Source organism: Heteronotia binoei, chromosome 5, assembly GCF_032191835.1.
Source record: "Heteronotia binoei isolate CCM8104 ecotype False Entrance Well chromosome 5, APGP_CSIRO_Hbin_v1, whole genome shotgun sequence".
In the NCBI taxonomy this organism is placed as follows: domain Eukaryota; kingdom Metazoa; phylum Chordata; class Lepidosauria; order Squamata; family Gekkonidae; genus Heteronotia; species Heteronotia binoei.
In genome coordinates, this window is record NC_083227.1 from 24,853,208 (window position 1) to 24,923,742 (window position 70,535).

Genomic DNA, 70,535 nt, shown 5'->3' on the forward strand with positions numbered 1-70,535 from the left:
CTGCCGCGGGAAGTGGTGACATCTACAAGCACAGACAACTTCAAGAGGGGATTGGATAAACATCTGGAGCAGAGATCAACAGTGGCCATCAGCCACAGGGTACAGATGTGTCTGGGGCAGTGATGTATTCTTGATGCTTGGGGAACAAGAATGGGAGGGCTTCTGGAGTTCTGGTCCCACTGGTGGGCCTCCTGATGGCACCTGGATTTTGGCCACTGTGTGACACAAGAATGATGGACTGGATGGGCCATGGTCCTGATCCAACATGGCATCTCTTATGTTCTTTCATATATACCATAGAGCAGGGCTGGCCCTAGACTGTCTGGCACCCTAGGCAAGGCTAATGTCTGTCACCCCCCCCCCCCCCATTCCCGCACTGATAATGTCACCGAGTCACATGAGGGGCACCAAATCGGGCCCCACACAGAAGGCCAGAACCCTAGGCAACTGCCTAGTTTGCCTAGTGGCAGCCGTTGGCCCTGCCATAGAGTTTACCGGAAAAATAAGAGTGGGAGGACTTCTGGAGTTCTGGTTCAATGATGCCCCTCCTGATGGCACCTGGATTCTGGCCACTGTGTGACACAATAATTTTGGACTAGATGGGCCATTGTCCTGATCCAACAAGGCTTCTCTTGTGTTCTTTTATATCTACCATAGAGTTTACAGAAGATATAAGTGCCTCCACTGGCACTGCTCCCAGATCACCAGGAATTTCCAGTAACAGAATTAGCAGCCCTATTGGATGGGGAAGACCTACTCAGCCTTGAAACTGACCCTGGCTGAAGGAAGGGACATGGTGTGTGTGATGTCAGCGATGTTGCTACATCACTTTTGGGTAAAACTCTGAATTTACAAGGGGTAGTTTTAGGGATTGTCAGAAATTCTGTGGTAAAAGCACTGAGTTTCTGGTGATTCCTAGAGCCACCCTTATGCCAGTTTCAGGTTTTACCCAAAAGTAATGTAGCTAAGTTGGCAACATCACTGTTTTTTACTTTATTTTCCTTCCACTGCAGCTTCAGAGGCCTGGCAGGTCTTATTGGCTGACCTCATATCACTTGGTTTGTCAGTTCTATCCTACTTCACAGGGTTATTGTGAGGATAAAGTGGTGTAGAGGAAGACTATGTAGATTGCCCTGGGCTCCTAAGAAAAAGGGTGGGATAGCATGGGATAGATAGAAGTTAAATATTTAAGATGTTTTCCCTCAGTATGATCTCAGTCTCTACTGTTCTTTTTTCTTTCAGGAAGAGCATATTTTCTTTCTCTCAAATATCAGCAAATTGATACTTCATATCCTGGCTCTTTAAAGATCCCAAGAATCTGGAATATTTCCAAAAGACACTTTTTCATTTGGGACCATCTTTCGTAGTGAGAGTAAAATTCAAAGGCCTTAAGATTCCTCAAGGTTCTGTTGGACTCTGAGGGACAAGTAATAAACATTGTAGAATTCATACAGATTTAATCTTTAATTCGTTTTTACAGATAACACATCACTGTGGCATTTTGATGTGCTAAATTTGGGGCATACTTTAGTTGCCACCAGTTGTAAAGCACTCTGGGATTGTAACTAAGCCATAAGTAATTCAATTTTATTTTATATTTTTCCCTCAGAGGGAAAACTTCATTGAGTGAGAAAGGTCACATACAGCACAAGAGTGTTTGTAACTGACGTGACAGTGTAGGCCGCAACTAAGGAGAAGCCTGAGGAACACTGGCCCACGAGACAAAATGGCTGCCGATCAGGGAATCCTGTCAAACTTTGGTCTCCATTTCCAAGCAGATGTAGAACCCTGGAGGCCTCCCAGGATGAAAACAGAGGAACAAGATCCAGAAAGTTCTAAAGAAGCAGAGGAATTAGAGAGGAAAAGGAAAGCTCCTCTGGTCATCCAAGCTGGGAGTATCAAGGAATTCCTGAAAAGGAAACCAGGTCAACAGGCTAGGAAGGAATCGAGTGAGGCACTCCTACAACACTGGGAAACCCAGTGGCAAGAGTTTCTGAAGACAGTAGAGTCCCCTCACGCAGGCTGGGGGATCCCACAATTGTTGGTAGAGCCCACACCATGGGACGACACTAAAGGGTTCCTGGCCTCCTTTGAGCAAGTGGCCGAAGCCTGTCAGTGGCCCAAAGAAGTGTGGGCAACCCGACTCCTGCCGGCCCTCAGCGGAGAAGCTGAACAGGCCTTTAGAAGGCTGGATCCAAGAGACAGGGAGGATTATGGAAAGGTGAAGGGGACCATTTTGCAATGGGATGCCCTTACCAGGGAAAGGAAACGCCAGCAGTTCAGGCGCTTCTGCTACCAGGAAGCTGAGGGGCCAAGGGCAGTTTATAGCCAGCTCCGGGAACTTTGCCATGGATGGCTGAAGGCTGAGAAACAAACCAAGGAGCAAATCTTGGAGCTGCTTATTCTGGAGCAATTCTTGACTGTCCTGCCCCCGGAAATGCAGAGCTGGGTCAGGGAAAGTGGCCCAGAGACATGTTCCCAGGCAGTGGCCCTGGCAGAAGGTTTTCTACTGAGTCAGCAAGCGATTGAGAGGAAGGAAGAGCAGGTGAGAACATTTGATCTGGACCATCCCAAAGGGCCTGGTACTAGTGATGAGTTGTGGAAGGCAATTCAGGGTTGGAAAATTCCTGGAGATTTGTGGGTATGGCCAGAGGAGGGAAGGCACCTCTGCAGGATATGATGCCATAGAGTCCACCCTCCAAAGCAGCTGTTTTTTTATACAAGGTCTCCAGACCGCAACCACATGTTGGCAATCATATATACTCGATGGACAAAAAAAGAAGTTGGGGGAAAGGTCTTTCATCTTTCTCAACTAGAGTGTTCACTAACATTGCAAAGAAAGTTGTCAGGTCTTTTGTTTTGGACTTCACACTCAGGTTTTGGGTTTCATGACTGGGGACTCTGGTAGGCTGAATCCTCAAGGCCTCTAGTGAGCCAGCATATTTGAGGCTTCTGTAATCTCTGGGCTATCGGCTTGTCCACGTTCTTGATGCTGCCTCTATGCATGCCTGCTACTAGGAAGAGGGCGTAGCTCAGTGGTAGATCATCTGCTCGGCATACAGAAGGTCCCATGTTCAATCCCTGGAGTCTCCAGTTGAAAGGATGAGGTAGACCAAAGAGCTAACTCGGTAAAAGACAGGTTCATTTCAAGAGGGGCCATGGCTCAGTGGCAGAGGCTCTGCTTGGAATCCCCTACAGCACAAGGACCTTCACTGCAGGGCTGTAGCCAGAAAATCTTGGATGGAGGGACCCAACTGCCCAAGGGATAAAAGTTCAGGTGAAGGGGCCCAAAATGCTGCCAAAGGGGGGAGGAGGGCCACCGTAAGAAACACTCCAATGTTAATAGGAGCCATTGTGGCCACCCACCTCCAGCCAGCTCCCCTGCTGCTCCTTCTTGCCGCCATGGACTCTCGCTGCCTCCGCCTCCTGCACCCGCACCCTCCAGTGGGGGAGGGTCCTGATACTTGTACAGTGTGCTCCGCCGAGGCCGAAGATGCTGCGCTCTGCCTGGCGCTATGCCCAGCGTGAAGCCAGAACCCGGCTGCTGCTCCTGCCGGGGTCAGCAAGTGGGTGAGGGTCTGCTGCGGCCAGCAGGCAGAGGAAAGGGCGCCATGAGCAAAAGGCCCTGCTGCTGCTGCTGCAGGCGGAGGGACAGCCTGGTCTGATGGTAGGGTTGCCAATCCCCAGGTGGGGGCAGGGGATCCCCCAGTTTGGAGGCCCTCCCCCCACTTCAGGGTCATCAGAAAGCGCAGGGTGGTGGGAAATGTCTGCTGGGTACTCATGATTCCCTATGGAGATTTATTCCCATAGAAAATAATGAAGAATTGATCTGTGGGTATCTGGGGCTCTGAGGGCTGTTTTTTTGAGGTAGAGGCACCACATTTTCAGTATAGTATCCAATGGCTCTCTGCAAAATGCTCCCTAAGTTTCAAAGAGATTGGGCCAGGGGGTCCAATTCTATGAGCTCCTAAAGAAGGTGCCCTGATCCTTCATTATTTCCTATGGAAGGAAGGAATTGAAAAGATGTGCCGTCCCTTGAAATGTGATGGTCAAAACTCCCTTTGGAGTTAAATTATGCTTGTCACACCCTTGCTCCTGGCTCCACCCCAATGTCTTCTGGCTCCACCTCCAAAGTCTCCCAGCTCCACCCCAAAGTCCTCAGATATTTCTTGAATTGGACTTGGCAACCCTATCTGATGGAGAAGAGAGGGCTCACCTTGGCAGGACGGCACACCTGTGTCACCCTGGGGGGGGGGGCGTGCTTCCTTAGCACAGGCAGCAGGCGCCTTACCTTGGCTGTGGCGCTCGGGTTGCCAGGCTGGCTTCGCTCGCTTTGGGTGGAAAGTTTTCTCTGAACGGGAGCTTGAAACGGGGCAGAGGAGGAGGAGGGTGAAGGTGGCACACTCCGCTTGTCTCTCCCACTCTATCCCACGGGTCCTGAAGACCCTCCAATGGAAGGGCCCTACATCGGGAAGTGGGGGTTTAACAGAACGGCATGGCCCCCCTGGGCCCCCGTAGCTACGGGCCTGCTTCACTTTGTGACTTAAGCTAAGCTGTGGCAGCCATTTTGTGGCTGCATCCACCGCATTATGTCAGAATTCCAATGGTGCTCAAAAAGGTCAGGGAACCCTGGTATAGACAGCACTAAGATAGATGGGTCAAGGCTTTGATTTGATATGTGATGTTCCTACAATCTTTTCATTCTCCAGAGGTTATGGGCAGCTCATTCAGTCTTACTCTTCCACTGTGATTGACTTTCCGTTTTCTGTTTCAGGTGCCAGCACCATTTGAAGAAAAGCCTGGGACTTTTTGTGAGGCAAAGAAGATGATATCAGACCTTACGCCACGGCAGGTGTCCAGGGAAGGTGACAGTGGAGGCATGAGACCTCTGGGTAAGCGTCCCCTGTGTCAGGGTTAATGGGTGGGTGCTTCTAGGCTGAGAAGACAGGACTTAGGGCTTTTTTTGTAGCAGGAACTCCTCTGCATATTAGGCCACACACCCCTGATGTCCTCCAAGAGCTTATAGGGCTCTTAGTACAGGGCCTACTGCAAGCTCTTGGAGGATTGGCTACATCAGGGGTGTGTGGCCTAATATGCAAAGGAGTTCCTGTTACAAAAAAAACCCCTGCATACAACGGGAAAGGAGTGGGCTTTGCAAACCAGGTTTTGCTCAAGAATCCATTTGCTTTTAAAGTTAAGTTATTTTTTTTAAAAAGCAAACCCCCAAACAGTGTGCACAGACATTAAACAAGAGATAGATTCAGGTGGGTAACTATGTTGGTCTGAAGCAATAGAACAAAGTTTGAGCCCAGTTTGAGCCCAGTGGCACCTTTAAGACCAACAAAGTTTAATTCTGGGTGTGCACATGAAAGTTTATACCCAGAATCAGAGCTTTTTTTTTGTTTCAGGAACTCCTTTACATATTAGGCCACACACCCCTGATGTAGCCAATCCTCCAAGAGCTTACAGGGCTTTTAGTACAGATCCTACTGTAAGCTCCATGAGGATTGGCTACATCAGGGGTGTGTGGCCTAATATGCAAAGGAGCTCCTGCTAGAATTCCACCCCTGCATCCAAGTACTGACTAAAGCCATCCTTGTTTACCTTCCAAGATCAGAAGAGATCAGGCTGTCCAGGTCAGGATTTGCCCAAGGTAAGGCAATGCCATCCAATAGCATGAGACGTCCAACAAACAATTCAGTAGGACTAAAATCACAAAAATTTGAGACAACACAAAGAAGAATCAGATGTGCGATGTCATAAATGATGCAAAAAAGAACGGGTTCGTGAAAGTAGAAAGTCATACTGTAAGAGCAAGAGAATAATATACAGTAACCAAGGGAACGCCCTGACGTGGATAGCCCAGGCTGGCCTGATCTTGTCAGATCTTGGAAGCTAAGCAGGATCAGCCCTGGCCAGTATTTAGATGGGAGACCTCCAAGAAATACCAAGGGTCCCTATGCAGAGTCAGGCAATGGCAGACTGCCTCTGGATGTCTCTTGCCTTGAAAACTATAAGGCAGGGGTGGACAAACTTGTTTAATGTAAGAGCCACATAGAATGATGCTTGAGAGCCGCAAGACATGAATGCCAGTTGTTGGAAGGAAGGAAGGAAGGAAGGAAGGAAGGAAGGAAGGGAGGGAGGGAGGGAGGGAGGGAGGGAGGGAGGGAGGGAGGGAGGGATGATGGCTCAGTGGTAGAGCATCTGCTTGGTAAGCAGAAGGTTTCAGGTTCAATCGCTAGCATCTCCAACTAAAAAAAAGGGTCCAGGGAAATAGGGGTGAAAAACCTCAGCTTGAGACCCTGGAGCGCCGCTGCCAGTCTGAGTAGAAAATACTGACTTTGATGGACTGAGGGTCTGATTCAGTATAAGGCAGCTTTATATGTTGGAAGGAAGGAAGGAAGGAAGGAAGGAAGGAAGGAAGGAAGGAAGGAAGGAAGGAAGGAAGGAAGGGAGGGAGGGAGGGAGGGAGGGAGGGAGGAAGGAAGGAAGGAAGGAAGGAAGGAAGGAAGGAAGGAAGGAAGGAAGGAAGGAAGGAAGGAAGGAAGGAAGGAAGGAAGGAAGGAAGGAAGGAAGGAAGGAAGGAAGGAAGGAAGGAAGGAAGGAACATAGATGGGGAGGGAGGGAGAGGTGGAAAGAAAGCAACTAACTTTAAATGCATTCTCCAAGCTGCCAGCTGGCTTGGCTTAGCGAAGTGATTTAAAGAAACAAATGCCTTCTCCAAGCTGGCCAATGGGGCCATGGGGACTTCAAGGACCATACAATATGTGTGAAAGAGCCACATGTGGCTCCTGAGTCATAGTTTGGCCACCCCTGTTGTAAGGGGTCGTCATAAGTCAGCTGTGACTTGACAGCAAAAAACAACTACTACCATCAAGGGAATAAACTTAGTACGGTTCTCTTTGTCAGAGTGCCCTCCATTCCATTATACAGCATCCTTCTACATCAGGTGACTTATGGTAGGATTATCAAGGCAAGAGATGGATAAAGGAAATTTCCAATGGGCTGCCTCTGCGTAGCAACCCTGGACCTCTTTGGAGGCCTCCCACCCACATACTAACCAGAGCTTAGCTTCTGAGATCTGATGAATTGGGCTGGACTGGGGCATCCAGGTCAGGTCTTGCATACAATAATGGATTGAATTCTTCAGTTTTGTGTAGTGGTTAAGAGCACAGACTCTAATCGGGGAGAACCAAGTTTGATTCCCCACTTCTCCACATGTAGCTGCTGGTAGGACATTGTGAACAGTTCTCTCAAAGCTGTTCTCTCAAGAGCAGTTCTTGGGGAGCTCTCTCAGTCTCCCCTACCTCATAGGATGTCTGTTGTGGGGAGAGGAAGGAAAAGGAGGTTGTGAGCTACTCTTGAGACTCCAAGTGAAGGGTGGGGTGTAAATCCAATTATCCTCCTCCCTCTCCCTGGTTGAGGACATAAATCATGTCTAGGAATCTCTCTCTCTCTGTCTGTCTTTTTAACTCTACTAGCTGAAGGATTGCTCAGTACAAGCAAGGAGGAGAAGCGCCTGCCCAAAAGCCCTGATCCAGAGGAGCCCATCGTGATTTCAGAATGGAGGGCCAAGCAGACCCTTCCCCTGTGTCCTGAGAAGGAAGGAGAGCCTCTGATTCCGCGCGGCCCCAAGAGACAGCAAAGAAGCCACCCCGGGGAGGAAGGGAGGAAGCCTGTTCCCTTCCAGAGCCCACTCCTCAGCAAGGCCTTTGTGCAACAGCAGAGCTACACGAGGAAAGCGGATGCTGCTTGTAACATAATAGTCCAAGGCTTTGCGCAGAGGCCGAGCTTTGTGGGTTGCCCCGACTGCGGGAAAGGCTTCATCGACAACGCCACCCTCGCTCGGCACCGGAGAATCCACACCGGAGAGAAGCCCTATCAGTGCTCAGAATGCGAGAAGAGCTTCAGCCAGAATGCCACTCTCAAGGCACATCAGAAAACCCACTTGGGGGCAAAAGCGTTCCAGAGCTCGCCGCTCACCAAAAACCCGAGGGTCCACGCGGGGAGCAACCTGCCGGCCGGCTCAGCCAGCGGGGTCGCCTTTGGTGCTGGCCCCAGCCTCGTCGGACGTCGGAAGACTCACACGGGGCCAAAGCTGTTTGAATGTTCAAACTGTGGGAAAGGGTTCAGCCGGATCGCCCACCTCATTTCGCACGAGAGAATCCACACAGGAGTGAAGCCCTTCGAGTGCTCGGACTGCGGGAAAAGCTTCAGCGACAAATCGAACTTCAACAGGCATTACAGACTCCATATGAGAGATAAACAACAGTCCTCCAGTTAGAGCTTTTGTTGTGCACAAAGGACTTCCTGCTCCTGTAGCTGTTTGCTTGCCAGTTAAGATTAACACTTGCTTTTCTGAGTATTCCTACCTTCTGGTGGGTCAAGATAAAGGCAGGGCTTTTTCAGTGGTGGCACCTCAGTTTTAAAGCGACCTCCCAGCTGTCCCCCCCAGTGTCCAATCTTTCAGACACTAGGTGTAAACATTTGTATTAGTGTTGTAGACAGCCTTTGCTGAGGTTCTTTTTAGGGCAGAAGCTGTTTCTTGGTCCTTTTTTTATCACGTAGCTTATTCTCTGCTGCTTTAGCCTCTTCTAATTTCACGCCGCTTTTTATCTGCTGCTTTAATCATTTTGCTTTTTAATTTTTGTTTTAAAAATTGTTTTTTTGACTGATTTTCCAGTAAGCCAAACATAACACTGGCGAACACAGCTAATAAGTGATCCATACAACTAATTCACATGGGTAGCCATGTCAGCCTGAAGCAGCTGAACCAAGTTTGAGTCTAGTGGCACCTTGAAGACCAACCATTTTTTGTATCTGAAGAACTGTTCACACACACAAAAGCTTATTCCCAGAGCAGTCGGGTTAGAACTAATAAAAGGAAGTACTTCTTCACCCAAAGGGTGATTAACACATGGAATTCACTGCCACAGGAGGTGGCAGCTACAAGCATAGACAGCTTCAAGAGGGGACTGGATAAGCATATGGAGCAGAGGTCCATCAGTGGCTGTTAGCCACAGTTTATCGTCGGAACTCTCTGTCTGGGGCAGGGATGCTCTGTATTCTTGGTGCTTGGTGGGGGAGGGCTCTGGTGTCCTGGCCCCACTGGTGAACCTCCTGATGGCATCTGGTTTCTTTGGCCACTGTGTGATACAGAGTGTTGGACTGGATGGGCCACTGGCCTGATCCAACATGGCTTCTCTTATGTTCTTAACAAAACTTTGTTGGTCTTAAAGTTGCCACTGGACTAAAACTTAGCTCCATATAAATAATGATTTTTTTTTCCTACGAGGAAATCCTTGACCAGCTCCAATATCTTTATTTTGAGAATCGAGTGGCCAAACCTCGGTGGCCATGTGTGATTAAAAGAAGTCCCCTTCATTTCAGTTGTGCAGGAGCTAGTCTCAGTGGATGAAGCCTTACCTTGACTGGTTAAGGACAAGGTACAATTTGACTAAGAGAGTTTGGTCCACTCCTGAGCGGTGTTGTGAATTTTATTGTTATTGTCGCCTCCTTCCACAGAACTCAGGGTCATGTATGCAGTTCTTCTTTCCTCTGTTTTATCCACACTACAAGCCTTTGGGATAGGTCAGTTCTTGAGAAGGTGAGTGACTAAGGTCACTTCAGTAAACTAGTCAAGGATTTGAACCGAGATCTTGGCCAAAGTCCAATGGCCTGCAGATCATTGGTAGAGAGACAGTTTGGTGTAGTGGTTAAGTGCACAGACTCTTATTTGGGAGAACTGGGTTTGATTCCCCGCTCCTCCACTTGCAGCTGCTGGAATGGCCTTGGGTCAGCCATAGCTCTCATAGGAGTTGTCCTCGAAATGGCAGTTTCTGGAAGAGCTCTCTCAGCCCCACCTACCTCACAGGGTGTCTGTTGTGTTTGGGGGAAAGCAAAGGAGATTGAGACTCTGAGATTCAGAGTATAAGGAGGGATATAAATCCAATATCTTCTTCTACGTCCCTGACATGCAGAAGGCTCCAGCTTCAAATCTCATCCTCTACAGTAAGAGAAATCTACTGGGTTGGATGGACCAGTTGCCTGTCTCAGGGCTGGGATTCTGGCTGTACCTGGGCATCGCCTCATCAGCGGTTATTAACTTGGGATCTCATGCGAACTCTCACTTGCGTTAGGTTAACCGAAATGTATACAAAATTAAATTTCAGGGTTTTAAAAAAAAAATTAATTTTAATCCGAAAGCACTATACATGTGCTTGCAGCATGTTGTACTAGTCTGAATTATGGTAGACTGATAGTGGTGACCTTATATAATCTGGGAGAGGGGGCCGATCCTTCTTCTTGAGTTTGAAATCTGCTGAGGATCTGCCTCAGAATAACCCAGTTTCTTATCCACCGGCGTTTGAAGGTACACTGGCTCTGAATACAGCAGTTCCATTTTGGGAGCATTGCCCCTCAGAATCCTGTCCAATTTTAATACATTTTATTCCCTCAAAAGCCATCAAAAACTTAAACATTTTTGGGTCTGAGTGGTGGGAGGGGGCTGGTCGGCTGTACGACATTTGATCACGCAAACTCTGCAAACGAAATGAAAAGCAGAGCTATCTGAGAGGGAGAAACCTCGCAGGGCCTAGTGGAAAAGAGGAGCAGCGGGGCCTGGTACCAGCATGCCTAAGGTGAGGCAGCCAACAAGGCCGAGAGCTTTTGGTAGGCCCCAGTTCCATTGGCTCCATCCCCGCATACAGGTGATAGATGGGTTTGTGGGAGGGGAGGGAGACAATGGGGGTGGGGATCTAGTGGTGGGGAGACAGAGCCCCAGGATACTGCCTGCCCGGGGTCCCCCCAAAACTGGAAACCAGCCCTGAATAGCAGTGGAAAGAAAGAGGATTCCAGGCCACTGTCAAAGAAAGGTTTGCTGCCTGTAGGCCAAATGTCATGTGATGCTGTGGAATCCTGGAACTGGAACCTCCAGTGTGTTGTTTGGTCCTAAAATAGAGTTACAAGTCCAATTCAAGAAATATCTGGGGACTTTGGGGGTGGAGCCAGGAGCAAGGGTGTGACAAGCAGAAATGGACTCCAAAGGGAGTTCTGGCCATCACATTTAAAGGGACTGTGCTCCTTTTAAATGCCTTCCCTCCATGGGAAATAATGGAGGATGGGGACACCTTCTTTTGGAGCTCGCAGAATTGGATGCCTTGGTCCAATCTTTTTGAAACTTGGAGAGTGTTTTGAGGAGAGCTCCTGGATGCTGTGCTGCAAATTTGGTGCCTCTACCTCAAAAAACAGAGCCCCAGATACTTGTGGATCAATTCTCCATTATACCCTATAGGAATCGGTCTCCATAGGGAATAATAGAGTGCTCAGCGGACATTTCCATCTTCCTCCTCGCTTTCTAATAACCCTGAAGCAGGGGGAGGCCTCCAAACGGGGGGATCCTCTGCTCCCACCTGCGGATCGGCAGCCCTATCCTGAAAGTACTTGGGGAGGGAGAAGTATAGATCAGGGTCATAGTTCCACAGAAGTGGGGAGGCCTAACAACCCTTCCCACAATATTTCCCCTGTTCTGGCTCTATTGGTGGATCTCCTGATGACACCTGGGTTTTGGCCACTGTGTGACACAGAGTGTTGGACTAGATGGGCTCATGTTCTTATGAAAATGCCCCTTCCATGCTGCTTTGCATTACTTAAAATATCGATCCACTCAAGTTTCACACATTCTGGGGCCCCAGGTGGATAACCGTCAAAGTTAAAGAGCCTGCATGACTCTTAAACCAAAACTCAGAAGATAAAAGCCAGCACTGAAACTGCAGGACCAAACATTCCTTTAATATACTCCCCTGGATATGGTCTCACAGCTTCTCCTGAGAAATTTCACAGCCAGGGACTTTCCTTAAGTTTTCAGGGAGGCTGTTCAAGGTGATGCGCAGTGGGGCAAAAACAAACAAATCCCAATTTCAAGTATAGGCTAATGGGGTCTGAACTTGCTGAGACTGAGACCAATTCCCCACTAGCCTTATGCCACTCACCCTCCTCTTCTCCGTGGGGCTTCCGTTGGATCTCACACTATCTGCCCGGGGCTGCAACTAGTTTTGCCTTTTTTGCACTACAAACAGGTTTTTAGAAGATCTTGTTTGCTGTGCAAAAGAGGCAGAGTGAGTTGCAACCCCGGGGCAGATAGTGTGAAATCCAACGGAAGCCCCGCGGAGAGGAGGAGAGTGAGAGTGGCATAAGGCTAGTGGGGAATCGGTCTGAGTGGAAATAAATATCTTCAGGTTGTAGTGGATAGCTCAACGAAAATGTCAACCCAGTGTCCTGCAGCGATGAAAAAGACAAATTCTTATGTTAAGAACTGTTAGAAAAGGGACTGAAAATAAAAAAAAATGACCAATACTATAATGTGCCTGTATAGATTTATGGTGCAGTCCAATTTGGAATACTGCGTGCAGTTGTGGTAACGGTGTCTCAGAAAGGACGTAGCAGAGCTGGAAATAGTACAGAGCATTATGGGACTGGAACACCCTCCCCATGAGGAAAGGCTGAAGAGTCTGGAAGATTTCAGTTTACAAAAGAGGGACATGATAGATAAAATATCATAAAATATAAAATAAAATTATGCGTGGGGTGGAGAGAGTTGACAAGGAGAAATTTTGTCTCCTCCTCCCAAAATATGAGAACTCCCAAGGTATCCAATGAAACTGACGGGCAGTAGGTTCAGGATGGCAAAAGGAAATATTACTTTGCACAGAGTGATTGAAATGTGGAATTTGTTGCCAGAGGATGTAGGGATGGCCAAAGAAATAAACAGCTTTAAATGGGGATTAGATCGATTAATGGGGATTAGATCTATCGATGGCTACTAGGCCTTGTGACTGAGGGGAATGTCAGTAGGGGAAGGCCTCAGCCTCTCTGCCCTGTTCTTGGCCCTCCATTGGTTGGCCACTGTGGAAGACAGAATGCTGGACTAGATGGACAATTTGTCTGATCCAGTAGGGTGGTTCTTCTGTCCTTAAGAATGTGGAAGTACTGCAATGAATGGAGAAGGAGGGGAGAGTACTTGTATTGTTCCTGTCAGGTTTTTAAAAATTCTTACTGGGTCTCCAACTAGGGACGGGATTCCCAATGAGGGGAAATATCACAAGGGGGCTTAGGCCCTCTTTCATTAGCATTGTGGGAAGCTTCTTACAGCTGTAAGGTCTCAAGACCTACTTGAGGAACCAATTACAGGACTCCAATGCTGAAAAATTTGGCCCTGCAATGGCAAGGATGGGGCAGAGGTCACCGTGTCAAAATAAATTGGCGGGAAAGACTTTGAACATAATATTTTGGAGTATCAATATGTTTGTTTGTGTCCAGTTTAGCCAAGCTATTCTCCAGATGTTGATTCAACAAAGAGCTTTCCAATGCTGCGAATCATTTATTCATTATGAGTTTTTAACCTTCTTTTGGTTCCTATCTGTTTGGAGCTTGTATTTTTTGGTGTTGACTGTCTTGCTGTTGTGTGTATTCGATATTATTGACCCTTCTGAGCTAGATCGACCCCTGACTGCTATGCAACTCTGCTCAGCAATGTAACCACGCGCCAGCTGTAAAATATCTGGGGACGAGAAAATGTTTAATAAAAATCAAGTTTAAATATTTGCTAGAAAGGGTGATGCTTGGATTCTCTTCCTGGTCCTGCAGATGACGAGAAGTACTGGGAAGGAGAAATGTCAAACAAAATATTTTCAGAGTCTGACAGGCACTTAAGGTTTTGTCAAAAATAACAGAATATTTTACCTGGTTGGGGAGTAGCCTCTGAGAGCTAGTTGGGTAATGCCCTGGATGGGGGGGGGGACAAATTAATTCACTTTGAGAGATGTAGGAATAAGGGATTCCGTGAGAACATTCACAAAGATTCAGAGTGGCAGCCCTCAAACAATGAAGCTTCAAGGGGAGATTACAATGAGAAACTGCCGAACTTGAGTTCATTAACAAATTCAAAGAACTGAACTGTCCTCAGGACTGAATAGGGATGTGGGATTCTTCTCTCACTACAGTTTCAGAGGATTGCCATACTGGTCTGCAGTAGAACAGCTAGTTTCGAGTCCAGTAGCACTTTAGAAACCAAAAGGATTTTCAGGGTATGAGCTTTCAAGAGTCAAAGCTCTGACAAAGAGAGAAGTCTCTATGGTACTACTGGACTTGAATCTACTTATCTCACTATAGATTTTCTCCCCTTCTCTAATCAAACTGATTACATTTTGCATTTTACCTCTGCATTCTGAGTCCTTTCTTTGCAACACCCCTCTCACCTCCTGACAGGTATATAAGGACTCAGAGATCTCCATCACAACTTTTAGAAGAAGACGAGATTGGATTTGTATCCCGCCCTCCACTCTGAATCTCAGAGCAGCTCACAATCTCCTTTACCTTCCTCCCCCACAACAAGCACCCTGTGAGGTAAGAGGGGCTGAGAAGGCTCTCCCAGAAGCTGCCCTTTCAAGAACAGCTCTGCAAGAGCTATGGCTGACCCAAAGCCATTCCAGCAGCAGCAAGTGGAGGAGTGGGGAATCAGACCTGGTTCTCCCAGATAAGAGTCTGCGCACTTAACCACTGCACCAAACTGGCTCTCTTGAGTTACATACCATACCTCATGTGCCCATTCCTCCATACTTGGCACAAATGACTGCTTCCATGACTGTTCCTGTAAACTGTGAGAAAAGCTTCAGCATTTCTTCAGTCTTCAAAGGGCCCATAAGAGAACCCATACAAGATAGAAGGTGGTTGGGTGCTCAAACGGTGGTAACATTTTCAGCTGCATGCCACCTTTTCTGTCAGTCACAGGAAGATTTGTAATGGAGAGAAACTGCACAGTGTTTGGACTATGAGGGAAACACTTTCAGCAGTGGCTGGCATTCTAGCAAGTGCAAAAAATTCCTGACAGGAGTGAAACCACACAGCTGTTTGGACTGAGGGAAAAGTCCGCTGCTCATGCCATTGCTGCTCAAACCATTGATAAGCCATAAGAGAATTCATACAAAAGGGAAAAAAAAAACGATACAGGCTCAGAAATGCTTCAGGTTGAGCCTCCATGTAAGTACAAGAATATTGTAATGAAGCAGAGTGGTTTTCTTTGTGAAGGGCAAGATTTAAATCCAGGAGTGCCTCAGAAACCCAAGAGATTCCCAGGATATAAGTTTTGGAGAGTCAAAGTTCCCTTTGGCTATGTTGTAATGCTGTCTTTTGACCAGTTGCTCTCTCTGTGCAGCCTACCTTGCAGGGAGGTGGTTGGGAAGAAAAAAAATGGATGGGAAAATCTTGAATGCTGCTCTGAACTCCTAAGGGAATGGATGGAATAAGAAAATAAGCAGGGCTTTTATGTTGTAGCAGGAACTCCTTTGCATATTAGGCCACACCCCTCTGATATAGCCAATCCTCCTGGGGATTATAGTAAGCTCTATACTAAGAGCACTGTAAGCTCTTGGAGGATTGGCTACATCAAGGGGGTGTGACCTAATATGCTAAGAAGTTCCAGCTACAAAAAAGCTCTCTGAGATTCTTCTTCTTCTTCGAGTTCACCCTCCCAAGCTGCCATTTCCTCCAGTGGACCTGACCTCTGTAGTCTGCAGATCAGTTGTGATTTTAAGAGAGCTCCAGGCTCCACCTGGACGTTGGCAACCTTACTTCCTCCCCCACACAAATTCTGGCCATTGTCGCTTGTTGCCCGCGTTCAGGGATTCTCTTCTCCCCTTTAATTCCTGGGGTTTTGTAGGTAGCCTTTGGCTGCTCATAGATCCAAGTGGGCAGTTCTGAACCGGTAGCTAAGGGTTAAAAAACCCAAGCTTGGGTTCCTAGAGAGGGGACGAGGTCTTGGAGTGGCAAGGCTGGGGGCTGTGTGAGGCAGGAATAGATATGTTACTTCCTGGCCAGCCCTCTTGGAGGAGGACTTGGTGTGTGCGTTAATTTTCTTCTTGTGGATTTGCTGCACAGTATTTGCCCATAAACCATCCAGAGGGATTGTGAGGCAGTGCTACCCTGCGCACTGTGAAGAAGGTAACTGTGTAGTTCTGCATTTTTCCAGCTGGTGGAAAGATCCTGGAAAGGGGTCGGTAGCGTTGCCAAATGAACCAGCGGTCAAGGGGTGGGGTTGCCAAGCCGAGGCTGGGAAACTACTGGAGATTTTAGCGTGGAGCCTGGGGAGGGCAGAGACCTCAGTGGGGTCCAGTGCCTTGGAGTCCACCCTCAAAAGCATCCATTTTCTCCAAGGGAACTGATCTCTGGAGATAAGCTGTAATATTTCTGGGGGATCCCCAGGTCCCACCTGGAGGTTGGCATTTCTAGGAGGGAGAGGGGATCTAAATCCCCAGTTTGGGGGCAGGGTACTTGCATGAAACAGTCAGGGTGGGGGAAAATAGAGGGCAAATAAGCCCAGGGAAGTGAAGGGGGGGGGTTTCATTGACTGAGGGGTGGCATTATAGAGGTTTACAAGATTATGCACGGGGTAGAAAAGGCAGAGAAAGAAATACTTGTCTCCCTTGCTCACAATGCAAAAACTCGTGAGCACTCAATGAAATTGCTGAGTAGTCGGGTTAGAATGGATAAAAGGAAGTAGTTCTTCACCCAAAGGGTGATTAACAAGTTGTAGCCACTGCCACAGGAGGTGGCAGTGGCTACAAGCATAGACAGCTTCAAGAGGGGATTGGATAAACATATGGAGCAGAGGTCCATCAGTGGCTATTAGCCACAGCGTATTGTTGGAACTCTCTGTCTGGGGCAGTGATACTCTGTATTCTTGCTGCTTTGGGGAGGCAACAGTGGGTGGGCTTCTAGTGTCCTGGCCCCGCTGGTGGACCTCCTGATGGCACCTGGGTTCTTTTGGCCACTGTGTGACACAGAGTGTTGGAATGGATGGGCCGTTGGCCTGATCCAACATGGCTTCTCTTGTATTCTTATGTTCTTTTCTGCTCCTTGTCTGAGAAGCTGCGATTTCCCCCAATGCCTTCTTCTGGGCCACTGTTAATGCCTCATCCAATACGTGACTCAGTGGCAGAGCATCTGCTTGGCATGCCCAAAGGTCCCTCATTTCAGTCCCAGGCATCTCTAGTTAAAAAGATTGGGTGATGTGAAAGCTCTCCTCGGAGAGCAGTTGCCAGGTTTACAAGATCATCCATGTAGACCAAGGATCTGACTCAGTTATGAGTGTTTGCTTCCCGTAAAATGTGAGGGTCGCAGACAGGAGAGAGCAGCTCTTAAGAAAAGCAGCTGCTAGTCCAGGAGGAGGCAGGCATGGGGATACACAGGCCTTGAATTCAGCAAGAGCTCACAGAAGCGCAGCTCCTGAACCTTTCTGATGGCCTCCCTCCTCCTCACCACCTACCTTCTCCATTGAATAGTAGGTGCAGCTGCATAACAATCCCTGGATTAAGAGAGCAGCCAGCCAGCCAGCTACCAGGGGCTTTGCCATGCCTCCAGCAGCCCTCATTAACCCCTGGAGAAGCCTGTGCCACCCTTTCTCCACTTCTTATGTGATTTTGGGCAGTGAGTGGCTTGCTGCCCTTTTGACTGGGGGAGGGGGCGGCCAAAGAGAGCCCCAGGTGAGCAAGGCCTGCTTGAGAGGTGGTGAGCTTTCCTTCATTGGAGGTTTTTAAACATAGGCTAGATGGTCATCTGACAACAATAAGGATCCTGTGAATTTAGGGGGAGGTACGTATATGTGAGTTTCCTGCATTGTGCAGGAGATTGGGCTAGATGACCCTGGAGGTCCCTTCCAACTCTATGATTCTAAGACCTCTAGCCAGCCCAAGCAGGCCTTGCTTGCCCAGGGTTCTCCTTTCTTCCATTGGGTTGTTTTTGACTGGAGGGGGGGCAGCATATTCGAATGAGCTCCACAACCTATTTTTCTACAAAACAACCCATGGGGGTACTGAAGAAGGACAGGCTGCCAGTATCCTCATCCTCCAAACAGTTGGACCTGGGAGATTTGGGTGAAGATCCGTGAAGTTCACAGAGTGACTTTGGGCTTGTCTTTGTCTGACATAGCCTTCCTCACAGGGTTGCTGTGAGAACAGAGATGAGTTTGCCACCCAGAGCCCTTTAAAGGAAGGGCAGGGTTAAACACAGTGACAGACCAAGATAGGTAGCTGTGTTAGTCTGTCTTTAGAAAGAAAAACAAAGAAGGGAAAGAAACTTAACCCAAAAACTGGAGTAAGAAACCTAAAAGGTTAATATGCAATTAAAGGACCGAACATTAAAAACAAAGTGTAAAAAAATCATAAATCAACATACATGTATTTATTGTAGAAAGCTAAAACCATTTAAGGGCCCATCATAAGCCTCTATCCTATCTAAAATCATAAAACCTCAATGGGAACCCACTCAACTTGACCTGACACGTTTCGACCTAAATTGGTCTTCTTCAGAGGTCAGAAAGGTAAGTACACATATTGGCTCATAATACACACAACTCTTGGCACATAGGCTCTGACTTTACTTGATCAATTCTGGACCATGTGGCATACAAAAAAACACTGAATGCTATAGGTATGCTCTTGATTAAGACATAAGGCTGTAGAACAAGAGGCCTCAAGAATATCTCTGAAGCAGCCGCCCTGAGCCTGCTTCGGCGGGGAGGGCGGGATATAAATAAAATGTTGATTGATTGTTGATTGATCTCTAAGCCTTTGTCACTTCACTAAATTTCCTTGTGGTCCAGCATTGTTCTATTGTTTTATTCTGTTTTGTATTATGAGCCAATATGTGTACTTAGCTTTCTGACCTCTGAAGAAGACCAATTTAGGTCGAAACATGTCAGGTCAAGTTGAGTGGGTTCCCATTATGGTTTTATGATTTTGCATAGGATAGAGGCTTATGATGGGCCCTTAAATGGTTTTAGCTTTCTACAATAAATACATATATGTTGATTTATGATTTTTTTACACTTTGTTTTTAATGTTCGGCCCTTTAATTGCATATTAGTCTGTCTTTAGCCATAGAAAAGAGTGAGAGTCCAGGATCACCTTAAAGACTAACAAAATTTGTGGCAGGGGAGGAGCTTTCGTTAGTTACTGCTCACTTCTTCAGATGACTGAGCAGTGCCTCACAAAAGCTCATACCCTCAAATTAGGCGCAGAAATGTGCCTAAAATGAAGCGTCAACTTGTTGGGGGAATTTTAAACTCCAAAACTAGAATTTCGAAATCCGAACGTTTCAGCTTTTAGAATATTAAACTATAATACTCAGGTTTTAAAAGAGCACTTTTCTTTCAGTTCTCTCTGTTTGATTCTTGACAGGACAAAATGGCCGCTGAGTGGAAGGAGGCCTCCTCCCTGGCTTTCCCATTCCAACTGGTGGGGTTGCAGCATCAGATGAAGCAGGAACTGGACGAGGGAACGCCCCACTTCTGGGGGTCGCAGGACTGCCAGTTGGCAGCACCGATTCTTACAGCCAGACATGGAGATCCGGGAGCATCACTGTGGGGTGACAGTGATGTCTCTTGCTCAGTTGCTTCCAGCCAGTGGCTCGGAAGGCACGAGGCCATGGAATGCTTGCAAGTCTGCAATGAAGATACCCAAGAGATGAAGAGAGAGGCCTGCAGAAGACTGGAGCGCAGAGATGGAGGCGAATGTAAGCCAGTGAAGGAGAAGACCTGCAAAGAGGATGCCCTTGAGACAAAGCGCCATCATTTCAGGGGCTTCCACTACCACGAAGCTGAAGGGCCGCGAGCAGTTTGCAACCGACTTCGGGAACTCTGCCGGCAATGGCTGCAGCCAGAGAGGAACACCCTGGAGCAGGTCTTGGAGCTGCTGATTTTGGAGCAGTTCCTGGCCATCCTGCCATCCGAACTGCAGGCCTGGATCCGAGAGTATGGCCCAGAGACCAGTTGCCAGGCTGTTGCCCTGGCTGAGGATTTCCTGCTGAGGCAGCAAGAGACCGAGAGCTGGGGAAAGCAGGTGAGGGCAGAACCTTTTCCATGCAGCTGATTTAACTCCTCCAATTTTGGCAGCTGTACACCAGTTTGTGGCTTCTCCCTGACTTTTCTGAGAGATGAAATGGAGGGAGGATGCTGCGACTACTACAGACATGGGAAGCTGCCTAGGGTTGCCAAGTCCAGTTCAAGAAATAGCTGGAGACTTTGGGGGTGGGGCAAGCAGGCCTCAGATTCAGTGGGAGCTCACAGGAGAGCAGCTCCTGCACCTTTCTGAGAGTTCCACCTCCTCCTTCTGAGAGTTCCACCTCCTTGTCCATTGAATAGTAGGTGCAGCTGCATAACAATCCCTGGATGAGCTCCACCACCTATTTTTCTACAAAATGACCGCGGACAAGCATATCTGAACTCCAAAGGGAGTTCTGGCCATCACATTTAAAGAGATCGCAAACCTTTTAAATACCTTCCCTCCCTTAGCAATAATGAAGAATAGGGGCACCTTCTTTTGGGGCTCATAGAATTGGACCCCTTGGTCCAATCCTTTTGAAACTTGGAGAGTGTTTTGAGGAGAGGCACTGGACACTATGCTGAAAATGTGGTGGCTCTACCTCAAAAAACAGTCCCCCGGAGCCCCAGATACTCGCAGATCAATTCACCATCATACCCTGTGGGAATCAGTCTCCATAGAGAATAATGGAGCGCCCAGCAGACATTTCCCTCCCTGCCACCTGCGTTCTGATGACCCTGAAGTGGAGGAAGGGCCTCCAAATCAGGGGATCCCCTGCTCCCACCTGGAGATTGGCAACTCTAGCTGCCTTACACCAAGCTGAACTTTTGGTCCCGCTAGCTTAGAAACTAAACCAGGGGCCCCCAAAATGGTGCCCATGAGTGCCATTGAGCCTGCCAACACTTTACCTGGTGCTGGCCAAGTATTTTCAGTAGGGTTGCCAGGTCCCCTCAGGTTGCTGGTGTGGGGATTTTGGCAGGGAGGGGGGGCGTTGCAGAGGTGGGTGGGAACATTACACAAAGTCCCTGATACAATTAGCAATGCTTGGCTTTTGGGGCAAAATTCTGATTTTTTTTTTATTGCCTCAAAACCATAGAGTTTTGCCCCAAAAGCAGAGTGTCACCATTCTACGTTCCACCATGATAACATCACTTCTGTGTGATGCCATTGCATCACGGTGGTGCTTGGGAGTGTGGTTTCCCTGGATCATGATGGGCTGGAGCCTGTGAAAGTGTGGGAAGCCCCACCCAGACCTGGGGTCTGGCAACTCTACTTTTCAGAAAGTGGGAGGGGGACAACTTCTGATTGGTCATTGAAGATATGATTGTGCAGATTGTGTGTCACCTGTACTTGGGCTTACTAAGTGAGTGTGTGTGGCTCCACCTCTCACAGCAGCCATTGTGCCTTGCTGCCTTTCCTGTGGCAGCCATTTTGTGAATGCGCCCACCATCCTATACCCAGAATTCCACAAGCTCAAAAAAAGTGGGGACCCCTGGGCTAAACGAAACACACAAGAACTTTGTAAAGTTCCTGAGTACTTTTATTTCTTTTTTCCCCATTCCATTTTTTTTTTGGCTTCAATGGGCCCGGCGGTGTTACCATTTGTCTTTCTGTGCGGGGTTGCTAACCAGCACCATAGTTCCCAGGGCCTCAGGATTGAAAACTGGTTCTGAGCTTGGCTTCAGCATCTGAGCACTATCATCCTCTCTGTGGGAAAGCCAAGAACTGAATTTTAGAACTTCCTGGGCCTGATTATCACCTGATGCCTCTCACTTTGCTCTGAGTGGGATACTCCTGGCTGTTTTCAGGCACAGACCCAGCGGACCTCCCCGAGTCTCCTTGAAGTAGAGCAGGCTCTGTTGGATATCAAGGTGGAAGAGCTCGGCAAGGAGTCCCAGCAGGAGGGCGATGGAGATGCCGACTCTGTGGGTGAGGGCTCTTTTTTCTTCCTCGTACTATTGTATGCCTGGATGGGCCAGGCTAGCCTAATCTCGTCAGATCTTGGAAGTTGAGCAGGGTCAGCTCTGGTTAATATTTGTGTGGCAGAACACTAAGGAAGCCCAGGGTTGCTATGCAGGGGCTGGCAATGGCCAACCGCCTCCCATCTTGGAAGCTAAGGAGGGGCAGCCCTGGTTAGCCCTTGGATAAAAAGGTATAGGTCGTCCCCTGTGCAAGCACCAGTCGTTTCCAACTCTGGGGTGACGTCGCATCACGACGTTTTCTTGGCAGACGTTTTACAGGGTGGTTTGCCATTGCCTTCCCCAGTCATCTACTCCCAGCAAGCTGGGTACTCATTTTACCAACCTCAGAAGGATGGAAGGCTGAGTAAACCTTGAGCCGGCTACCTGCACCCAGCTTCTGCCAGGATCGAACTCTGGTTGTGAGCAGAGCCTGGACTGCAGTACTGCAGCTTACCACTCTGCTATGGGGCTCCTATAGCCCTTGGATGGGAAAACCACTAAGGAAGCCCAGGGTTTTTATGCAGAGGCAGGCAATGGTAAACCACCTCAGATCTTGGAAGCTAAGCCCTGGTTACACCTCGGATGAGAAACGACTAAGGAAGCCCAGGGTTGTTATGAGGAGGCAGGCAGTAGCCAGCCACCTCAAGATCTCAGAAGCTAAACAAGGTCAGTCCTTGGAAGGGAAACCAATAAGGAAGCCCAGGGTTGCTATGCAGAGGCAGGAAATGGCAAATCAGCTCAGATCTTGGAAGCTTAGCGGGGTCAGCCCTGGTTAATCCTTGTATGGGAGACCACCAAGGAAGTTCAGGATTGCTATGCAGAGACAGGCAACGGCAAACCACCTTTGTTGGTCTCTTGCCTGGAAAACCCAATGATCCTGGGGCTGCCATTTAATGGCACATTTATTATTACGCGGGCTTTTTGTGTAGGAAAGGCCCAGCAGGAACTCATTTGCATATTAGACCACATCCCCTGGTGTCACCATTATTTCACACAGAAACTCATTTGCATATTAGGCCACATCCCCTAACATCACCACTGTTTCACACAGGGCTTTTTTTGTAGAAAAAAGCCCAGCAGGAACTTATTTCCATATTAGGCCACACCCCCTGATGTCACCATTGTTTCATGCAGGGCTTTTTTGTAGAAAAAGCCCAGCAGGAACACATTTGTGTATTAGGCCACACCCCCTGATGCAAGCCAGCCGGAACTGCGTTCCTGTGCGTTCGTGCTCAAAAAAAAGTCCCGATTATGGCAACCAGAACCAGAATTTAAGACCTAATAATGATCACTTGCCAACCTCACACCATGATTTGTGGAGCAACATGTTTCAGACAAGTGTTCTTTAACCACAATTAGTGAAATTAAACCATGGTTTTCTGTGACATGTGCATGGAACCACAATATCCATGTGTCTTGGTTTATTTTCACAGGGGACAGACTGGCATGGGAGACCAATGAGGAGGAGAAGCCAAACCTTGAAGTTTCAGAACAACTGGGACCATCTACAGACATCACGGAAAGGCTTTCTTGGCATCCAATGAGTGGTGAGATGTCTGGAAACAGGCACGTGGCACGAATTGAACCAAGAAATGCCCCTGAAAAACAGGACAGTAACTTTGTTCCTTGTTGGGGAGCTGCCAAGGACTTTGGTGATGCCAGTGAGGGGGAAATCCTCACAAGTGAGCTTCAGAATTCGTATCCAGTGGGCAAGATGAGCATCCATCAAATGATAGATCCTCTTGCACATGAGAGAATCCAGGCAGGCAAAAAGTTGTATGAATGTTTGGACTGTGGGAAGATTTTCAGTGTAAGGTCCATGCTTGTGGCGCATGAAAGAAGACACATGGAGGAGAAGCCATACCCCTGTTCACACTGTGGGAAGAGTTTTGGCATGAGCTCAGACCTCACCAGGCACTCTCGAACCCACACAGGGGAGAAGCCATACAAGTGCTCGGAGTGTGGGAAGTCCTTCTGGCAGAGCTGTTCCTTAAGCAGCCACTTAAAGACTCACATTTGTGCAAACCTTTTTAAATGTTTGCAGTGTGGGAAAAGTTTCGGCAGCAGAGCAGAGCTGCTCAGGCACGAGAGGTCCCACGTGGGTGAGGAGCTCCATAAATGCTCCAATTGCGGGAGAAGCTTCAGCCACATTTCGCAGCTCCTGGTCCACAAGAGAATCCACACGGGTGAGAAACCATACAAATGCCTCGAGTGCGGGAAGATCTTCAGCATAATCTCGCTCCTTAGGGGGCATCAGAGGAAACATTCCGGCGAGAAGCCATATAAATGCTCGAACTGTGGGAAAACGTTCAGTGGAAAATCCAACCTTAATAGACACTGGAGAATCCACACCGGGGAAAGGCCTTTCAAGTGCTCCTTTTGTGGGAAAAGTTTCTGCATGAGTTCAGACCTTATTGCTCATGAGAGAATCCACACTGGACACAAACCCTACGAGTGTCTGGACTGCGGGAAAACCTTTAGTCAAAAGCAGCACTTGACTAGCCACCAGAGGACCCACACAGGAGAAAAGCCGTACGTTTGTTCACACTGCGGCAAAGGCTTCAGCGTGAGCTCCAACCTCAACACCCACGAACGGACCCACACAGGAGTGAGGCCTTTTAAATGTTCTGACTGTGGGAAGTCCTTCAGTCAGAAATCACATCTCATCAGCCACCAGAGAATCCACACTGGCGAAAAGCCCTATTTCTGCAGGGACTGCGGGAAAAGTTTTGGCTCCAGTTCCAACCTGATGGCCCACATGCGAATCCACTGTGGGGAGAAAACATAACAGTGTTTGGAAACAGGGTTTTGTTTTGGTTTTTGTGTGTGGAGGGGGAATATTCCTCAGATTCACTGCTTTAAAATTTACATGGACATTTGAACCTGCATTCTCATAAGCAGAATCGGTTTTACCTTTCCCCTGCCAATATTCCTAATGGATTTAGGTTGGGCTTTTTTTGGAGCAGGAACTCCGTTACATATTAGGCCACACCTAATGTAGCCAATCTTCCAAGAGCTTACAGACTTTTCTTACAGGGCCTACTGTAAGCTCTTGGAGGATTGGCTACATCAGGGGTGTGTGGCCTAATATGCAAAGGAGTTCCTGCTGCAAACCACCCCCTGGGTTTAGGCATTTTTGGGGGGTGGGGAGAGATAATAGGAAAATCAAATACCAAAAGTATTTTGTTCGATAAACTGGTACTTAACAGACGTGGATGCATTTGGGTAGTCATGTTAGTCTGAAGAATAATAGTGGCCATTAAATAAAATGAATAATAAAAATGGCCAGAAAATAGATTCAGGTGGGTAGCCGTGTTAGTCTGAAGCCGCAAACGTTTCTACTGGAAAGCTGTGTCGCATCTTGTCATCTGAAGGATTTGCCATTGTGTTCTCTTTTCTGCTTTTTATCAGACCCTGTTGAACTTGGAACTTGACCAAGACACACACACACACGGCAAAAGAGTCTGGGCCAAAAATACCTTTTCCAGGAGACAGCAGCAAGGGTTGGCCATGTGCTAAGCAGTAGCAGCGAAGAGATTTGCGTTCTCGGTTTTGGAAGCGAGATCTGATCTGCCTGAGATCCCTTGTCAGGGTTGGCTGAGACAAAAACTGGCCCAAGGTCTAGGGTTGCTAAGTCTAACTCAGATAATATCTGGGGACTTCTAGGTGGGGGACTTTGGGGTTGGAGCCAGGAGACTTTCCCTAAAACAAATAAATAAAAAGCAGTGCAGTTCCCCTAAATACAGTCTTCCTTTCCTCACTCAAGCAGCTGCAAATCATCTCTCTCTCTCTCGCACACACACACACACAACAGAGAAGCAAAAATAAAACAGTTTGCAATCCAACACTCGTGTGGTCTCACTGGGAAAATTTACTCATGAGTTGCTGAACTTCCAGTAACACTGGGAAACCAAAGGTTCAAGTTTACCCTTTACTATTCAAACGATCTTTGAAAAGCTTGTGCAACAATTTAGGGTCTGGGCTGCTTTCACAGCTACTAGGGGCAGCCACGTTGTTCTGCCTGCTCACCCCGCCCCCCATCAGCCTTAAAGACACAGACACACCATCCAAAAAGAAAGCCTTAATTGTAAGCTTTTTCCTAGCATTCTGAAGGGGAAAGACACATGGTAGCTGTGGGGGTGGCGCTTCCCCCCGCTGGCCAGCTGACTGAGGGTGGGAAGGCGCCTGGGAAAGTGGGAGAAACCCTGCTGGGACCTGGGGATTGGCAAGCCTACCAAGGTCATCCTGTCAACGTCAGAGCAAGCCAGCTTTTGAATCCACATCCACTCTAACCCAGGGGTCTCCCATGTGGTAACCAAGCCAAGGCACCCAACAAGTGTTTTTAGAGGGAAGGTGTGTCTCTTCCGCAGCAGGGCTTCCAATTGGCCCCTGAAAATCCAATTGAATAGACAGATTTGTTTCTCTCACTCCTTTTCCCCAATGTTATTTCTTACATGACCCCTCTTTTGCCCTGCACTTCCTCCAGGTGATTGCTTCCACTTCCTGTGGCAGCTATCTTGGGGTTATCCCCACCACTCTGTGTCAGAATTCCAAAGGCTCAAAAACATTAGAGACCCCGCTGTAGCCATGGCAACATCCCATGATTAGTTAATTTGGGCTCAATAAAAATTTTTGTGAGCAAGTAACCTGCTTCTGAGGCTCCCAAGTGATAAAAAATCCTAAGCAGCATCATACCCTGCTTCAGTCTAATGAAGCAAAATGGTTTTAGACAGGGCTTTAGACAAGTCCTATGAAGAAAGGTTGAAGGAGCTGGTCATGTTTAGCCTGGAGAGGAAGCAGCTGAGAGGTGATATGATCACTATCTTCAAGTATTTGAAGGGCTGTCATCTAGAGAATGGTATGGAATTGTTTTCTGTGGCCCCAGAAGGTAGGACCAGAACCAATGAGTTGAAATTAAATCAAGAGTTTTCGGCTCAACATTAGGAAGAACTTCCTGACCGTTAGAGCGATTCCTCAGTGGAACAGGCTTCCTCAGGAGGTGGTGGGCTCTCCTTCCTTGGAGGTTTTTAAACAGAGGCTAGATGGCCATCTGACAGCAATGAAGATCCTATGAATTTAGGGGGAGGTGTTTGTGAGTTTCCTGCATTGTGCACTAGATGGACTAGATGACCCTGGAGGTCGCTTCCAGCTCTATGATTCTAGGACTTTTTTTGCAGCAGGAACTTCCTTGCATATTAGGCCACACACCCCTGATGTAGCCAGTCCTCCTGGAACTTACAGTAGACCCTGTTCTAAGAGCCCTGTAAGCTCTTGGAGGATTGGCTGCATCAGGGGTGTGGGGCCTAATATGCAAAGGGGTTCCTGGTTTTAGAAGAAGAGTTGGATTTATACCCCGCCCTTCACCTGGAGTCTCAGAGCATTTTACAGTCTCCTTCCCTTCCTCTCCTCACAACAGACATAGGGTTGCCAATCCCCAGGTGGGGGCAGGGGATCCCCCGGTTTGGAGGTCCTCCTCCCACTTCAGGGTCATCAGAAAGTGTGGGGGGGCGGGGGAATGTCTGCTGGGCACTCCATTATTCCCTATGGAGACCCATTCCCATAGGGTATAATGAGGAATTGATCCGCTGGTATCTGGGGCTCTGAGGGACCTGTCTTTTGAGGTAGAGGCACCAAATTTGCAGCATAGCATCCCGTGCCTTTCCCCAAAACACCCAAGTTTCAAAAGGATTGAACCAGGGGGTCCAATTCTATGAGCCCCCAAAAAGGTGCCCCTATCCTTCATTATTTCCAGTAGAGGGAAGGCATTTAAAAGGTGTGCAGTCCCTTTAAATGTGATGGCCAGAATTCCTTTTGGAGTCAATTATGCTTGTCACAGCCTTGCTCCTGGCTCCACCCCCAAAGTCCCCAGATGTTTCTTGAATTGCACTTGGCAACCCTAGCTGAGAGTACCCTTTTGAGAACTGTGAATAACCCAAGGCCACCCACCAGCTGCATTTGGAGGAGTGAGGAATCAAAGCTATCTTTCCAGATTAGAATCCACCATTCTTAACCATTGCAGCACACTGGCTCTGGGTGTGACTTTGTTTAGGATTGTGCTGTGTGTTTTCCAGGGCGGGGGAAATAACCCAGTAGTAATTTGGAGCCAGCTGGTTGGGTTACAATGAATTAACATGACCAAAGTCCATACAAATATTTTATTTCAGAGTAATAAAACTGCACATTCTTGACCTGCTGTGTCCCAGCACGCTCTGCTAGGAGAATGCAATCAGGTAGCAATAAAGCCGTCATTTTTGCAATCTGCCCTCAAATGCTAAAAGAGAATGCAAAGGAGAATACTGCAAAATGCAGTTGAGGGAATACGTGGTTTTTAACATCATCGAGTAAAGCATCAAGAGCATAGATACTAGACTTCAAATTGCCTGGCGGGAAATTGTTTCAGAGTACTGCATTGCAAGAGAGAGCTTTTTGCCTGAAGGAGGCAATGGTTATTGTTAAGAGATCAACTTTGCAAAAATGGGAACTCTTAAGAAAAAGAGAAAAAGTGTGTGTGTGTGGAGGGCCGGGGTGGGGGTGGGGCTAGAGATGGGAAGGCCTCAACCTCTACCCTGTTGTTGGCTGTCCAGAGGAACTGGTTGGCTGCAGTGCAAGAAAGGATGCTGAACCAGATGGACTATTGGTCAGATTCAGCAGGGATCTTCTTACGTTCTTATAATTTAAAAATAAAATAAAATGCAGTTCCAAGGGAGGAAATGAGGGCTCTGTCTCTTCAATGAATCAAAACAGTTGATTTAGAGTTTTTCCCCCCCATAGTTTACGGGCCAGTAGGAGAGGGGGAGGGGAAGAAGAAGAAGACTGCAGATTTATACCCCGCCCTTCTCTCTGAATCAGAGACTCAGAGCATCTTAGAATCTCCTATATCTTCTCTCCCCCCAACAGACACCCTTTGAGGTGGGTGGGGCTGAGAGGGCTCTCACAGCAGCTGCCCTTTCAAGGACAACCTCTGCCAGAGCTATGGCTGACCCAAGGCCATTCCAGCAGCTGCAAGTGGAAGAGTGGGGAATCAAACCCGGTTCTCCCAGATAAGAGTCTGCACATTTAACTCTGCAGATGAAGGCAATGGTAAACCACCTCCGCTTCTCACTTACCTTGAAAGCGTCTTACGGGGTTGCCATAACTTGGCTGTGACTCGACAGCACTTTTCACAGGAGAGGGTGGGAAACCCTGCAGTACTCTTAAATGGAATGGTCACTAGTAGATTTTTCTGATTATTTTACTATTCCCCCTCCCTTTAAAAAGGCTTTTAAAAATGCAAGACAAAAATAGGGGAAGTGAGTGGGAGCGCAGGGTGGGGGGGCAGCGGAGCGCAGTGCTGTAGAAAAGGAGGGGAGAGAAGGGGGGTGTGGCAGCAGCAGCATTTGAGCTGATTGGCAGGGAGATGCAGTGGGCATTGAGTGTGCCCAGGGCACCATGCGCCCTAGGGCCGACCCTGGTTAGGGGCAAGAAGGAAACGAAACAACTGAGAACGGTTTCGATGCAAACTTTGGCTGTGGTGGTCCAGGTTAGAAATGAAACACTATCTCCTGCCCTACGTGGGAAGAAAAACCTATCACAGTTAAAAATAAATAGCCACAGATCATAATCTTAGAACCCTCTAGTGCAGGGGTGGCCAGCTGTAGCTCTCCAGATGTTTTTGCCTACAACTCCCATCAGCCCCAGCCATTGGCCATGCTGGCTGGGGCTGATGGGAGTTGTAGGAAAAAACATCTGGAGAGCTGTTGGCCACCCCTGCGTCTAGCGGAAGCAGGCGTTCTCATGAGCTATAGTTCTGAGGCCTCCGTTGGTTCCGAGCCCTAGGTGTCAGCGGCCACCTGGGGACCCCCAAACGGGAAGGAGCGGGGCCCATGGGGAGGTGGCCCGACTGCCCAGTCCGCGGGGTCCACACATGCTGCGAGGGTGCCGGGGACCCAGCTGCTGGAGCCCAAGACTGCTGCCGTACTAACAGCTCCAGCAGTTCCGTCTGGCGTTGCATGATAGTGATAATCTGTTCCGTGCCCACCCGATCTTTCTCACGATCCTCCAGATCCGCCTTGGTGTAGCTTTCTAGGGCAGACAAGATCCTGTCAGTGGCTGTCTGCATCCGCCGGTCTGTTGCTTTTGCCAGTTCCATGGCTAAATCGTTTCTGGTTTTCTTATGTCGGTTCCGGAGATTGGCGAGACGTTCAGCAGCCGAAAGACCAGTGGGACCGGGTGATGGGCTGTGGGAAGTGGTGATGTGTACGTCTGGAAGCAAAGCAGTGGACACAGAATGTAGACATGGAAATATTGCAAAAGGTACCAAGACCAGCAGGTTGAATCCTATGAAGAGGCCTTGAATTCAGCAGGAGCTCCTGAACCAGTTTGGTGTAGGAGAGCCAGTTTGGTGTAGCGGTTAAGTGTGTGGACTCTTATCTGGGAGAACCGGGTTTGATTCCCCACTCCTCCACTCCTCCTGCACCTGCTGGAATGGCCTTGGGTCAGCCATAGCTCTGGCAGATGTTGTCCTTGAAAGGGCAGCTGCTGTGGGAACCCTCTCAGCCCCACCCACCTCACAGGGTGTCTGTTGTGGGGGGAGAAGATATAGGAGATTGTAAGCCACTCTGAGTCTCTGGTTCAGAGAGAAGGGCGGGGTATAAATCTGCAATTCTTCTTTCTGACTGGGGGCTCTAGTCAGCCCAAGCAGGCCTCGCTTGCCTGGGGCTCTCCTTTCTTGCATAGGGTTGCTTCTGGTTGAGGGGATGACACATGCTAATGAGTTATGCTAATGAGCTCTGCCCCCTATTTTTCTACAAAACCACCCCTGTCAAGGACATTAGACCTCTGGCCTCAAGGGCACCATGCTCCGCCAAAGCAATAGAGATCAGCAACCAAACAAGAGAGGCAAAACAGATTTCAGTAAGGAATTCAAAGCATGTTTACCTGCCGTGGAGCCAGTGGTGGCCGGGCTACCAGGGATACTGTGCGGGGCGCGGGGCAACGGGTTAGGTGAGTGATCATCTTCTAAAAAGAGAGAGATGTGCAGAATTACCCTGGTGACCAAGACCTTCTCCAAAGAACCCAGGAACATGTGAAATGGAGCTGACGCTCTGAGGGGTTTAGCTTTCTTCTCCTGGTCTCCAGGGATGGACAAATATTTCAGGGTAAAAAAACCAGAACCATCAGAGGACTCGGGCTCTTTTTTGCTTTTGCTATCTGTCCCCCTTTTTTTATTTATTAAACTATCCCCCACCCTTCCTTTTAGCTCAAACCTATTTGAGTTCCCAAGTTCTGCCTGCCCACCAACCAGGAGATGTTCCCTGCAATATTTTAGTAAAGCACAGGGATGGAATTCTAGCAGGAGCTCCTTTGAATATTAGGGCAGACACCCCTGATGTAACCAATCCTCCAAGAACTTACAAGGCTCTTTTTTGTAAGTTCTTGAAGGATTGGCTACATCAGGGGTGTGTGGCCTAATATGCAAAGGAGCTCCTGCTAGAATTCCACCCCTGCTAAGGCACATCCTTTTGTCTTCTGACAGGGCCAGGTTTGGGGGCAGGTGTCCACCTGGGGCACTGCTCTTGGGCAACTCTAGGCCATATCACAGGTCAGCTATTCAACAGCCCACTCAGTAGCTGAAAGAAACACCGCAAAGCAATACTCCCTCTAAGTTGTGGTGTCTTGTAAGCAAAAATTCTACTGTGTGAGGTACTGGCATTAAAGCTGTGAGCTACTGCATATATTAGTTTGCTCTGGGGCCATTTTTTCCTGAGCGAAGGCAAAAATGTGTTAGCAAGAGGCTAAAAAGCTGTGAGCTAGCTAACAGTAACTCAGCTTAGAGGGAACGCTGGTGCAAAGAGTTTCTCTCCTGTAGACCTGCACTGATCTGCTTGGTCTACATGAATCAACTTTCCTTTTAAGTTGTGGGGCCATGTACCGGAGCAGAGCCTCGTCAAAGGCCGGCACACACGTGATTGACTGTAAGATCACTGATAGCATAACAAAACTGGTTATCATGACATTAGTTGTCAGCTTCACTTCAACACAACTTTAGGGGCCATGGCTAAGGGGTGGAGCATCTGACTCGACAAAAAGGGCCTAGGTTCAGTGCCCAGCACCTCCAGTTAATAGGATGAGGTACAAGTGATCTCAGGCTCCCTGCCTGGATCACTTGGGGGCCTTTTGCCCTTTTGTCCTTCTCCTCCTCTTCTTCCTCCTCCACCTTTTCTTGTGGTTGGTGGAACCCCTGCTTTTGGGTAGCCTGGAATTTGAGGCTCAAGTTGATAGCTGTTGTGCACTTGGCTGCCATTTTGTCCTCTTCCCCCTCACAGTAAACAAGGCCTAGTCCACCTCTCACAGCTTGCCCTTTGTCACTACCAACATTGAGCTAATGACAGGTCTTCAGTTGGGCCTTTCAGAAGCTGCTATAAATTATCCAAGGCATTTTAACAACTGGGTGATATCAGCATCCCAGAAGAAGTATCTACAAGAGAAAAGAGACAAATGTTTACTTTATTTACTACATTATACTTCACATTTCTCCCCAATGGGTACTCAAAGTGGCTTGAAACACTCTCCTTGTCTCCATCTTATTTTAGGCTGATTTATAGGGTTGCTGGATCCATTCTGACCACAAGTGGGGGAGCAGGGGGGGCAGTAGGGCTGCCAAGTTCCCAGGTTGGGCGGGGTTTCCCCCACCCTGGAGGTTCCCAACCCGCCAACCCACATTGGGCCAGCAGGGAGATCCTCCCTTGACGTCGCTGGCACAATGACGTCATTTGAAGTGATGTCATCACGCCAGCCACTATAGGAGCATCCTGGGAAACCATAGAGTTTTCCCGGACATTCCTAGAGCGGCCAGCGCATGACGTCACCGGCGCGATGACATCACTTGCGAGTGACATCGTTGCACCACGCTTCCACACACGTGAAAGCAGTCCCCTGCCAGAAGCTGCGGGAGACTCGGCAACCCTATGCCAGATCCAGATTGGGAAACTCCGGGAGATTTAGGAGTGGAGCCTGGGAAGGGCAGGGACCTCAGTGGGGTACAATGCCCTAGCATCCAAAGCATCCATTTTCTGCAGAGGAAGTGTTCTCTGCACTCTGGAAATGAGCTGAAATTCCAGGGATCCCCATTTACCACCTGGAGGCTGGTATCCCTAGGCTCACAGGCCCAAGGTCACCCAGCAAGCTTCCATGGCAGATAGGGTTGCCAATCCTCAGTTGGGGGCAGGGAATCCACCAATGTGGAGGCCCTCCTCCTGTTTCACGGCCATCAGAAAGTGGGATGGGGAGGAAAATGTCTGCTGGGCACTTCATTATTCCTTATGGAGACTGATTCCCATAGAGTATAAAGGAGAATTGATCCGCGGGTATCTGGGGGAGGCTGTTTTTTGAGGTAGGGGCATCACATATGGAGTATAGCATCCAGTACCTTTCCTCAAAACACCCTCCAAGTTTCAAAAAGATTGGACCAGGGGGTCCAAATCCAAGAGCCCCAAAAGAAGGTGCCTCTATCCTTCATTGTTTCCAAAGGAAAGAAGGAATTTAAAAGGAATGCAGTCCCTTTAAATGTGATGGCCAGCACTCTCTTTGGAGTTCAATCGTGTTTGTCACAACCTTGCTCCTGGCTCCACCCCCAATATCTCCTGGCCCCACCCTCAAATATCCCCAGATATTTATTGAATTGGACCTGGCAACCCTAATGGCAGAGTAGGTGCGTACCTGAGTTTCTCAGATCCTTGTTGGTCGCTCTTTCTTGTCCACCACTTCTAACTTGTGAAGAGGAATCAAACAAGCAAATCGAGTGGATTGCTCTCAGTCTGAGGTATTTTTGTCCTGCCATACGGTACACCACAGAGCTTGGAGTGGCAACAATCCTCCTCCCTTCTGCACTTATGTCCACAACAAGGCCATGTGGTAGGTTAGGCTTAGAGAAAGCAAGCGGTCAACCGAAGAGACTCAGCAAACTTCATGGCAAGTTCTAATCACTAGGCCACATGAGCTATTTTACAATCTGGCCAGTTTTTCTGTTCTATAGGCTGATGCAAACATGTAGCAAGCACAAGCAAACATGAACAAAAGGGTGTGGTCCCTCCTGCCATTAGAAAATGGCAGTAGAATTCATTTTGAAAGAGGGAGAGAATGGTAACCAGGGGTGGAATTCTAGCAGGAGCTCATTTGCATATTAGGCCACACATTCCTGATGTAGCCAATCTTCCAAGAGCTTACAGGGCTCTTTTTTGTAAGCTCTTGGAGGATTGGCTACATCATGGCCAAATATGCAAAGGAGCTCCTGCTAGAATTCCACCCCTAATTGTAACCACTGGACAAACAGGCCTACAGGAAGGAAGACCACCTTTAAGCCTCTCCAAGGAACTGGAGGTTCCTAGGTATGCTAGACTTGGCAACCCTACCTCCTAGGTATGCCTAGGAACTCACCTGCTAGGAACTGGAGGTTGCCAATGACTTCCCAGAACGTTTTGTGGAATCAGTGCCTGCCTTTTAACCAATTCCTAACCAATTCCCCTCCAGCCTAGAAATAGAAATAGCAGCTCTCCAGCAGCCCTGGCCTCACTCAATGCACAGCAGCCAAGAAGGTCAGAGCGACTGCTCCGGCTGCAACGCCACTGAGGATGTTCTCTGCAGCCGAGAACGAAACGTCTGGAAGAAAAACTTTCTCCAGTAGAACACGGCACTTGAGCCCGAAAGATTCTACAAACCCTAATTCCTAACTGATTTTAAAACAATTTCATTGATTTATTTATGTCATTTCTAGTATCAGAGTTGGAAGGGACCTTGCAGATCTTCTAGTCCAACCCCCTGCTCAGTGCAGGATCGGTCTAGACTGCAGCATCCCTGACAAGGGTTCGTCCAGCCGCTGCTTAAAGACTGCCACCTCCCTCGATAGCTGATTCCACTGTTGTTTTAAATAATTTATTGGTAGCATATGGTTACAAAGCTTATCTATTTCTTAATTTTTCTTTTTTCACATTAACCCATATGACATTTCCATCCCCCCTCCCTCCGATGTTGACTTCCCCGAGGTTATAAGTTCAAACCCATACTAAAGGCACTTCTGACTGCTCAAAGTTCCATATTTATATTCTTACAACTAAAAAATTGTCCAATATTTCTTTACTTTCCAAGTTTTCTCCATATATCCTTTAAATTTTCTCCACTCCCTTTTAAATATCTCTAAATCATAGTCTCTTAGTGTTCTGGTTAATTTATCCATTTCACACCACGATAAAACTTTCATGGTCCATTCCCATTTCTCTGGCATTTTTTCTTGCTTCCAAAGCTGCGCGTACAAAGTCATAGCAGCTGATAACAGGTACCAAATTAAAGTCCTATCTTCTTTGGGGTATTTTTCTAATTGTAATCCAAGTAAAACCGTCTCTGCAATTTTCTTAAAATCATAGCCCAAAATTTTGGTGATTTCTTGTTGTATCATCTCCCAGAATTCTTTCGCTCTTTCACATGTCCACCACATATGGAAGAAAGAACCTTCGTGTTTTTTACATTTCCAACATCTATCCGACATTTTCTTACTTATCTTAGCCAATTTTTTCGGAGTCATATACCACCTATACATCATTTTAAAACAGTTCTCCTTAATGCTTTGACAAGTTGATATCTTCATTGAGTTCTTCCAGAGGTGCTCCCATGTTTCCATTTGTATTTCTCTATGCACATTAATTGCCCATTTGACCATTTGAGACTTTGCTACTTCTTCTTCTGTAGACCATTTCAATAATAACTTATATACTTTTGATATCAATTTTTCATTGTCGCCTAACAGGACTCTTTCCAGTTCTGTTTGTTCTCGTCTAATTCCCTCTGATTTTATGTCATTTTCCATCAAACTTTTAATTTGTTGCATTTGAAACCAGTCATAGTTGTTATTTAACTCTTCTGAGGTTTTTAATTCAATTTTGTCTCCTTGAATCTTAAGCAGTTGGTTATATGACATTTCTCTTTTTTCTTCAGAATCAGCTGTTATTTTTATTACTTCTGCTGGCACTATCCATAGTGGTTTTCTCTCGTCCCCATATTTCTTGTATTTTATCCAAGTATTTAGTAATGTATTTCTGACATAGTGGTGAGAGAGACGAAGAGAGACCTCTCTAGGCTGGAACTGTACCATAGAGAAATAACGATTGCCATTTTAAAAGGGAGAAAAACTGTCAAAATTGTTAAAATTCAATATCTTTGCCCAGGAAGAAGGGAGAAAAACGAAACTAGTCTCATCTGAAAGAGCTGGCTCTAAGCTATTGGATTGGATGCTAAATTTTAGGTGGGGATTTTTTTAAGGTTTGGTGATTTTTTATATGTCAGTAGAAAGAACAACACGTGCAAGAGCCCAATCATTTGACAAGATGCAGTCTCAATTTGACGCTCTGGAGGCAAAAATGTTAAAAGCTATGGACAAATTGCATTTGGCAATAAAAAAAGATATTAAAAAAGAAGTTGGAGACCTTAGGAAGGAGATAGAGAGTTTTAAGGAAGAGACTCAAAAAAAAATGAAAGAGGTAGAGATGAAAGTGGATACACAGGCCTCTGCCTTGCTAAAAATTCAAGAAAAGGTCATAATACACGACTGTAAGTTGCTGGAGTCACAAGTGCGTCTAAGAGGGGTACCTGAAAAAGAAGAGACAGACTTAAAAGGCTATATGGTGGATATTATCACTGAGTACATAGAAGAAGACCCTGATAGATTTAAGAGTATGTTGGAGGGTGCCTATAGAGTCAACTCAGTTTATGCGAAAAATAAAGGTCTGCCAAGAGATATCGTCATAAGATTAAGATCAAAAGAGGTGGCAGAGAAAATCTTGAGGAAAGGGTACCAAAAAGCCTGGGCAATAGAAGGAAGCAGAGTTAAAATAATGAAAGAGCTACCAAGAGAAGTGATCAGCGATAGGAAAAAGTACAAGAAGCTAACCGATCAGTTGCGTGCAGAAGGCACAAGATATAGATGGATAATACCAGAGGGTCTTGGATTTGAACAAAATGGCAAAAGGATTACAATAAGAAGCGAACAAGAGATGCATAGCTTTTTTGAAGAAAATAAAGAACCAACATCATAATGGAGTACAAATTACTATCTTGGAACATAAATGGACTAAATTCACCACAGAAAAGAAGGAGAACATTTCATTGGATTAAAAAGCAAAAATGTAATATAATTTGTTTACAGGAAGTTCATATACAACGTAAAGACAGTAAATTTTTGTGGAATAGAAATTTGGGGTTGGAATTTTTTTTCATTAGCAGAGCAAAAGAAAAGAGGGGTGGTTTTTTACATTAAAGAACAACTTGACCCAAAATTAATCTTTAAAGACAAAGAAGGAAGATATATTGCTGTTGAGGTGACGATAGAGGCGAAAAAAACCGTTACTACTAGGACTTTATGCACCCAATGGAGCGAAAGACAAATTCTTTAAAGACATAAATCGACAAATGGACGAGGAGACCTATGACCAGGTATTGATGATGGGCGATTTTAATGGGACAATACAAAATAACCTTGACAGATCAAGTCCAAAGAAGAATGATAAAGAAGGGAAGCTGCCCAATTCTTTCTTTGAGTTGATTAAACAGGAAAATCTAGAAGACATTTGGAGAAAGTTCAACCCTGAGGTAAGAGACTATACATTTTTCTCAGCAAGGCATAATTCCTTTTCCAGAATTGACATGTTGTGGGGTTCCCAAGGCTTGGGCCTCATAACAAAAAAAATTGAGATCCTTCCAAAGGTTTGGGCGGACCATAATCCAATATGCTGGTCCACAAAATTGCAAAGAAAATCAAGAAGATGGAGAATTAACGAGGATTTACTACAAAATAAAGATATTGTGTCATTCTTAGAAAAGGAGACTGCAGCATTCTTCCAAATAAATGAAACGGATGATATGGAGTATCCAACAGTATGGGACACTTATAAAGCAGTAATGAGGGGTATATTAATTACATTGAATAATAAAGACAAAAGAGCAAGAGAAGAAAGGCTGTCAGCACTGCAAAATGAAATAGATAAAAAAGAAAAGGACTTTAAAAAAAGACCAGGGAAGAAAAAATTAATAAAAGAAATTACGATATTACAATCTCAAGTTAAACATTTGCTGAATAAAGAATTAGAATGGAATTTAAAAAATTTGAAACAGAAATAGTTTGAAAGTGCAAACAAACCTGGTAAATACCTGGCCTGGCAATTAAAAAAAAGGAAAGAAAATAAGACTATAAATAAAATTACGGCAAATGGGAAAACAGTAGTGGATCAAGAAGGAATTAAAAGAGAATTCTTTAAATACTATGCAAATTTATTCAAGGGTGTGAACGTAAGTAAAGAAAAAGTGGAAGAGTATTTACGAAACATTCAGGTGGCACCTTTGACGGAATATATGAAAAAGATATTAAATGACCCAATAGAGAAAATTGAAATAGAAGCAGCAATAAAAGCAATGCAAGAGGGTAAAGCTCCAGGGCCAGATGGATTTACATCAAAATTTTACAAATCTCTTAAGGATGAACTAACACCCAAACTGTTGAAGTTGTTAAACACGATAAGAGAAGAAGGGAAAATCCCAAAGACCTGGAGGGAAGCTGTAATCTCTTTGATTCCTAAGGAAGATAAAGATAGCACAAACGTAAAAAATTATAGACCAATCTCATTGTTGAATAATGACTATAAGATCTATACAAGAATTTTAGCAGAGCGACTGAAACAATACCTGACCAACTTTATAAACAAAGACCAAGCGGGATTTCTTCCTAAAAGACAAATAAGGGACAATGTAAGAGCTGTTATTAATGTCGTGGAATACTATGAAAAACACCCGGAAAAAGAAGTGGCCTTATTTTTTGTTGACGCAGAGAAAGCCTTTGACAACTTAAATTGGGACTTTATGTTTGCGGTAATGGAAAAAATTAATTTAGGGGATCAATTTATAAAAATGACAAGAGCAATATATACAGATCAGCATGCAAAATTGTGTATAAATGCAGACCTTACTAAAGAATTTAAAGTGAGTAAAGGAACAAGGCAAGGATGCCCGCTATCACCATTGTTGTTTATAATGACTCTTGAAATTTTGTTACAACAAATTCAAAAAGATGAAAAAATAGAAGGTCTAAAAATTAGAAGATTCTCTTATAAATATAAAGCTTTCGCAGATGATATAGTGTTCATAATGGAGAATCCGGTTCAAGTGTCACCACTGCTGTTAGCTAAGATAAAAGAGTACGGAGAACTAGCAGGACTATACATAAATAAGGAGAAATCGAAATTCCTCTGTAAAAACATGCAACCAAATAAAACAAAAGAACTACAAAAGGTGACAGGTTGTGAAGTCACAACCAAAGTTAGGTACCTTGGAATAGAGATAACAATGAAGAACATTGATTTATTCAAAAATAATTATGAAAAACTGTGGTGTAAGATGGACAAAGATTTGATGAAATGGAATAAACTCAACTTGTCCTTACTGGGCAGGATAGCTACAATCAAAATGAATATCTTGCCAAGGATAATGTATTTGTTTCAAACCATCCCGATTGTAAAAGAAGCAAAACAATTCAACAAATGGCAAAGGAAAATTTCTGATTTCATTTGGGCCGGAAAGAAACCAAGGATAAAGATGAAGATCTTAACGGATGCCAAAGAGAGAGGAGGTTTTCAACTTCCTGATCTAAGACTATATCATGATGCAGTTTGCTTGACATGGATAAAAGATTGGATAATGCTGTTAGACAAAAAACCTTTGTGGTTAGAAGCTCACGGAAATAGATTCGGCTGGCATGCATACATGTACTATGGGAAGAATAAAATGGATGGTTTTTTCTCTCACCACGATAGCTGATTCCACTGTTGAACAACTCCTACTGTGAAAAAGGTCTTCCTAATATCCAGCCAGTGCTTTCCTGCTCTTAATTTAAACCTATCATTGTGAGTTCTATCCTCTGCTTCCAACAGGAACAGCGACCTGCCCTCCTCTTAGGGACCAACATACCTACGGGACCGTCTCCTCCCATATATGTCCCGGAGGCTGCTTTGTTGGGCCTACCAAGGTCTTCTGACTGTCCCCTGCCCAAGAGATGCCGGTCTTGGCTCTACCAGGGCCAGGACGACCTGGTGGAATCAGCTCCCTATGGAGATCCGGGCCCTACCTGGCTTGCTGGCCTTTCGTAAAAACGGAGCTGTTCCGCCAGGTCTTTGGATGAGGCAGCGGGCATCTATTTATCGATCAGTTGGCCTCCCGTCTACTGCTCTGCTGCTCTGCTGCACTACTGTACTGTGAAGCTGTATTATGGTACTATTTTGTGCTATACCACCTTGCTGCCATGTCATCTTGCTGCACTTTGATGAATGTTGTAGTTGGTTTTATTATGATTTTATTGTGATTTTATTTCTATTTGCTTTACTCCACTCTTAGCCCCCAATGGGGGAATGGGCGGAATATAAACAAACAAATATAATAATAAAATAATAGGGCTACCAAGTTCCTGGGCCAGTGGTGGGGGGGATCCTCCCCAGATGTTGCCGGCGTGATGACATCACTCGGAAGTGACATCATCATGCCGGCGACATTGCGTGCCGGCTGCTCTAGGTCCCTTCCAAATTGCTAGTGTGTCCGGGAAAACCATAGAGTTTTCCCGGATGCTTCTAGAGCGGCTGGCACACGACGTCGCAGGCACAATGACTTCACTTCCAAGTGATGTAATCGCGCAATCTGCACACGCAACCCTACCTCTTCGAAGTGACAGGCTTTCAAATATTTCTACCCCTGCAATTCTCCACAATGGAGGCCCAATGGCTTACATCAGTCTCTTCACCTCTGTTGCATCCTCACATCAACCTTTGCAAAGTAGCTTAGGCTGAAACTGTGTGACTCGCCCAACAGTCAGCAACTTTCTACGGCACAGTGGGAGATTTGAATGTGGGTCACCCAGATCTCAGTCTGATACACTAACCACTATATCACACTGGCCTGTTGTCAAAAAAAGCAAAACCAAAACCAAACTTGGATCTGGAAATAACAACTAAAGAAAAAAATGAGCTAAAAATGTGTGCGTGGAACTATATTGGAATTACTGAATGTGTGATAATTAAATGTAATACTTATTGGCATTACACAAATGTGGGAAACTGACTTCTTAAAACTCACAGTTTGCCCAAAGCCTGAAGCAATTTCTTACATACAGCATCAAGCAGGAAAGGGGGAGGAGGAATTGTGAAAAATGTGAAGGGATGGCATCTACAAGCATAGAGTCTCAAGAGGTCCATAAGTAGTTCTTAGCCACAACATAGAGACGGAACATTCTGTCTGGGCCAGGGATGATTCTGTCTTCTTGGTGCTTGGGGAGGCAACAGTAAGAGGGCTTCTGGAGTTCTGGACCCAGTGGTGACCTCCTGGTGACACCTGGGTTTTTGGCCACTGTGTGACACAGTGTTGGACTGGATGGGCCATTGGCCTGACCCAATATGGCTTCTCTTATGTCCTAATCCCCCAGAATTAGTTGATCTCAAGGCTACAAATATCAGGTGAACTCTATGAAGATGATGATATTGGATTTATATCCTGCTCTATACCCTGAATCTCAGAGCGGTCATAATCTCTTTTACTCCCCCCCCCCCACAACAGACATCCTGTGAGGTAGGTGGGGCTGAGAGACAGCTCCTAAGAGAGTTATGGCTGACCCAAGGCCATTCCGGCAGCTGCAAGTGGGGGAGTGGGGAATCAGACCTGGTTGTCCGAGACAAGAGTCTGCATACTTAACCACACCAAACTGGCTCTCTATGGCATTATATCCTGCCAAAGTCCTTTCCCTTCCAAAACACTGTCTTTCCTGGGCTCCAGGCCCCAAATCTCCAGGAATTTACCAACCCAGATTTGGCAACCCTTCCTTCCATTTTCCAGTTCCTGTACTGACCCACATAATCTCCTTCCCTTTGCAACTGTACCTCTTGCCTAACTCCAATGGGGGGAACCCACCTACATGCACCCCTCCCCCTTGAGAGCTCACCTCTTCTGCTATTCCCCTTCCCATAAGTGGGGAGAGAGCTTTCTCCCTTCTGCAATCGCAGCTGCTGCAGAAGCCGGAGGCAGCCAATATTCAAATAGGCCATGTCCAGCCCTGCCTCCACCAGGAAGACGCCTTCATGCTTGGCAGCCTCAGCCGAGATTTTCTCTCTAGGCGAGTCTGGCTCTCTGGGTTTAACCCTACGAAGGCCCATTGCAGGAAAAAGGGCAGATCAAGCCAGGCAGGGGATGGCACGTCTTACAGAAACATTAGAACTGGGAAGGCTGGTGGATCTGAGTGGGGCTGTTGCATTTTTTTTTTGGGGGGGGGGGAGTATGCATATAATCATGCTGGCCATCCTTGCAGGGCTGTTGTAACTTTTTGCTAAGAAATGTATATGATTCGGAGTCTTGTTTTTTTAATTTCTTCTGCTTCACTGATAATCGCCTGTCTTTCCCCCCAGAGAGGCTTTACACCAAGGGAGGCCGAGCTGCAGCTTGGAAGCCACACGTGGCTTTCACACATATTGTGTGGCTCTCGAAGCCCCGGCTGCCCTGTTGGCCAACTTGGAAAAGGCATTTCTCTTGAAATCACTTCTCCAAACCAAGCCAGCCAGCATCTTGTAGAATGTATTTAAAGTTCCTTTCTTTCCATCTCTCCCTCCCTCCTTCCTCCCCATCCATTTTCCTTCCTTCCTTCGGCTCTCAAATATCTGGTATTTATTCTATATGGCTCTTACATTACGCAAGTTTGGCCACCCCTGCTTTACACCATTCTCCTAGCAAAGCCTATGATGTAGTGTAAGCTTTGCCAACCTCCAGGTAACACCTGGAGATCTCTTGGAATTATACCCCATCTCCAGGTGGTCCAAGAACCCCGTGGCGCAGAGTGGTAAAGCTGCAGTACTGCAGCTGGAGCCCTCTGCTCACGACCTGCGTTCGATCCTAGCGGAAAATGGTTCAGGTAGCCGGCTCCAGGTTGACTCAGCCTTCCATCCTTCCGAGGTCGGTAAAATGAATACCCAGCTTGCTGGGGGGAAAGTGTAGCTGACTGTGGAAGGCAATGGCAAACCACCCTGTAAAAAGTCTGCCATGAAAATGTTGTGAAAGCAACATCACCCCAGAGTCGGAAACGACTGGTTCTTGCGCAGGGGACTGCCTTTTTAAACAGATGGTCCAGCTCACTCTCCTTAGAGAAAATAGGGCAGCATAAATGACATGATACCCCTCTCGGGGCCATCCCTGAACCCTTGCTCTCCCCAGGCTCTGCTCCTTTAGACCTCCAAGAATTTTCCAGCCCACAGTTGGCAACTTTAGTAGGTTAGCGGAGAGTGCGATTGGCCTCAAGTCATCGGCAAGTTTCTGTGTCAGAATGTGGGGCTTCAAATGTGGGAGTCCTGGATCCCAGTTGGTATCCAAGGGGAACAGAAATGGAGCCAAAATCTATCCCCCTGCCCTTAGAAAACCAGAGATGCATTCCATAAATTTGATGTCAACAGATGAATGCAATAAATAAGAGGTGTTCTCTGTCCATTTGCTCGACTGACTTATCATCCATTCTTTGTGTTGGGGGGGGGGGGGATGTTTAATACGATCTCATTACATTCCAAGTATCAAAGATCGTGCAAACAGATCCAGGCTTGATGCAGGATTCAAATTGCCCATCCCTTGTTTTCCTGTAATGAAGAAGAGTTGGCTTTATGCCTTGCCCTTCAGTACCTGAAGAAGTCACAGAGTGGCTTACAATCTCCCTCCCTTCCCCTCCCCACAACAGACACCCTATGAGGCAGGCTGAGAGAGCCCTGAGAGAACTGTGACTGGCCTACGCTCACCACCCAGATGGCTGCATGTGGAGGAGTGGGGAATCAAACTCGGTTCTCCAGATTGGAGTCCACTGCTCATAACCACTATGCCACACTGGCTCTTACCCTCCCCTGCCCCATTCTTGCCTTTAGGTTGTTGGGTACCCCATCTCCTTGTCTAAATAACTTTTGCTTTCCCTTTGACGGAGTAGTTATTGCTGCTTATGTTTCTACTTAAGAGCCCGTGGCGCAGAGTGGTAAAGCTGCAGTACTGCAGTCTGAACTCTCTGCTCACGACCTGAGTTCGATCCCAGCGGAAGCTGGGTTCAGGTAGCCGGCTCAGGTTAACTCAGCCTTCCGAGGTCGGTCAAATGAAGACCCAGCTTGCTGGATGGAAAGTGTAGATGACTGGGGAAGGCAATGGCAAACCACCCCGTAAAAAGTCTGCCGTGAAAACAACTGGTGCTTGCACAGGGGGCTACCTTTACCTCTTTTTTTATGTTTCTACTTCCCTTGCTCTCTTTATTGTTCTCATTTTCCTCTACTAGCAAGTCTTCTATAAACTTTTGCCACTATATCTAATTTTTCAAAGATTTCCCCTGAAGTATCAGATATTAAAAACATCTAAAACACCCTCATCTATAATAGCTGTATGAGATGGAAATCCCAAGGGAAACACTTAAGAGACTTTGAGGGATCATGTCCCTCCAAGCTGCCCTGAGCCCGTCAGGAGAGGGCGGGATATAAGTCTGATAGAATAGATAGACAAACAAATAAATCAAGAGAGAATGAGACTTAGAGGTTTTTATAGTCAAAAACTCCTCCATTCTGCTCTGCTGGGGGGGGGCAGGGCTTTTTTTTGTAGCAGGAACTCCTTTGCATATTAGGGCACACCCTCTGATGTAGCCAATCCTCCAATAGGCCCCATAAGCTCTTGGAGGATTGGCTACATCAGAGGGGTGTGGCCTAATATGCAAAGGAATTTCTGCTACAATAAATGCCCTGGGAGGTAAGTTTTCATCAAGGTCCACACCCTTTTCCTTCCCATAACTGGTGTACTTTGCTTAAGTAAGGTTTTGTCTGTCTGTCAATATAAACAGCTGAAATCAACTGAAAACTATTTAAGTTCCAGTATTTTTTTATTTTTTATCATACTAAAATGCGGATCAGTTTTCAAATGTCTAAAAGACCTAAGGCAAAAGTCCTCTTTGTTCATTTAACCCTTAAACTTTTGGTCCCTAAGGCAAATCTTTAAAAATCTTCAAAGCTCAAACCGATCTAGCCTTAAAAAGGGTTTTAAGGGTTAAACACCACAAGGTTAATTTGTAACTAAACAAAAAATAAAGGAAAACAGACAAGTTCCCTTAAACTCCCCTTTCTTCACAGGCTCCTTATCACTCTACTGCTCTGCCACACCCTATTACATCTCACAAAAAGAAGAATAAAGGGGAGCTTCTACCGCAAGTTCTAAATCTAAAACAATAAACTGTCAGAAGGGTTGAAGTCCCGTCGACATACAGAAAATGAGCAGCTGCAGTGGCAGCTTTAATTAGTGGAGGAATAAAAAAAACTGCTCCACAGCATTTTCTCACTGAAAAAAGGAAAAGTTTCTCTCCGTCCCCCCATACCTTAGGGAGGGGAAAAATCAGACACAAAATATGAACAGAGCTATCAAGAACAAAAGCTAAAATCAATTAAAAACAATGCTCCTTTGCATAGGAGCACAGCTTTCATATGCCCCACATTTTCAGGGTTTTGTTGTTTAAAAAACCCCCAGCAACTATTGTTAAAAATCTGTGTATCAAGTTTTCTAAATTTTAAAACTCTCTAGCCGCTTGTTACAAATCTTTGCCTTTCCCCTTATATCTCCACAATGAAAGGGGATATTCAATTTTTTCCCCAAAAGTGAAATCTGGAAATTCAGAGAATCTGGAAATTCAGAGAATCTGGCACACAGACTGTTATAACAATGTTCAATAGCTGATTAAAAAACAAAAAAGCTACCCAAGGGTGGGGGAAGTGGGCACCGTGGAGTGGGGAAAATGTGGGTGAGGCCAAGGAAAACCTGAAATTTACAGCTCACACTGCAGCTATCTGGACTTTGTTGAGATCTTTTCAAAAACATCATAGTAAAGTAGGTTTAGAAATGATCAGAGAAAGGTCAGGGGAATCCTGTTAGGTGCACAAATGAACTATGTAGCAAAAGAAAAAAACACACACCAAACAATAAAAACACCTTCCTGACAGCTAGGAACTCAGGGCAAATAACCGATGTTAAGGCCCTAGTATCCTGTTTCCAAACAGCCCCATGGTGCAGAGTGGTAAAGCTGCAGTACTGCAGTCCAAGCTCTCTGCTCATGACACGAGTTCAATCCTGGCAGAAGCTGGGTTCAGGTAGCCGGCTCAAGGTCGACTCAGTCTTCCATCCTTCTGAGGTCGGTAAATTGAGTACCCAGCTTGCTGGAGGGAAAATGTAGATGACTGGGGAAGGCAATGGCAAACCACTCTGTAAAACGTCTGCCAAGAAAACGTCGTGATGCGACGTCACCCCAGAGTTGGAAAAACGACTGGTGCTTGCACAGGGGACTACCTTTACCTTTTTATACTGTTTCCAACAGTGACCAACCAGATGCCTGGGAGAAGCCCAGAAACTGGGCATTTGGTATCCAGAGGGATACCTCTGTCCATGGAGTACCAATTCTTAGCTTGCTTGGTTAACAGCTACTGTCATGTATGTAACACATTTATATAGCCCTTCATATTATGTTAACTGCCTTGGTGAATCAAACTGGGGACCACTAGTCCAGCTAGACACTTCAGAGAGGCAACGGAGCTATACAGGAAGGTTGCCTTTACACATGGGACCTTTCATTTAGCTCCATGTCTAAATATGGGATCCTTCCACTGATAGATCCACCTTCTCTGCCTTCGTCTAACCTCTAGTCCAGCAGTTGATTACATGTTTCGTGTTCGATTACATGTTTTTTAAGGAAAGAAAAACTAAAATGTGGGTTTGCATGGAATGCTGCAGAACTGTGGTCTCTTGCACAAGGCTACCCTGTCAGCCTGATGTGCCCAGAACAATTTATCTTGTGCATAATTTTAACAGTGCTATCTTAAGCAAATTTACACCCATCTAAGAACCCAGTGGCGCAGAGTGTTAAAGCTGCAGTACTGCAGTCCTAAGCTCCGCTCACGACCTGAGTTCGATCTCCGGCAGTAGCTGGGTTTTCAGGTAGCCGGCTCGAGGTTGACTCAGCCTTCCATCCTTCCGAGGTCAGTAAAATGAGTACCTAGTTTGCTGGGGGGGGGGGAGTGTAGATGACTGGGGAAGGCAATGGCAAACCACCCTGTAAAAAGTCTGCTGTGAAAATGTTGTGAAAGCAACGTCACCCCAGAGTCGGAAATGACTGGTGCTTTCACAGGGGACCCTTCCTTTTCCTTTCCAAGAGCCCCATGGTGCAGAGTGGTAAGCTGCAGTACTGCTGTCCAAGCTCTGCTCACGATCTGAGTTCGACCCTGGTGGAAGCTGGGTTCAGGTAGCCGGTTCAAGGTTGACTCAGCCTTCCATTTTCCCGAGGTCGCTAAAATGAGTACCCAGCTTGCCAGGGGGAAAGTGTAGATGACTGGGGAAGGCAATGACATGCCTGCCATGAAAACGTCAGGATGTGACATCTCCCCATGGGTCAGTAAGAAGAAGATATTGGATTTATATCCCGCCCTCCACTCCAAAGAGTCTCAGAGCGGCTCACAATCTCCTTTACCTTCCTCCCCCACAACAGACACCCTGTGAGGTGGGTGGGGCTGGAGAGGGCTCTCACAGCAGCTGCCCTTTCAAGGACAGAGCTATGGCTGACCCAAGGCCATTCCAGCAGGTGCAAGTGGAGGAGTAGGGAATCAAACCCGGTTCTCCCAGGTAAGAGTCCACACACTTAACCACTATACCAAACTGGCTCTCCCAGTAACAACTCAGTGCTTGCACAGGGGACTACCTTGACCTTTTTAAGACCACTGAACTGGTTGGGCCTGGCTATCCTGATCTCTGGAAGCTTAAAGAGGCCAGCCCTGGTTAGTACTTGAATGGGAGACCACCAAGGAAGTCCAGGGTTGCTGTGCAGAGGCAGGCAATGGCAAACCACCTCTCTGTTTGTCGCACGCCCGGAAAACCCTCTGGGGTTGCCAAAGGTTGGCTGTGATTTAACACTTCCCAGCCTGATAGTTAACAGGCCAGGTCATCATATCCTGGAAAGCCACTGCAGGGTCAGCTCTGGTTAGTTCTTGGATGGGAGACCACCAAGGAAGCCCCATCGCCACGACCACTGAAGTCAATAAGCTTTGAAAGGTACAACTCTGGCACTGCAAGTTACTTCTACTTCTGGGAGCTGCCGATCGATTAAACCAGGGGTGGGGAACCTTTCTTCTGCCAAGGGCTGTATGGATATTTATAACATCATTTGCGGGCTATAAAAAAATAATCAACTTAAAAAACAGTGCTCCGCCGAGGGAGAATGAGTCAGGCCAGCAAAATTAATGCAAATAATTGTTTTTCTATTTGAAGTCATGTGGGGAGAGCCTAATCTTGCACACATACACACACCTGGCCCGCCACCCTAGGCAAATGCATAGGTCCAGGGCTTTTTTCTTCCCAGCAGGAACTCAGCAGCATATTAGACCACATCCCCTAATATTAGCACATTAAGTCACACATTCATTAGCATATTAGGCCACACTGTCTGGGATAATCAAGTGCAAACTGAACTGTGACAGTAACTTTTCCAGGCCCTGCAGCAATTCTGGCCGGCCAGCCAGGCCCCAGGGAGCCTGCCGCACAGTACATCTGGGCCCTGTGATCCCTGCCTGGCCTTGGGGAGGCTGCTGCACAGCAAGGCTGGGCTCCATGATCCTTGCTGGCCCTCGGGACAGGTTCCCTACCCCTGGATAAAACCTTTCTTCCCGTACAGTGGCAAGGTCATATTGCACCCAACACGAGACATCATCCAAACAACAGTAACAAGTATAATTTCAAATCGGAACTGAAATAAAAACAAGTGGGGGGAAAGAATACACTAACATCCATCAAAAGCAAACCATTACGGTGCTTTGCCACGGTCTGAAAACAAAGCAAACCCGATGTAAAGAAAACATAACAGATTTCTTTCAAGAAACGGAGGTAACGGCATTCCAGGTCCCATAACAGAGTTCACAGGAAATGAAGGCAGCTGCCAAGGGTGGAGTTCCCAGGGGAAGAAGTCACAAACGGGAGAAGTGGTAACCAAGAAGTGGCAGTGACTGCAGGCTGGAAAGGCTAACACAGCCCCTTCCTCATTGACGTTCAATGCTTTACTTTAGGGGGAGAAAGATTAGATGGTTTCGGCCATGATCCCCCCCCCCCCAACAAAAGCCTTTTGTAATTTAAGGAGACCATTCAGTCAAATGAGCCATATGGAGCTCTGGTTCTGGAGCCTGAGGAGAATGCTGAGTTTTGACGTCAGTTCGCTTCCCGTTTTTGGAGTCAAGCAAATTATTCCCTCGGCCGGGGATTAAACATGAGTTTATGGATGAAATTCCAGAGTGGTTTGAGACAGGGTTTTGCTCCCTGCCAGGAGCAGTTCCCAAGTTTGCAAAATCTCAGTTTTTCAGAGTAATTTTTAGCATGCAGCAGAGGACAAGCAGTTCTCCTAGATGGCTTGCTTTCATTCCCAGTTAGAAGTTGCAGCATCGTATCCAAAGCCCAGGTGATGTCCACTCAAGGGACTGTTTATAAGAAAACAAAACAGAACTTTTGTGAATTTACTGGAGGTGGGGGAAGACAGAAGGTCTGAAGCTAGCAAGCGAAGCCAAGCTTTGTTGTGGGGGGAGTGGATCTTACAGAATGGTCACTGGCTCATTTACTGGATGGTAGCTGTTATCTACCATAATCCCATGGGGGAAAGAACAAAAAAAAGGTTGTGATTCAGATTAATTCCTCCCCCCCCCCCCCCCGCCCTCAGTCTATATTAATATTCTTGCTGGTTAATTTCTTTAGCGAGGTCAGCTCTGCTTGTCTTAGTGGTGAGATTCTGGAGAAAGCACCCACAAATATGGAAAGATCTTTGTGTCTCCCACCCCGAGAATATGGGAAATAGATTTGCAATGCCACTTCAATCCTTTGGGTGCAGTTGTTAAGACAATCAGTCTATCTGTAATTTCTCTTGGCAATATTTTCTGAGCCGCAGAAGACGCAAGCGAGTGTAGCTATATCGACAGAAAGCCAATTAACACTGTATGACCCAATGTATATATAAAAAAGATAATACAGCAGATGAAGAGGGGTTTTATGACTTCATAAAAAGCCCTATATCGGTCAGCCGACTTGGTTGTTTCCTCTTCACCGAGAGGGTATCGTTTCACTTGACAACACGGATTTTCTGATAGCTAACAGACAGAATTCTGGAATGGATTCACTTTGGGGAGTTCAAGTTTCTCTGGCATTTCCCAAAGCTGGAGCCCCCACGGAAGTTTTATCTACCCTTGGAGTTTATATGGCTTCACTGATGTGTCCCCACCCCTCACCCCTGCAAATTCCCTTCTGCGTGACCTTTTCAATTCTCCTGGACAGTTCTGCTAGAATCCTGGTCCTTTACAGCTCTGAGAATCAGCTCTTGTTTAGTTGGGGGCTGTGAGGGGTGGTGGGACTAGATCAAGGAATCTTCCCCAAGAACAAAGCAGCCAGGCCCCCCCTTGCAATCCAAACCACTAAGCGAGTCTGGGATCCAATCCAACCACTAAGCGAGTACCATGGGATCCAATCCAACCTATCGCGGTTAAGCAGCTCTCAAGTTTCTTCTTTCAGCCAGAGCTGGGTTATGGATGCACTAAACCACCTGAGCATCTCCGGGGGGGTCCTAGATTCAAGATGCACTGTCGGTTCAAAGATCTGATGATCAACACAGAAAGACACATGGCATGGCCCCGGAGGAAGCTCCCCTGCAGCCTAAGCATTTCACCCAGGACTCCCTCCCCTACAAATTGTTGAAGAAGCAACGGATCTTATAGTTCACTGTCAAAGTTTTGTTTCTTGTAACACCTAAGAAAATGGGATTGGCAGTAAAAGGCAGTGCACTCAGATGGCAATGTGAGAAGTAAGTGGCCCCTTCCTGCTATGTGTGGATTCTCTGGTGCTTCACAAGATCCTCTTCCGAAGGGAAAACTTTCCTGCACATCAGGCATTTGTAGGGATTCTCTGCGTGGATGCGCTGATGCCTGAGCAAGTTCGAGCTCTGGCTGAATCCCTTCCCACAGTCTGAGCATTTGAACGGTCTCTCCCCGGTGTGGCTTCGCTGATGGATCACAAGCTGTGACTTGCAGACAAAGGACCTCCCGCAGTCCGAGCATTCAAACGGGTCCCCTTTCGTGTGGATCGTCTGGTGCTTGAGAAGTTTGACGCTGGAGCTGAAGCTGTCCCCGCAGGTAGGACATCGGAACGACTTCACCCCTCTGTGGGTCCTTTGATGGACGTTCAGGTGCGAGCTTTGGCTGAAGCACTTCCCACAAGCCAAACACTTGTAAGGCTTCTCGCCCGTGTGGGTTCTCTGGTGGATGATCAAGTACGATTTGTAAATGAAGGACTTCCCGCACTCTAAGCATTTATTGTGTGGTTTCTTGGCTGTGCTGATTTTCTGGCGGGCCAGAAGCTGAGAGCTCACTTTAAAACTTTTCCCACGTTCGTGACGCTGGAACGGCTTTTCCCCCACATGTGTTCTTTTGTGGACGTTCAGGTGAGAACTCTGGCTGAAGCTTTTGCCACAAACCAGGCATTTGAACGGTCTCTCGCCCGTGTGCTTCCGCTCGTGAATGGTCAGGTAGGACTTGAAGATAAAGGATTTGTTACAGTATGAGCATTTGTGGGGTTTCTTGTCCTTGTGGATTCTCCTGTGGGTGAGAAGGTGGGAGCTGAACCGGAAGCTTTTCCCACAATCCGGGCACTGGAATGCCTTCTTCCCCTTGTGGGTTTTCTGATGGGCCGTCAGGTGCGAACTCTGTGTGAAACTTTTGCCACACTCCAGGCATTTGTACGGCCGCTCTCCCGTATGGATTCTCTGGTGGACGATGAGGGCGGATTTGGTAAAGAAGGATTTCCCACAGTGTGAGCACTTATACGATGCCTTGGCTGCATGCATTTTCTTGTGTGCGATGAGATGTGCGTGCACCTGGAAACTTTTCCCACAGTCGGTACATATGTACAGGTCTTCCGAGGTGTGGTTTCTCTGGTGCTTCCGGAGGTTCTTGTTTGAACTGAAGTTCTTCCCGCACTGTGGGCACTGGAATGGCTTCACGCCGGTGTGGGTTCGTTTATGGACATTAAGGTGTGAGCTCTGGCTAAAACCCTTCCCACAGGTTAAACATTTAAATGGTCTTTCTCCGGTGTGGCTTCTCTGATGGATGATGAGGTACGATTTGGTAAAGAAGGATCTCCCACAGTACGAGCACTTATGCGGTTTCTTTGTCGAGTGGCTCCTACTATGGGCGATAAGGTGAGCGTTCACTCGGAAGGTTTTCCCACACTCTGAACATTTATACGGACTTTCTCTGACATGCATCCTCCGGGGCTGGACAAGGTTCATGCTGGAACGGATACTTTCTCCGCTGTCGGAACGTTGGAGCGATTTCACTCTTTTGTGGGTTCTTTGATGAACATTGAGGTGAGCGTTCTGGCTGAAGCTTTTCCCACACTCCAGGCACTTGTATGGTTTCTCTCCAGTGTGGATGCGGCGGTGGATAATCAGAGGAGACTTGAAGAGGAAGCACTTCCCACAGTCAGGACATTTGTGGGATTTCCTCCTAGCATGCATCCTCTTGTGGGCAATGAAGTGGGAGCGCACCTTGAAGCTTTTCCCACACACCGTGCACTTATACAGGCTCTCTTTCGCGTGGATGCTCCGATGTTTGATCAGATTGGTGCTGGAACAGAAGTTTTTCCCACAGTCCAAACACTGGAACGGTTTCACTCCCGTGTGGATTCTTTGATGGACAGTGAGGTTGGAACTCTGGGCAAAGGTTTTCCCGCAAGCTAGGCATTTGAAAGGCTTCTCTCCAGTGTGGGTTCTCTGATGAATGATAAGGTGTGCTTGAGCGATAAAGCATTTCCCACACTCCGGGCACCTATGGAGCTTCCTTCCTTTGTGGGAAATATAGTGAGAGATCACCTTAAAGTCCTTCCCTCCGGTGGAGCATTTCAGTGGCTTCTCGTCTGGGTTGGAACTTTCCCCTTGAATCAGATCCAGCCTCTGTCCGAAGTGCAGGCCGTCCACCTTGTCAGAGTCTTTCTTTTTCCCTGGAGGAATTTTCTTTTGTCCCCTTGCCCCATCGAGGGGCTCATCGCCCTCCCAAAGGACAGAGGTTTCAGCTCTCTCTTGAGAGCCGCTTCCCCTCTTCTGCTCGACTCGGTGCCAGCCCTCCGGACTGCTGCCCTGCTCTTGGAAGCGGGAACCTTCCCTTTCTCCTCTCTTTCTCTTTGCAGCCTGATTTGGGCAGCCTTGATCGGGGCTTTCCAAGGGGTACGCCTCCTCCTCATTGACACTCAGGCAGTCATCATCTGCCAGAAGAAAGAAAGAGGATACGTTAAAACAGCTCCTTTCTGATGCTAAGCTCCCTAGCACCTGCTGTGCATGGAGTTGTGGCTTAACATAAGAGAAGCCATGTTGGATCAGGCCAATGGCCCATCCAGTCGAACACTCTGTGTCACACAGTGGCCAAAAAAATCCCCCAAGTGCCATCAGGAGGTTCACGTGGGGCTAGAAGCCCTTCCACTTTGCCCCCCCCCCGCACCAAGAATACAGAACATCACTGCCCCAGAGAGTTCCCATAAAATGCTGTGGCTAATAGTTGCTGATGGACCTCTGCTCCATATATTTATCCAATCCCCTCTTGAAGCTGGCTACGCTTGTAGCTGCCGCCACCTCCTGTGGCAGTGAATTCCACATGTTAATCACCCTTTGGGTGAAGAAGTACTTCCTTTTATTCGTTCTGACCCGACTGCTCAGCAATTTCATTGAATGCCCACGAGTTCTTGTATTGTGAGAAAGGGAGAAAAGGACTTCTTTCTCTACTTTCTCCATCCCATGCATAATCTTGTAAACCTCTATCATGTCACCCCACAGTCGATGTTTCTCCAAGCTAAAGAGCCCCAAACGTTTTAACTTTTCTTCATAGGGAAAGTGTTCCAAATCTTTAATCATTCTAGTTGCCTTTTCTGGACTTTTTCCAATGCTATAATACCCCTTTTGAGGTGCAGTGACCAGAATTGTACACAGTATTTCACCCCCAGGCTTTTGCCATGTTTGGGACATGTACTCATTTGGGGCAGGAGCTCACAGGAGTGGAGCTCCAAAACCTCTAAATTTTATTCTGCTTTCTTTTTTACCCTTCCCCATTCCCCCCAATACTTGCTTCTGAGCTCCATTGTTCAACCCCCCTGTGAGAATTTTGCTGAACTCTTAGATTTGACAATTTTTAAAAAAAATTTCCCTACAAAAAAAATGAGAAAACAATCAAACATATCAAGCAGACAGATGGTAAACTTCATCATGCCACTGTGGCCACATAGGAGAAAATAAATTTAAAAGTATGATGGGAGTCAGGTTTTATTATGACACATTATAATTCAGGAAGCATTTTGAGGTAGATGCTGAGCTGATATAATTTAGTGTACCTTCTGGTGATGTCAGGGGTATGTGGTATATGCAAATGAGTTATGTGCTAATGAGCTCCGGCACCTCTTTTTCTACAAAACGACCCCTGCTCCTAGGCATCTCCTCTAACGCACAATGGGAAAGATCTGTCTTCATGAGAACACAAGAGCCCTGCTGGATTAGACCAGTGGTCCATCTAGTCCAGCATCCTGCCCCACACAGCAGTAAGCCAGATCCTCTGGAGGGCTAGCAATAGCGCATAGAGGCTGAGGCCTTCCCCTGATGTTGCCTTCTGGCTCTGGGATTCAGAGGTTGACTGCCTCTGAATGTAGAGGTCCCCCTCAGCTACCATGGTTAGTAGCCACTGATCGACTCATCCTCCATTAATCTATCTAATCCCCTTTTAAAGCTGTTTACTCCTGTGGCCATCGCTACATCTTCTGGCAGCAAATTCAACATTTTAATCTCTCTCTGTGTAAAGAAGTACTTCCTTTTGTCTGTTTTGAACCTACTGTCTACCAGCTTCGTTGAATGCTCTCAAGTTCTAATATTTTGAGAGCAGCACAAATTTCTCTTTGTCCACTCTCTCTAGCCCAGGGGTGGGAAACGTCCAGCCTGAAGGCCATTTATGGCCCTCGAGATCACTTGGTCTGGCCCTTGGAGATTGCTGGGATGAGCCGAGCCACATGGCAGCCTCTACAAAAAAAGCCTTGGACCTAGGCATTTGCCTAGGGTGGCGGGCCAGGTGTGTGTGTGCCAAATTAAACTCTCCTCACATGACTACAAATAGAAAAAACAATTATTTGTATTAATTTTGCTGGCCTGAATCATTCTTCCTTGGCGGAGCACTGTTTTTTAAGTTGATAATTTTGTATGGCCCGCGAATGTTATAAATATCCAAATGGTCCTTGGCAGAAAAAAGGTTCCCCATCCCTGCTCTACCCCATGCATAATTTTACATGCCTCTATCATGTCCCCCCCTTAGTTGTCTCTTTTCTTAACTGAAAAGTCCCAGACTCTTCAGCCCTTCCTCATGGGAAAGATGGTCCAATCCCGTAATCATCTTGGTTGCCCTCCTCTGTATTTTTTTCCAGCTCTGCAATGTCCTCTTGGAGATATGGTGACACAGTATTCCAAATGAGGCCACAACCTAGATCTATACAGGGGCATTACGATACTGCCTGCTTTATTCTCAGTCCTTTTTCTAGTAATCCCTAACACAGAGTTTGCTTTTTCCCACTGCTGCAGCACACTGTGTTGACACTTTCATTGAGTCACCACCTATGACCAGTGTTTCCTCTAAGCTGAGTTAGTGTGAGCTAGCTCACAGATTTTTATATCCCGCCCCGAGCCTGCTTCGGTGGGGAGGGCAGGATATACGGTAAATCAAATCAAAATAAATACATTTTAGCATCCCGCTCACATATTTTTGTCTCCGCTCAGGAAGGATGACCCCAGAGCACACTAATTTATGCAGCAGCTCACAACTTTAATGTCAGTAGCTCACAACTTTAATGTCAGTAGCTTACAAAGTAGAATTTTTGTTCACAAGACTCTGCAGATTAGAGGAAACACTGCCTACGACCCCATGATCATTTTTTCCTCTTGGGCTCAGCAAGTTCAAACCCCATTAGCCTATAGTTGGTTAGGATTTTTTTGTCCCAATGTGCATCTCCCTACGCTTCCCAATCCCTACACTGAACTACATTTGCCACATTGTCATCCACTTACCCACTCTGTGGAGGTCTTTTTAGAGATCTTCACTGTCAGCCCTGGCTTTCACCATCCTGAATAATGTTGTATCATCTGAAAACCTGGCCATTACACTACTCACCCCAAGATCCAGATCATTTACGAATAAATTAAATAGTATCAGCCCTAATCCTGGTCCTTGTGGGACCCCCCAGAGAGTCCCTGGCAGACAACACATAAGCTACTTGGTCAAAAGCAGGGCTTTTTGTAGCAGAAACTCATTTGCATATTGGGCCACACCCTCTTATGTAGCCAGTCCTCCAAAAGCTTACAGGGCTGTTCTTACAGGCCCTATTGTAAGCTCCAAGAGGATTGGCTACATCAGGGGTGTGTGGCTTAATAGGCAAAGGAGTTCCTGCTACAAAAAAAAGCCCTGGTCAAAAGTCTAGCTTAGGGAGCCCCAATGGCCCACTGGCACATCTCCTGGTGCCCATCAAGTCTGTTCAGAAAGTGGGTGTGGCCAGGAGGGCTTCTGCCCACCAGGATCTTATTGGCTGTGCAGATTAAATTAACACTGCTCCAGAGGTAGCGGTCACAGCAGTGTCGGTTTTATTCTCTCACACACTCCTCTTTCACAGTGTGTTTTTTTAAACTACTACTCTTGTCCCTTGCACTTTAGGATTCCTCTGTGGGGGTCTCTACCTCCTGTGGTGGCCATTTTGTGGGTGGTTCCGGCTCGTGGGGCAGCCATTTTGTGGCTGCACCCACCAAAGTGTCTCAGAGTTCCACAAGATCAAAAAGGATGGGAACCTCTAGTCTCATTCCAAGTCAGTCAGCTTCATTTGCAAACAGTCGAAGTTTGTTCTGCTGTCTCTCTGGATTATTATTATTATTATTAGTTTATTTATATTCTGCCCACTCCCCCATAGGGGCTCAGAGCGGAGTACATCAGCATAAGTAATAATAAAATCACAATAAAATCACAGTAACATCACAATGAAAACCAGTCACAATATTTAGTAAAGTACAACAGGATGGTCCAGAAAGATGGTATAGCAGGATGGTACAGCAGAATGGTACAGAAGGGGAAGCTAATAGATAGATACCCGCTGCATCATCCAAAAGCCTGGCAGAACAGCTCCTGGCAGAACAGGGGAGGGATGGTGGCTCAGTGGTAGAGCATCTGCTTGGGAAGCAGAAGGTCCCAGGTTCAATCCCTGGCATCTCCAAAAAAGGGTCCAGGCAAATAGGTATGAAAAACCTCAGCTTGAGACCCTGGAGAGCCGCTGCCAGTCTGAGAAGACAATACTGACTTTGATGGACCAAGGGTCTGATTCAGTATCTCTCTCTCTCGGCTTGGCTTCGCGAACGAAGATTTAAGAAGGGTGCAATAGTCCACGTCTGCTGCAGGCTCGCTGGTGGCTGACAAGACCAATGCGGGACAGGCAGGTCCGGCCACAGTGGCTGCAGGGAAAAGTCTGATTTAGGGTTGGTGCTGTAGCAGTGCGATTCTTCCTCAATCTCTTTTTGTCCTCAAGACCAGCTATGCGTGCGTTCTCAAAGGAAGAGACAGCCTGGTGGATGATGTGTCTCCATGCTTTGCGATCTGAGGCTAGGTCAGACCACTGGTGATGGTTGATGCGACAGGTGCCAAGGGATTTCTTCAAGGAGTCCTTGTACCTCTTCTTTGGTGCCCCTCTATTTCGATGGCCGTTGGAGAGTTCGCCATACAGGGCAATCTTGGGAAGGCGGTGGTTTTCCATCCTAGAAATATGCCCTGCCCAGCGCAGCTGCGTCTTCAGCAGCAGTGCCTCGATACTGGTAACCTCCGCCCGCTTGAGGACTTCAGTGTTGGTCACAAAGTCACTCCAGTGGATGTTGAGGATGGTGCGAAGGCAGCGCTGATGAAAGCGCTCGAGGAGTCGCAGGTGATGACGGTATAAAACCCATGATTCGGAGCCACAGATGAGGGTTGTCATCACAACCGCTTTGTAAACATTAGTTCAGTATAAGGCAGCTTCATATGTTCCATTTTACAGGCCCTACAGAAGGCTAACAAGCCAGGTAGGGCCTGGATCATTCCACCAGGTTGTGGCCAGGACTAAGAAGGGCCTGGCCCTGGTAGAGGCAAGACGGGCATCTCTTGGGGCAGGGATGGTCAAAAGATCTTGGGAGGCCGAACGAAGCGACCTCCGGGGCATATACGGGAAGATAAACCCAGGCATCTCAGGGCTCGGCTCTTTTCCCCTGGGAGCCCTTCCTATTGATAAATGGAAATTGGTTCAAAGGACCCCATGCCATTGCAAAGGATTCTGGGAGAGCTTGAATTTCCGGTAGGGAGAGGCAACCCAAAGGGAAAACAAACCATCCTTTAAGTGCTTCTCTCAGTCCGTGGGTCCTCCTGATCTTTCCAGTTTCTGACACACACGGCCACTTGAAGCTGCCTTCTACTGAATCAGACCCTTGGCCCATCAAGGTCAGTCTTGGCTACTCATACTGGCAGTGGCTCTCCAGAGTCTCAGGCAGAGGTCCTTCACGTAACTTGCTGTTGGTGCTTTTAACTGGAGACGCCAAGGATTGGATCTGGGACCTTCTGCACGCCAAGCAGGTGCTCAGCCACTGATCCACTTCTTGGACTAATAAGAGCTAGGAATTCTTACCCACTGAGTTGGCATCTCCGTTGTCGGCCTTCTGACCAGCTGGTCTGTAAGCCTGCCTTCGCTCGGCGTTTGAAAGAGGCTCCTCTTCCTCTGAAAAATCCAGAGCTATCTCTTCAATTGGCCCCAGCTCCTGAAAGAGAAGCGAAGACCCCATTCAAAAGCAAGCCTGGCGGCACACAAACAAAGTGAAGTTTCTTTGGGATAAGCAGCCACATTGGTTTATTCATGGGCACCTGTGGTCCCTCTGCCTTTCTATTCCCCCCAACCATTTATATCCTGCCGTTCTCCCGAGTAGCCTGGGACAGCATATATCATTGTTCCCTCCCGCAATAATATCCTCACGACATCCCTGTGAGATAGGCTAGGCAGAGAGGGAACAACGGGCTTCCAAAACCACTCAGTGGGCTTCTATGATAGAGTGAGGGTTCGAATCCAGGTCCCACAGGCTGAACACTCTAACCCCCAGGGGTGGCCAAACTTGCTTAATGTAAGAGCCACACAGAATAAACATCAGTTGTTTGAGAACTGCAAGACATGAACATCAGATGTTGGAGGGAGGGAGGGAAAATAGATGGGGGGAGGGAGGAGTAAGGGAGAGGTGGAAAAAAGCAACTTTAACTTTAAATGTCTTCTCCAAGCCACCAGCTGGCTTGAAGAAGTGATTTAAAGAGAGAAATGCCTTCTCCAAGCTGGGTGACAGGGTTGTGGGGCTTCAAGAGCCACACAACATGTATGAAAGAGCCACATGCGGCTCCTGAGCCACAGTTTGGTCACTCCTGCTCTAACCATTACACTGCACTGCAAAGTCTGCTGAGATGAGACTGAATGTTTCCTGTTTGTAGAAGATCTTCAACTAATTCCATTATTTCAGGGGACTTTTTAGTTTAGAAAAGAGATGGCTAAGGAAGGACATTATAGAGAGGTTTCTAAAATTAAGCACAGAGAGAGGGGAAGATTGAGAAAGCCTTTTTCTCCCTCTCCGAAATGCTAGAACTCGAGGGCATCTTCACAACAGCCAAAAAGAAATATTTCTTTAAACAGTGAATGATTAAAATGTGGAATTTGCTCCCAGTGGATGTAGTGATGGCCACAAGAATAAGCAGCTTTAAAAGGGGATTAGATAAATACATGAAGGATAAGTCTTATCAATGGCTACTAGCCATGGAGTCTGAGGAGAACCTCCACATTCAGAGGCACTAATTCTCTGAATTCCAGAGCCAAGAGCAACCTCAGTGGAAAGCCTTAGCCTCTAAGCCTAGTTCTTGGCCGTCCAGAGGAACTGGCTGGCCACTGTGAGGACGCTGGACTAGATGGACCGCTGGTCTGATCCAGCAGGGCTCTTCCTATGTTCTTATGAAGGTCCCATCCTCTCTATGCCCTGTTGTTGGCCCTGTTGTCCCCCCACCCCGAGGGGGCAGAGCCTCAGCCAATAGAAGGAAAAGAGGTAGAGATGTAAAGGCCTGGAAAAAAACTGGAGAAATTTGGAAAAAACCCAGTTTTTTCCGTTTTCTCCGGAAGCCTTTTTTGGTTTTTTTTTTCCAAAAAATTGGAAAAATTGAGAAAAAGAAAAGAAAAGAAATTGATTATGGAACATTTTTTTTTAATATGATGAATGGTTTTTTTATTTTTATTTAATACTGTGGAGAGGAAATATGAATCATTGTTACTTCTGGCTTTTTAAAAATTGTTTTCTGGAGGTTTTTTTTCTGTTCCACATAAACTAGTAAACAGTTCAGGAGAGTGCTGCTCCATTTGTTACAATTACAAATAAATATTTTTTTAAAAAAGTAAATTCTGTTTGTAATAATTGTTTGGATGCACTATATTTTTATTATGCTAGTTGTGATAATTTCATGCTAAGTAAAATTGTCCATAGTCATATTTTATGTTCCTAAAGTAACAGAAGGACTTTCAATCTGGAAAAGAAAAAAAGAAGTGCTAATGTAGCATTTTTTTCAATTTTTCCAAAAAATTCTGCTTTTTTCCAGAAAAAAATGGAAAAAACCTGGGGGGTTTTCCAAGCTTCAAAATTTCCGGAAATTTTACATCTCTATGTGAGACAGGACGCTGGACTAGATGGACCACTGGTCTGATCCAGCAGGGCTCTTCCTATGTTCTTATGAAGGTCTCAGCCTCTATGCCCTGTTGTTCCCCCACAGAGGGGGCAAAGCCTCAGCCAATAGAAGGAAAAGAGACTTGGCTCAGTAGCTCTCCTGTGCAATTGAAAGAGCCTGGCAAAGCGGAACCAGCTGGCCACTATGTAAAACAGGATGCTGGACTAGATGGACCACTGGGCTGATACAGCAGGGCTCTCCTGATGTTCTTATGGAGAAAGAATGGCACAAAGGGGGGGGGAGGGGGGAACCTTTGGAATGGACTGTGTGTGGAGGGACAGTGGTAAATGAGAGTCAGTGTGATGTAGCGACTGGAGTGTCTGACTTAGGCTCTGGGGGACTCGAGTTCAAACACAGAAGCTCACTGGATGAACTTTGGCACATTACACAGAGGTATTTTTGTGGGGTAAAACAGGGAAAGGGGAGAATGTCCTCAGCTACTTTTGAGTCCCCGCTGGGAAGAAAAGTGGCTTATACATGAAGCAAAGGAAGAAAATAATTTGCATTCCCAGTTTGACCCAGGGGAGAACACAGGGGGTCTGCGTTGAAGGCACGTGGACATCTCCTGCATTCCTTTCTGTGCTCACAGCCCCTTTTCTGAACCCTGGAAAGATTTTTCTGAGGATGCCAAAATCTGGGCACAGGAATATCCATTTGAGTCCTATGGTAGGGGGAGAGAAACGGCGAAATGGAATTACACTCCCCTTTCAAAGGAGATGAGCTTGGGGAACCGATACAAAGAGCCATTTAAACTTCTTGTCCTTCCTCCCTCCCTCCCTTTTGAGAACCCCTCCCCCCATATTAGATAAAGGACATGGATAAGCACAAAGATTCTGTATCTCCTGTGGGATCAAGGGAACTGGGCAAAGAAAGCTCTGGCTCTTCCCCCCCCCCAGAGGGGGCAGAGCCTCAGCCAATAGAAGAAAAAGAGGCTTGGCATAGTAGCTCTCCTGTGCAATTGAGAGAGCCTGGCAAAGCAAGCTGTGACACAAAAGGAAGCAAGAGAGAGGGAGAAGAAAGCAGACTTGCTCCCTGGCCTGATAGGACCTCTCCGACAGCCTGATCTGGCCCCCAAGCCGCACACATGACACCCCTGACACAGACTTTCAAGACACAAAATTTGCGGAAGTGGTTTGCCATTGGCTGCCTCTGCATAGCAAGCCTGAACTTCTTTGGTGGTCTCCCCTTCAAGCCCTAACCAAGGCCAACCCTGATTAGCTTCCAAGAACTGATGTGATTGGGCTAGCCTGGGCCATTCGCATCAGGGCTAACCGTTCTTGGCCAAAGAAAATGGGCCTGGTTTCGTTATTTCTGGAGAAACTCCAGGAATTGCCTTTAGGGAACAGGGTTGTCTCATTGTGGGAAAAGTAAGAAAAGGTCAGCTCTCACCTGGACGTCCCAGTTCTCATCCGCTCGCTGCCTCAGCAGGAAATCCTCGGCGAAGGCCACTGCCTGGGGGCAGGAGTCAGGGCTTTGTTCCCGGACCCAGATTTGCATATCCAGCGGCAGGATAGCTAGGAACTGCTCCAGGACCAACAGCTCCAAGATCTGCTCCTTGGTGTGCCTGTCAACTTTCAGCCACTGATGGCAAAGCTTCTGGAGCTGGCTGTATACCCTTCTTGGGCCCTCGGCCTCCTGGTAGCAGAAACGCCGGAAATTCTGCCGCTGCCTCTCCTGGCTGAGGGCGTCCCCTCGCAAGATGGCTGCCTTGACCTTGTCATAGTGGACCCTGTCTCGGATATCCAGGCTGCTGAATATCTGCTCTGCTTCCCCGCCAAGGGCTGGGAGAAGATGGGCCATCCAGTCTTCCCTGGGCCACCGACAGGCTTCAGCCACCTGCTCAAAGGAGGCCAGGAAGGCCTTTGTGTTGTCCCAGTGGGTGGGCTCCTCCAGCAGTTGTGGAGTCTCCCATCCCACCTGAGGGTATTCCAGCGTCTTCAGAAACTCCTGCCATTGGTTTTCCCAACGCTGAAGCCCTTCACCTGCTTCTTGTTCTCCTGGGGGTTTGTGTAGGAATTCCCGAATACTCACAGCTGGCCCAATAGGAGGAGCCGCCCCCAATCCATCCACCACTACAGAATCTGACGGATCCTCTTCTTCTATTTTGATCCGCCGATGGAGCCCCTGCTCTAGTTCAGCATGGAACCGCAGGCCAAAGCCAGACTGCATCCCGTCCCTGGCAGCCATTTTGTTTTGGGCCAAGATCAGCCTCATCCGAAATTAAAGTCTTTGCTCACAAGCTTCTGATTTTCCCAGGAATGTGAGGGCCAATTTCCTGCCTCTGACCTTATATCTACTCTAATGGCTCCAAAATAGTGCCCTATGGAAATCTGATGGGCATTTCTTCTCCATGGACAACAGAAGTTAACAGGACTCGTACGCTAACAGGCAGGCGAGACACAGGCATTCCAGAGAAGAGGGAAAGTTCTCCCTGAGGGAAAGAGAAACAAACAGGAATTTATTTAATTTAGATTGTGATCTGCTTAATGCAATGGGAATTGCTCTGAAAAACAACTGTATATGGTGTTTTCAGCCCAACTTCAACTTTTTGGGATTGGAAGAGATAGTCAAGATACTTCAGATTCCCCTTTTTTCCTGACCTGAAAGGATCTTCACTGATTTCATTTTTTAGACTATGAAAATAGAATTAGCAATGGTTTTTCTTTGTTTTGCCAAGACTTCTCACCCGGCCACAAACCATTATTTTTACCCCTATTATTAAAGTGACAAATCAGAAACAAAGCAGGAACTTATAACCAGTGTTCTCTCTAAGCTGAATTAGTGAGAGCTAGCTCACCGTTTTTTAGCCTCTGGCTCACACACTTTGTCTTAGCACAGGAGGAATGCCCCATAGTAAACTGATTTATGTTGTAGTCAAACTGCTTGCTCACAACTTTAATGCCAGTAGCTCGCAAAGTAGAATTTTTGCTCACAGGACTCCACAATGTAGAAGGGAACACTGCTTATAACAACAGCCTGAAAAAGTTGAGTATCTTTAGTGCAAAAATATATACCATCATGGCACAAGGAGGCAAAATGACTAAAGTAACATCAACAGCCATATGTATTTTCCCTCCTAAAGGAAAGTAAAGATTCCCTGTGCAAGCACCAGTCGTTTCCAACTCTGGGGTGACGTTGCTTTCACGTTTTCACGGCAGACTTTTTACGGGGTGGTTTGCCATTGCCTTTCCCAGTCATCTACACTTTCCCCGCAGCAAGTTGGGGGGGTCATTTTACCGACCTCGGAAGGATGGAAGGCTGAGTCAACCTTGGGCCGGCTACCTGAATCCAGCTTCCGCTGGAATTGAACTCAGGTCGTAAGCAGAGAGTTCAGACCACAGTACTGCAGTACTGCTGCTTTACCACTCTGCCCCTCCTAAAACATATCACTAAATCTCAGAACAAAATGGCTACTTCCCACATCAATTATTAAAACAGCCACAGGCTACCCACAGACAACGATAATGCTGTGCTATGCTGGGGATTATTAGGAAGGGGACTGAAAATAAATCAGTCAGTATCGTAATGCCCCTGTATAAATTTATGGTGCGGCCTCATTTGGAATACTGTGTACAGTTCTGGTCACCGCACCTCAAAAAAGCATTGGAAAAAGATGCAGAAAAAAAGCAACTAAAATTATTAAGGGGATGGAACGTCCTCCCTATGAAGAAAGAGTTAAAGAGGTTAGGGCTTTTCAGCTTAGAGAAACAATGATTGAGGGATGACATGATAGAGGTTTAACAGACAATCTCAAATCCCCTTTGAAGCTGCCTATGCTTGTCGCTGCCAGCACTTCCTACGGCAGTGAATTCCACGTGTTCATTACTCTTTGGGTGAAGAACTACTTCCTTTTATCTGTTTTAAGCCTACTGCTCAATGCTTGCATGGAGAAACAAACACCTTGTTGTAACACGTCTCGGAAACGTAGCCCAACAATGAGAAACAGGTTAGAGAGAATGGGCCATGAGTTAATCTTTAAGGAAGAAAACTGGAACGATGGATTTCGATATCGAAGAACCTACTACACAAGATTTTCAAGAAACCAAAAGATGTACTGCCAAGTCGCAAAATCTCCATAAGGATTTGATGCCAGGGCCCTGAATTTAATACATATGTGAGATGGAAACATCGTTCAAAGGTCTCCCAAATTATCGTGTAATGCCTCACACATCAAGCTATCGATCAGCTGGACAACTGTCAACCTTCCTTCCTCTCCTCGAAGAGAAATAGGAAACCAAACCTCCAGTAACAACAAAATTCAGCAACAAAAAAAATTACCCTCTGGCAGGGATGGAATTTTAGCAGAAGCTCCTTTGCACACACACCCCTGATGCAGCCAATCCTCCAAGAGCTTACAAGCCTTTTTTTTTTTTGTGAGCTCTTGGAGGATTGGCTACATCAGGGGTGTGTGGCCTAATATGCAAAGGAGCTCCAGCTAATATTCCACTCCTGCCCTCTGGGCACCCAATTTTCCGTGGCAACATAATCTTCACTGGCCATGGACTCTACTCATGGAGGAGAGGCCTATCAGTGGCTAGTAGCAATAGTGATTGAGAGGAACCTCCATGTTCAGAGGCAATCAGCCTCGGAATCCTAATGGCAAGAGGCAATAACAGGGGAAGGCTTTGGCCTCTGTACCCTATTGTTGGACTTCCAGAGGAACTGCATTGCCATTGTGAAACAGGATGTTGGGCTAGTTGGACTACTGGTCTGATCCAGCAGCATTCTTCTAATGTTCTTATGACAAGGATCAAGATGGGAGGCCATGTTAGTCTGCCTGTAGCGGCAGAAAACAGCAAGAGTCTAAAGTAACACCCGGCCTACACTAACAAAATTTGTGGCAGAGTATGAGCTTTTGTGAGTCAGTGCTCACTTTTTCAGATTCAATTAACTGAAGAAACGAGCAGCGAGTCACAAAAGCTCATACCCTGCCACCAATTTTGTGGGGCTGTTCCATCTAACGCACAAAATTGTCTCCTACAAAGTCTGACCACTGGTATGTCAAAGCCCCCACTGTCTATTCTGACCGACAGTGGCTCTCCAGGGGCTTGGCGGGAGCTCCTTTCCATAACTTGGGACCCGATTCCAACCCCCAACCCCTTTTTTAAACTGGAGATGGTGGGGGTTGAACCTATGGCCTTCTGTGCAGAAAACAGAACCATTTCCCCTTGAACTAGGTGGCTTCTCAGCTGTAGGTAGAAACAGTCCTGCTCAGAAGGAAGAAGACGAAAACATTGGATTTATATTCTGACCTCTACTCTGGAGTCTCAGAGCGGCTCACAATCTCCTTTATCTTCCTCCCCCACAATAGACACCCTGTGAGGTGGGTGGGGCTGGAGAGGGCTCTCACAGCAGCTGCCCTTTTGAAGACAACCTCTGCCAGAGCTATGGCTAACCCAAGGCCATTCCAGCAGGTGCAAGTGGAGGAGTGGGGAATCAAACCCGGTTCTCCCAGATAAGAGTCTGCGCACTTAACCACTACACCAAACTGGTGTACTTCAAGAAATAAGAATGCATTTAGTTTTTACTAAAGAGAACAATACTGAAAGGCTGCAGTCTGACCATTAAATAATTGTGTGCAGGGCTTTTTTTTGTAGCAGGAACTGCTTTGCATATTAGGCCACACACCCCGGATGTAGCCAATCCTCCAAGAGCTTACAGGGCTCTTAGTACAGGGCCTACTGTAAGCTCCAGGAGGATTGGCTACATCCAGGGCCAGCCCTGCCACTAGGCAAACTAGGCGGTTGCCTAGGGCGCCGAGAGGTGGGGGCGGCAAACTGGGCTTACTTTTAGCCAGCGAGCCCCAAGGGGAAGGGAGCAGAGCGTCACCACTTTTAGCGGCAGCGGACAGGCGAGCGGAGCACTGGGAGGCCAGGCGGGACACCACAGAGGGTGGGGAGGGGGCACGGAGCCACAGGGGAAAGCCGTGGGGGGTGCTTTGAGGGGGGCGCCAGGCAGCAAATCTGCCTAGGTGCCCCAGGGCGTCGGGCCAGCCCTGGCTACATCAGGGGTGTGTGGCCTAATATGCAAAGGAGTTCCTGCTACAAAAAAAGTCCTGTGCATTCAAGCTGCATCCAACTCAAGGAGACCCCCCTCAAGGGGTTTTCAAGGCAAGAGATGAACAGAGGCGGTATGCCACTGGCTGTTCTGCATAATGACCCTGGACTTCTTCAGTGGTCTCCCATCCAAGTAAAGGACCAAGGCTGGCCCTACTTAGCTTCCGGCTATGCCATCACCTCTGAATAATTCACTAGGATAATTAATCAAATAACACCAGGTGGGCAGCCATGTTGGTCTGAACAAATGAACAAAGATTAATTTAATTTTTCAATTTATACCCCGCCCTATCCCGCAAGTGGGCTCTGGGTGGCTTACAACATTAAAAACCTTACAAAACATTAAAGAAACCACTTCCAGACTAGATAATATCATAATTACAGAATTAACAGAAACCATGATCCACATCATTGGCAACAAATCATAAACCACATATAGGCTGGTAGTATTCAGCATAACACAAGCACCTAGATGGAAAGGTGCTAATAAGGTGCTGGGGGGAGCGATGACTTCAGGAGATCAATTAAAAGCCTGGTGGAAGAGCTCCATCTTAAAGGCCCTGGGAAATTTAGATAAGTCCAGTGGCACCTTTAAGACCAATGAAGTTTTACTCAAGGTACGAGCTTCCGTGTGCATGCACACTTCCTCAGATACACTGAAATGGAAGTTAATGGTAGCAATAAATATGTCAAAACAGGAGACAGATGCGTAAAGGTATCTTTCTTAGTTGTTGAGGGTAATAAATTGAGACTCTGTTAGGCTCTTCCCCACCCCCAATTAAATCCAAACAAATGGCATTTGGCACCTCTAGACCAGATGATTTAAAAAAAAAAAAATGCCAGAAAATGATAAACAACTTTGTATGGAGCAGAAAGAAGCCAAGAATAATAGTTAAAGTTTTATAGGACAAAAAAAGAGGAGGGGGTTTAGCTGTACCAAATATCAAATTATATCGCCAAGAAGCCACTCTAGTCTGGGTGTCTGAATAGATTATGAATTCAAATCAAAGGAATGTTAAATTGGATAAAATTGATACTTAAGATGGAATACATAATTACCTATGGACTAAAAAACCACTAATTGGACGTTTTAGTGCAATCTAGTTAGATTAATTATTGTACTTTCATACATAGGAGAGCCAGTTTGGTGTAGTGGTTAAGCGTGCGGACTCTGATCTGGGAGAACTGGGTTTGATTCTCCACTCCTCCACTTCCACCTGCTAGCATGGCCTTGGGTCAGCCAGAGCTCTGGCAGAGGTTGTCCTTGAAAAGGCAGCTGCTGTGAGAGCCCTCTCCAGCCCCACCCACCTCACAGGGTGGGGAAGGAAGGTAAAGGAGATTGTGAGCTGCTCTGAGACTCTTTGGAGTGGAGGGCAGGATATAAATCCAATATCTTCTTCTTTATTATTTTAACTATAAAATTATTGTATGAATGCTGTTTTTATTAATGTACACCATCCTGGTTCTTTAGGTGTGTACGTTCTTTATGTGTACTACCCCTAAAGATATAGCCAAAACAAATAAAGACTAAAATGAGAAGAGCTGGAAATGTAAGAATACAGACACAACATTCTAGTGGTCATACAAGAAAGCAAGAAAATACTGGATAGAGATAAAGAAGAAATGTAAAAGATATTAAAGAAATGTAAAAGATATTAAAACTTAAGTTTGTGATGGATCCAGAAAAATGCTATTAAATACTTTATTATGAAAATACATAATGAATTATTTAAATATGTGGTGATGGCAGTAGCAAAAATAATATTTGGAGCAAATTGGAAGGCAGTGAAGTACCTAGACCTGAAGGAATGGAAGAATAAACTAAATGCATATTCTACAACAACAAAACTAACATATTTCATAAGAACATAAGCAAAGCCATGTTGGATCAGGCCAATGCCCATCCAGTCCAACACTCTGTGTCACACAGTGGCCAAAAAAAAAAGAAGAGGAGGTTCACAAGTGGGGCTAGAAGCCCTTCCACTTTGCCCCGCCCCCACCAAGAATACAGAGCATCACTGCCCCAGACAGTTCCAATAATATGCTGTGGCTAATAGCCACTGATGGACCTCTGCTCCATATTTTTATCCAAACCCTTCTTGAAGCTGGCTATGCTTGTAGCCGCCATCACCTCCTGTGGCAGTGAATTCCACATGTTAATCGCCCTTTGGGTTTCTCCAAGCGAAAGAGCCCCAAGCGTTTTAACCTTTCTTCATAAGGAAAGTGTTCCAAACCTGTAATCATTCTTAGGGTTTTAAGACTCTTTCGGGATCAAGTGCCGTGTTCTACTGGAGAAAGTTTTCCTTCCAGACGTTTCGTTCTCAGCTGCGGAGAACATCCTCAGTGGCGTTGTAGCCGGAGCAGGCACTCAGACCTTCTTGGCTGCTGTGCATTGAACAGTAGAACACGGCACTTGATCCCGAAAGAGTCTACAAACCCTAATGATGTTACCAGCCGTGAAAACCTGAAATCTTTGTAATCATTCTAGTTGCCCTTTTCTGCACTTTTTCCAATGCTATAATATCCTTTCTGAGGTCCGGTGACCAGAATTGTACACAGTATTCCAAATGAGACCGCATCATCGATTTATACAGGGGCATTATGATACTGGCTGATTTGTTTTCAGTTCCCTTCCTAATAATTCCCAGCATGGCATTGGCCTTTTTTATTGCAATCACACACTGTCTTGACATTTTCAGTGAGTTATCTACCATGACCCCAAGATCTCTCTCTTGGTCAGTCTCTGCCAGTTCACAGCCCATCAACTTGTATTTGTAGCTGGGATTCTTGGCCCCAATGTGCATTACTTTTCACTTGGCCACATTGAACCTCATCTGCCACGTTGACGCCCACTCACCCAGCCTCAACAGATCCCTTTGGAGTGCCTCACAATCCTATCTGGTTCTCACCACCCTGAACAATTTAGTGTCATTTGCAAAGTTAGCCACTTCACTGCTTACTCTGAACTCCAAATCATTTATGAACAAGTTAAAGAGCGTGGGACCCAGTACTGAACCCTGCGGCACCCCACTGCTTACCATCTTCCACTGCAAAGATTGCCCATTTATACTCACTCCCTGTTTCCAGTTTTTGATCCACAAGAGGACTTGTCCTTTTACTCTATGACTCTCGAGCTTACTAAGAAGCCTTTGATGAGGAACTTTATCAAAAGCTTTCTGGAAGTCAAGGTAAACAACATCTATTGGGTCCCTTTTGTCCACATGTTTGTTCACCCCCTCAAAGAACTGTAACAGGTTAGTGAGGCACGATCTTCCCTTACAGAACCCATGCTGAGTCTTCCTCAATAACTTGTGTTCATCAATGTGCCTACTCATTCTGTCCTAGATAATGGTTTCTACCAACTCTCCCGGTATAATCTACTTCAGAATTTCAAGAAAAAGGGGAATGTTTTTTCAATTATATAGCAGAAAATCAAAATTAAATTAAAGCAGAGAATGATAGAAAGAAAGAGGCAATACATGTTTATAATAAAATGTTATTAGATCTTAAGATAGACCGAAAAGAGAAGATTAAATATAAGTGAAATATTAAATGTAAATCTAGTAAATTTAGCTGCAGTACTGCAGTCGGAGCCCTCTGCTCATGACCTGAGTTCGATCCCAGCAGAAGCTGGTTCAGGTAGCTGGCTCCAGGTTGGCTCAGCCTTCCATCCTTCTGAGGTCGACAAAATGAGTACCCAGCTTGCTAGGGGGA

At 46.7% G+C, this 70,535-nt stretch overlaps 3 protein-coding genes across 3 annotated transcripts in view; 2 read left to right on the forward strand and 1 right to left on the reverse strand.

The window, feature by feature from the left end:
• The first annotated feature begins 1,596 nt into the window (after window positions 1-1,596).
• Window positions 1,597-8,621, forward strand: LOC132571285 (zinc finger and SCAN domain-containing protein 23-like). Its single transcript, XM_060238050.1, has 3 exons — window positions 1,597-2,545; window positions 4,775-4,892; window positions 7,482-8,621. Exons 1-3 carry the CDS (start codon window positions 1,727-1,729, stop codon window positions 8,282-8,284), a joined length of 1,740 nt encoding a protein of 579 aa, XP_060094033.1. The 5' UTR covers window positions 1,597-1,726; the 3' UTR covers window positions 8,285-8,621.
• Window positions 8,622-15,867: 7,246 nt separating this feature from the next.
• LOC132571255 (zinc finger protein 436-like) lies at window positions 15,868-25,042 on the forward strand. Its single transcript, XM_060238000.1, has 4 exons — window positions 15,868-15,996; window positions 19,233-19,892; window positions 21,683-21,803; window positions 23,269-25,042. The coding sequence occupies exons 2-4, from the start codon at window positions 19,239-19,241 to the stop codon at window positions 24,621-24,623; spliced, it is 2,130 nt and encodes a 709-aa protein (XP_060093983.1). The 5' UTR covers window positions 15,868-15,996; window positions 19,233-19,238; the 3' UTR covers window positions 24,624-25,042.
• A 23,580-nt stretch (window positions 25,043-48,622) lies between these two features.
• The window catches only part of LOC132571220 (zinc finger protein 585A-like), a 23,994-nt gene continuing 2,081 nt past the window's right edge, over window positions 48,623-70,535 (reverse strand). The window contains exons 2-4 of the mRNA XM_060237943.1: window positions 62,155-63,196; window positions 58,652-58,781; window positions 48,623-53,203 (exon numbers count right to left, since the gene is read on the reverse strand). Of these exons, the coding sequence (XP_060093926.1) occupies window positions 50,769-53,203; window positions 58,652-58,781; window positions 62,155-62,979 (3,390 nt within the window). The 5' untranslated portion in view covers window positions 62,980-63,196 and the 3' untranslated portion in view covers window positions 48,623-50,768. The remainder of the gene's footprint in view (window positions 53,204-58,651; window positions 58,782-62,154; window positions 63,197-70,535) is intronic.

Excerpts from the sequence above, each read along its gene's own strand:
- LOC132571285 (XM_060238050.1), top strand. The coding sequence starts at position 1,727 with ATGGCTGCCGATCAGGGAATCCTGTCAAACTTTGGTCTCCATTTCCAA. Across the intron at positions 2,546-4,774 it reads TTGAGAGGAAGGAAGAGCAG|GTGCCAGCACCATTTGAAGA; the intron begins GTGAGAACATTT and ends TTTCTGTTTCAG. Across the intron at positions 4,893-7,481 it reads TGGAGGCATGAGACCTCTGG|CTGAAGGATTGCTCAGTACA; the intron begins GTAAGCGTCCCC and ends TAACTCTACTAG.
- LOC132571255 (XM_060238000.1), top strand. The coding sequence starts at position 19,239 with ATGGCCGCTGAGTGGAAGGAGGCCTCCTCCCTGGCTTTCCCATTCCAA. Across the intron at positions 19,893-21,682 it reads CCGAGAGCTGGGGAAAGCAG|GCACAGACCCAGCGGACCTC; the intron begins GTGAGGGCAGAA and ends GGCTGTTTTCAG. Across the intron at positions 21,804-23,268 it reads TGGAGATGCCGACTCTGTGG|GGGACAGACTGGCATGGGAG; the intron begins GTGAGGGCTCTT and ends TTATTTTCACAG.